The following is a 72,089-nucleotide window of genomic DNA, read 5'->3' as shown; positions in this document are numbered from 1 at the left end:
TCCACGATGAATTTGTTTGGTCTCACGAGGAAATGCCCAAATTTAATCCGTCATTTGTCACGCATGAGATCCAACTTTACGACGAAGCAAAACAAAATGGGTGGTCAATCCCTTCCCTATAATTAACATTGAACCCATGCCCAGCACTACGGCCAAAGAATAACACTTAATATACCTTAAATAGATGGATAAAACCTGTCGAGAGGCTGACTTGGCACTCAAGGCTCACAAGCGCCAGGTACAATCCCTATTTGCAAAAGAGCTTAAGTTTCCTCCTTACCAAGAGGGCGACCTTGTGTTGCTCTATCATTCAAAATATGACCTCTTGGAGGCATGCACACTTCAACCCAAAAGGCTAGGTCCTTATGTCGTAAAGAAATTCCTCCCCACGGGGGCATATGAATTGCAGGACCAAGAAGGAGTCTCGCTCAAGGAGCCCACATATGGGCTTTATCTGAAAAAGTATTATGCCTAGTATTGCACTGGGCATATGCTTTGTAATTTTATGTATTCATAAGTTTTGCTTCCCTTTTTGGTGTGATTGGATAGTTTTGTTATTTAGTGGAGTACTTGTCTCATGCATTCTTCTTGCAATGCAGATGTCGTTGTTACCTTTAGCATACGTATGATACATGGATGGTGCCAGTCATCACACACGGCACATTGCATCAACTGCTTGGGTCATTTACACACCCGAGTTGGAACTATTTTACTCCGAAGGGGTCTTTCTTGGTACCGCCACCAACAATATTGCCGAGTACATGTTCTTTGTTTCACTTCTCACGGAAGTGTCGTCAAGGGACATCTCCAATCTGGTGGTCAGGTTAGACTCCCAACTAGTCGTTATGTAATTAACTAACCGTTATCACATTCGTAATCCAACCTTGCTACGTCATTATCTAAGGGTGTGAATCCTGAAACATCGATTTCAAATAATCATATATGAACATGTTCGTCGAGAATTAAATAAAGTTGCCGATTCATTAGCTTACTATGTATTAGATTGGCATTTGTCTCATTCGTTATAGAAGCATGCATGAAAAGTAAAACATTTACTGAGTTAAAAATTTGTTACAAAAAACATTTAAAAAACACATTTACACCACCATAATACCAAAAATGTCTGTATATAAATATAGATCGTCATCCAGTCATTACATCAAAATATTCCAAAACTTGGATGTTTTAAGTACAAAATGGCTATAAAATCCCAGCTACAAATACTCATGTGGCTACCCCAAAACACTTGCTAAAAAGAGCCTATTGCTTCAGAAATGATAAAACCACTCTAGTTACCCTCCGAAGAGGAACCAGAAACTGCTCAGGTACACCAACTGTGTGCCACTGCATATGAGCGGGAATCTCCCTCATAGGAAGGGGGGGGGGGGACACCCATGGTCAAACCCTCCAGGTTCCTCAGAACCTCATGGAGACTACCGGCATCGCCCCCTTTAGCAAGTAGTTGGCCTCCTTGTCTCACATGGTGAGGTTCACCTGCAGGTCATAGTGGGATCACATCGATGTTGAGCATAAAATTTTCATGTCAGTACTTATCTCGCCTATAAAAACATTACATAAACATTCAAAAGCTAAAAAATACTTAGGGTACTGTCAAAATTATTCTCACCTTGACGACCCCAGTTGGTCGCCGGTGGTAGCATCAAGTCTGGGATGCTGGTGAAGTCCATGCCTTCATAAACATAGTCATCAATAAACACAATCTGGCTACAAAGCCACTGGAAGAAGTCTTCGTCGAAGAAATGCTGGATCGATCCTCCTCATGTGTGAGGATCGAGTGATGACCAATGACCCTGCCTTGGCTCCCTCGAATCAAGGGGACCTAAGCTCATCCGTGGGTGCATGAAAGGTACCCTCTCAAGGAAAAATGAGTCTATGATAGTGCCATACCCAAAACTTTATTGTGTATGGGTCTTGCATGGTATTAATTTTACCTTCTACTTGTGAAGCATTGCTTCACACCAATTGAACATCTGGGGCTAGACACAGTCAACTGCAAGCAACAGTTGGGCCTTTGTTGCAATGTGGGGACTCTTTGATCCCGCCAACTCCACAATCAACCATAAAACTACCCTCATAGTCCAGGATCTTATCCTTTCTATGGGAACTCTGTTGCTGACTAGTCCACTCTCAGGGATGCAGTAAGTTTGTACCAACTCTGAGGTAGATTGTGGATTTGGCTTGCCACCGGTGAGGTTCGCCTGTGCCCCATGGCACGACAAAGCAGTCAAAAAATATATGTCATCCTAGTCAATAGCCAACACCTAATCTCCAATCTTGAACCTTTTTTCGTGTTCATCCCAGCGCTGGATAATCCATCTCAGTAAATCCTCCTACCCTTTCATCAGCTCCAGCTTTGAATACTTAAGTAAACCATAGTGGTACAATGCAAGTATGCATGCTGGATCGTTTCGCATCATCAATTCCTCATTATCATGGGCCAATTCTCTCCACAGGTGAGTCATTTCGGCTTGAAACCTGCACAAAATAACCCTAAAACCAGTTAAAATGGGGCAAAATCACCTATGGAATCCATGCATGAGGATTTCAACTGTGCCCTTTAGCTCTAACGCTACCCCTAGTGCTACAAAGGGAGGATTAATGCCCTCCAGTGGCTCATACAGAGCATTTAACACTCCCTACTGGCCATCTGGAGGGCGTTAGTGTGCAAATAAGGCTTCAGGGCACCTCAGATCTACAAAATTCCACCCATAAAACTGTCAAGAAAGGTCAGGTAATGCATAAAGCAAGATTTTAGCTTTCACCTGGGACTGACAACATGTCGAATGGTCACTCGAATCTCCTGCGATGATCGGCAGAAAGTTTGCTCCTCTTTAGCTCTAGAATGCTCTCACAAAATTCAAAATAGTGAAAATGATGCATGTGAAAGCTCCAAGCATCTCCTTATATAATTTTGGAGATATGATTTTTTGAAAATAATTAAGGAGGAAGTAGTCCATTCTCCATGATTTTTTATCGTGCATGAACCCATATGACAGGAATTGCTGCTTTTTTATACTTTTTGCCGACTTTGATGAAAGTACTTTCAGGAATGAAAAGTAGTAAAAGTTGCATGCAATTCTCAATAGAGCACTTTTTGTGATATTTTATTGCTCTTTAAAAAATAGAAACATCTCCAAGTTTTCATCGTTTCACCCATTAAATCCATACAACGATGCTCTAAGTAACTCTTTTTTGATCTTTTTCTAGCTCATAAACTTAAAAAGACCAAAAGAGAATTCTTTTTAGGTGCTTTTTCTCGCTCTTTAAACTAAAAAAATCCTGAGCTTAGTCTTTATGCTCGTTAAACTTGATGAAGATGACCCGAGCATTCTTTTAGGTACTTTTCTCACTCGTTAAACTGAAAATCTCGAGTGTTTGTTACCAGGCTCGTTAAAAAATATACGACAGCAGCAAGAGCACTTTCTTTTTTGGGACCATTTCTCGCTCTTAAATTGAAAAATCCCCGAGTTTTTCACCTCCTTTGAGCTCGTAAAACTATGAAGAAGAGATGAGCCATTTTTCCCTCTTTTTCTTGCTCACTAAACTAAAAAAGATACCCTGAGTTTTCTTCATTTGACTCATTAAAAAATTTGATGAAGGTATTGAGTTTGTCGTCACGTGGCTCATTAAAAATTCATGACGAAAAACGAGTTTAGTCCGTCGCCTCATACTCATAACAAAATGAGGTTGACATCTATTGAAAATAGGTTTCTCTTTATCCGGGTTCAATAGATTAACCTAAGGAAAAGCAACTGATACGGGTATACTATTAACCTTTTGTCACACCCAGTTAACAACTATGACAAAGGCACCACCATGGAGTCTCTCTTTACGATCTTTTTAGACTCTCTAAATATGAAAAGACCACTAAGCTGTCTAGTTTGGACTCTTTAAATTACACAGATAAGATATAGAGTCATTCTTTTTGCGATACTTTTCAGACTCTTAAAACATGAAAAAATCAACAAGTTTTCCCGTCTGGACTCATTAAACTAATCAAATAGGGCAAAGAGTCATTCTTTTTGCGATCCTTTTTATACTCTTTAAACATGAAAAGATCGATGAGTTTACCCATCTAGACTCATTAAATTAATCAGATGGGGAAAGTGGACAATACAACTGTATGATGTATTCAAAAGTGTGGTTTGGCAGCAGTTGTTCCCTTGAACATGGAACTCCCTTAGATAAACCTTCCTTTTGATGGCCTCTCAATATGAACCCTACCATTTTATGAGTTTTAGCCAATATACCCTGATGTAATTGTGTCTCTGTATCCTAACACTCTATAGTGTTCACGAGTCTAGTGTTGTATGGTTAAAACCATTGTTGTGCCTTCTATTGTTTAAGGGTTACCCATTTGTTTCCTCCATCAACCGCTCAAACATATCCTTTCATCATGCCCTCCATTGTTTAGACCTAAATGCTCAAAAGATTCCTCAAAAAACAAAATAATTCTTGTCCCATTTCGTGTTGATTGATGTAGGACACATCATTGCCTACCTTTTGACAGGTTTCTTCCTATTGACTTCAACACTCTATCTAGGAAGATAACCCAAAAACACATTCAGTGCCTTGGTACTTGTAGTCATTAGTGGCAGGTTACCTTGCGTTTGATGAGGGGTTCTCATTATTGGCTCCTTGTTAAGCAATTCTACGGGTGTTCGACGACAAAGAAATCTTTCATACTCACTAGTTTGTATTATGCATCTTGGAGATCATCACCATTATTAGTGGCCTTCCTCGCATCTGTTAACGGTCTCCATTATTCACTGGTAATCAGATGATTTTGTGCATGTTCAACATCAACACATTTTTCACATGTATCGATATATTCTGTTCAGTGAAGCAGAAATCAAGACCTTGGATAGACGCTTGCATCATTCAGCCTTGTTTCCTCTCCCAAGCTGCAGATATTGTTTTTTGGAGACAGTTGTTTCAGGATGATTCTATTATGACACTAGATCTACATTGTTCTTATCGGAGGCCAGCCTCGTTATACCTCTTTGGAGAAAATTACTCTTACATAGCTACTGAGCGTGGGAATGCCTGACTCAGGACATGATTTTAGTAGTTTTAAATATATGTGTTGTATCATGTTTTCCTTGCCGCCTGAAGCTTCTCTCTCTCTACAAAATTTTGACAGGAAAAATTACAGTTTTAGTAAAGTATTTCGGCCATTGTCTCTGCGTCTGATCTCATACTTTAGGGGGAATCTGTTATACAACAAAATGACCTCCTCATCAACTCAGAGGTGAAAGACATGATGACTGAAGCAAAGACCATAATTGCAGGTCTTGATTCCACACTAACACTGGTTGCACACTGAAAACTTGCTTTATAAAGCTTGTTACCAAGCCTAAGGGAGCGTTAATGACCCCACTAACTCATGTTACTAATGAATGGACAACGTTAGTGAAACTAAGGTAAGTTCAATGGGTCAAGCCAACGAATTGACTCACAAATATCTAGATATTTATCCCTAAATTTGCTTAAGAAAACAAGGAAACATCCAAAATCAAGATATTTGGAGGATTTCTAATCTAAGAAGAGAAGGCAAATGGGAAAGAGCTGAAAAGTGAAACAAGTTCATTGATTTTTCCCTAGCGAACTCTAGGAGGAGCTTGGCAACCTTAACTCGATTTTTATATAAGAAAAGTGAGGGTTATTGTGAAAGGAGTCAGAGCATTTGAAAGGATAACCCACTAAGCTGTTGTGAATTGTCATACACTTGAAGAAGTGAGCTAAAAGAGAGAGAGGGAGAGAGAGAGAGAGAGAAGACGAAGGGGTAAGGGAAGAGTGATACAACGGATGGTTGTAATCACTCTTCCATTATAAACATAGAACTGTAGTTGTGTTCCCTACTCCATAGTGTCGGTAACATTGTTCATTGAGTTGTTCATTTCGATACTTTTTTAGATGAGTGGTTTAGTTGTATGCAAATAGATGTTCATTGTGCATTCTTATATTAGTTTTCAATATTGTATGTTGTGATTGTGTTTTCCTTTCCTTTGTGCAGGAATTGATTTGGAGCCAGCTTTGAGGGAGTTATTCTTGGCTGCATAGCGATCTCCAAACAAATCTAGAAGGAGACTTGAGGTAATCCTCTTTCCATACTTTGTTAACTTATATTTGATAGATGAACATGTGTATAACTTGGTAGCTTCTACAGATAATATTACAGTCTGTCGAAGGTCCCGGAAAGGCCTTTGAGGGTAGTTTTCATTCTCCAATACACCCTGCATTTTACCCCATAGCAACGGCCCTCCTTGAGAATGGACCTTGAGACTTGTGGGGACCAAACCACCACACGTAGCCATTGGACCATAGCTTATAGTTATAAATTAAGATCCTTTCTATCATATAAGATAAAATAATGATTTGGTAACCATATTTAAATTTAATTAATAAGCACATAAAAACTTAATACTTACAATATAATAATATTCTTAACCATGAATATTCACCCCCATTTTACCATGGATATTATTAACTTGTAAATATACTTTGTTACAATATCATAGGCCAATACCATGGCTTATCAATTTTACATACCCAAAAACCATAACTTATTTCAAAATCAAAATATTTTATAAATATTTTTATTTATTTTTTTGTAAGCTTGGCAGGACTACATCTTCATCATATCCAATATATCACCCCGATCGGGGCAGGGAATTGAACCGATGACTTCACATCAAGGAGTGCCTTAGTAGAGCACCCGATCAATGTCTATCCAAGACCATGTGGAATTTTTTTAATATTGGCAGGACTACATCTTCATCATGTCCAATATATCACCCCGATCGGGGTGGGGAATTGAACAGGTGACTTCACATCAAGGAGTGCCTTAACAAAGCACCCAATCACCATCTATCCAAGACCACATGGACATTTTATTTTAATTTTATTTTAAAACATTTTTTAAATTAAATCTAAAAGAAAAAAGATATGGGGGATATTTACATGTGGCCTCAACTAAAAAATAATAAAAGGTTAAAAGTAATTTTGTGGAGAGGCACTCTCCAGCTCAATGTGGTAGAGATGTTGTAATGTCCTGTAAACATTTTGACTTCGTCAAAATAATATAAAATTTAAATTAAATTAAAAAAGTAATAATAAAACATTTTGAATTGGTCAAACCACATTAAAAAAATAATTATTATAACTATTATTATAATTAATAATTGTAATGGTCCCTAGTTGATTTTCCATGTAAATAAAATAAGACAAAGGTGATGGGACATGTATTCCAAGTGGAATGGTGGGAAAAAATTATAGTGGGCATCACTTGTGGTTTATTAATGGCTATGGAAATTTTCAAAGGCATCGACAAAAGGAAAAGAGGCAACAATTGGCATTTAATTATGAAAATCAAGGAAAATAGGAGAAAATGAAGGTGAAGAGACACAAATTTTAATGCAAAGTAATTTAGAGGGAAAATAAAGGAAAATAAAGAAAAAGAGACATCAATGATAAAAAGGCATCATAGGAAAAATTTACAACTTTTGGTTTAGCTTTTTGACAGTTTGGAGTTGAGCTTTTGTTCATTCTCTCATACACTCTTGCACACTTAGAGCACTCTAGCATTCACTTAGATTTTGAGAAAGAAAATGAAGGTCAAGCAAGAAATTCATGGGCAACGGAAGAGAAGATTGGACCAATAGATATAGTATGGATACTTTTCAGGTAATAGGTTGCATGTGTCATCTCCTTCCTAGTTTTTGGATGCATGGTATATGCATGTGGTTCCTTGGTCACTTGTTTTCATTAATACAGATATTTTCCTAGAGTGACAATGGCTTCATCCTTGCCTTTCCATTTCCTGGAAATCCATAGTGTAGTGGGTTCCCCATTTGGTTTTCTAGTTGGTTCTCAGGTTTCCTATGGATGTGGGTTGGGATGAATTCTCTAGAGCCCTATAATATCTTAGGTTTCTTGGATTTTGTGGGTTGAGTTACTAGTTCCTAGAGCCCTAGACAACTTGAGAAGAGACCAATCTAGTTGATGTTAGTGATTTCTAAACCATATAGGTGAGATCATTATGGTTGAGGGTTGAGGTGGTTTAGCCTCTAGAAGCCCTGGTTGGTTCTCTTTTGGTTTAACCCTTATGATCTCACATTCATGCTTGGAATATGGTGCAAGGTTGATTGGATGAAAGAGAGATTTGGTTCAGGCCAACCTATGGTCAGGTGGTACATGGGATTCCCTAGATTGGTTGGAATTTTCATATGTTAATACGAGATATTTTCCTATTATGATCTATGAGAACTTGTACTAGTTATTATGGTGATATTATGGTTGATTTGTCATGGTTTCTATTCTGGTTATATGGTTTTTGTGTGCATGGTTCTATTATGTGCTCTAGTAATGGCTCTTGTTCATGATTTGATAAGTTATTGTATGGTTTATGAATGCATGGGCTAACAAGCATTGTTGCAGCTAGCTTGGGAAGGCATAAAGACTTCTTGGTGATTTTCAGATGAATTTTAGAATTTTATAATCAGATATGCATTCATGACTTTTAACTTCCATTTTTACTATATGCTTGATGAAATGTCTATCTTGCATTAGGCATGTATTGGTCAAGATCTTGCTCAATATTTGATTGTTTAGCATTTTTATCATCATTGTCATAATTATGGAAAGTTACAAGTAGTTTGGGGTAGTGGTTTGCAGGCCAGCCTTAAAAAGTGGAATAAATCTCATTATGGCATGCATCGAACTAGGAAATTTTGGTCATAACTGCATGTAGGCAAGCTTATGGGTCTAGTTGGAGCCTCATAACTACATGCATGAAGTGTTATGGGTGCGGTTAGAGAGTAAACCTAGTGAAAAATAGTTCTAACTGAAGGATTGATCACTTGGGGTGGTTTATAGGCTCCCGAGTGATCTGTAGTCTCTTAGGCATGTCAGTTTACTTTTGGTTTGTAGGCCCCACTTCCATAACTAGAACTTAGAGGTCGGGTCATATCACAACTGTCTCACTTTTATCCTAGAGAGCTTGTAAAAGTGGGTAAATGTGTCAAGAGGTGTTACAAGGTGATATCAGAGCTTACAGGTTCAAACACTTGGATTGGATGGGCTAAAGGCATATTGTTATGCATGCATGTTAAGTGTATATGTGTCACTTATGCATGAATTGTGATGGTTATGGTTATCATGCATGTGGTTATTATTGCAGTTTTGTGTTATCATGCATGTTGTGGATATATATATATATATATATATATATATATATATATATATATAGATATATATATATATATATATATATATATATATATATATATATATATATATATATATATATATATATATCATGTTAATCTAGATTTATTGTGCAGATGAGATAGCCTCCCCTTAAATACATTGAGGTATGATTTGATCATGTATCCATTTGGTTTATCCAACATGACATGTTTGCAAGAGAGAGAACATCGGAGATTAAGAGTATAATGGTGGAATACAATTCACATGACTCCCCTTGTAGGCCCGATGACAATTCAATGGAATGGGATAGGTCAGTTGGGCAACAAGGAGAAGAGTACTGTCCTGATTTAGCAGATACGTTAAGGAGTTGAGGGTAGACATTAGAAGTTGCAAGGAAGCCAATAATAGGTTGATTGAGGCACAATAAAGTCTTTCTAGAGCCCAAGAAAATAAATAAGAAGTTAATGTAGTCATCATTAAGAGTCTTTCATATTTACAGAGACAGGGATAGTTGTGTTACACATTATGTTGTCACAACTTCGACACTTCCCTGTGAAATACCCCGAAGTGCCTAAAACATGACCATCATGTAGTGTACTCATTCATATATGTAGATCAGATCCTCTCCAAGACATTGATTGGAAAATTCCTTGAGCCTCCCCTAAAGGAAACAGCTCTAAAACCCTAATTTGAGAATCATCGCTCTAGTGAGACTAAAAACCACAATGATCGCTTGTTGCACTATACTCGACTCATGATGGCATCACTCTATTTACTTGTATACCCATGATAATCCCAAAAAGGAAATTTTCCCAAAGAGGATGAGAAGCTTCGTGATATAAAAGCTTCCCGAGTGACGAGCTAGAGGTTGTTCAATGTAGATGAAGTCGAGTTCTCCCAACTTCTCCTTTTAGTCTTATCTCTATGAGATACCTCCTTGAGATGAGGGCCAACTCCTATCTTTGGAGAGATCCTAACTCCCTTTCCCTACATATATATTCATCCTCTCCCATTCCCAAATGGTTGGTCTATGAGTTTTTGCACCCTTATGCTAAGATTGTGCCTATATGCTACTCATTTGGCTTGGAGGAGTGCTAGGAGAGCCTAGCTTGGAATTGGATATTCATTCAAGGAGAGCCTATCATAATCAAGGTTTGGTTGTATGCTTCCCCTTATTTTATATTAATATACAACTACTAGTTCATTTTCCCTTAATGTGTGTTCTCATGTATCATTTAGCTTAACATTCCTTGATCAGTTAAGTAGGTTTCTTTTGAATATGCTATTTGTATTTGCATTCCTTGTTGTGTCTTGATCCATAGCGTAGGTGCATAAATGCTAAGAGTAGCAGGAATGAGCCCATGACCCAAGTGATTCAAGGTCTTCAACAAAGGAGATCGAAATAGAATCAAAACGAGGAAGGCCATCTTCTTCCTTTCTCTTTTCATTTGCAACTTAGGAAAGTGTCTAGTAGATTGTCACTTTGGTTGTTAGACGCACTCATTGGGCTAGAGGGATTATCTATATCTGCAGAGAGGATTAACATTGACAAAAAATGGTGACTCTGCTAGGAAGCCTATGATCCTTTCCATCCCATCCTTCACTTTGTTTTTGTGATGATTTTGACCAACCATCCAACCCCAAACTTGTTTGCTTGTCTGTAACTAGTTTCACTTTCTGGTAAATGCTTGAAGGTTTTTTATTTGTGTTGCTCTTGAATATTTTTTCTTTTTTCTTTATCTTTCTTGACCGTCACGATTTTGGCTCTCACATTCATGATGAAATCGAGGATATGTTGATTACAGTAGCGATGATCGCTGCTTTTCTTTTAACAAGTGCGATGATAACAGAGGTTAAAGAAAATTAGGGTGTGTCTTGTTTTTTTTCAATTTTTTGCCTTCTGTCAGTGGCTTACCTATGTGATTTTAGTCTCCTTGTCTTGCTTGACATGTTTGTCTTATTACAATTTCCTCTTTATTTGGTTTTAATTGTGTTTGGTGCTTGATCTACCTTATAGGGATTTAGGTCTTCTACGTCATCCTTCATTCACTAATTTTTCTTCTCTTCAGAGATCGATTACCTTTGTTAAAAGAGTCTTTTTATGTTTGGACCATCTTTTGCAAATCACTTTTGGTTCTTGGTTATTAAGTTGTTTTAATTAGTGTCAAATTGAGTAGATGCTTTGAAATTCACTTTAGTTCAATTTAGAAAGAAATAGATTACAAAATTGTTTCTTTCAATTGAACTGAAAGAATTATTTGCTTTGAATTTTTTGTTTCAAAAAGCGAAGATGGAAGTGTTTACCTTTTAAGTAGTTTTTAAAGCATTTGTTGCATTCAAAATCATTATTCTGAAAGAGATTTTCATTATTATTGAGTTTGTTTGCATTCTCTTTTAATTTTTTCACTAGATTAAATTGATTGCATTAAAGTGAAAAAGAAATCATCATTATATCTTAAGGTAGTTCGCTTTAAGGTTTTTTTTTTGGCATTGCATTTGCTTATGATATGAAATATTATATTTCATATTTTGCATTTAGCATTTGAAATTGTCATTTATGCATTGTTTCTTGTTTGATGCATGATTTGAGTGTTTCTCTTCCCTACATAGGTAACTTTTATCAAATGAAAGGATTTCAATTTCATCATTTAGCTGCATTTTAGGAATAGGTGACATTATTAAGGCCTTGAAATAAAAACACAATTTCAAGATCAAATTTAAAATCTATCAATTAATCTAAGGATCATTTGAAACATTAACATTCATACTTAGTGGTCTAGGCTAGAGACGTGTTCCTGTGTCTATAAAACTTAGAATTTGTCCTTCACTTTTGCATTAGACAACACTAGCACAGACTTGTGCTCCCCGTAACGTCGAGTATATAAAAGGAGACCCTCATAGGTTGTAAACCTTTATCCATAGGAAGTCGAATTTGTTGCCCTTTAAACATGATACACCGAAAACAACATTTTGGGATATTGCCTGCACGTACATCAAGTCCTTAGTAAATTTAGTTGCTAAGGTTTATATTGTAGTTCATGGTTACTTGGTAATCCCTTTGTCCTAGAGTATCCTGAGTAGTCATTTATATCTTTTCTGACTCCTTAAACATGAAAAGATCTTTGAGCACTTGTCCTTTCAAGATCACTAAACCAATGAAAGCGATTGAGTCACCTTTTAGTCCTTTTATCGACTCTTAAAACATGAAAAGGCAAATTTTTTGTTTCAAATTCTAAAATTAATTGACCACGAAACAACACCCTTCTTGTGGAAATAATCCTTAGTAGATCTTAGGTTGATACAAATGGAAACATTTCCTGAGTACCAGTTAAGGAAACCCCTCTTATGGGAATCCTAGTCCTTGTCCTTGTTTTGGAAATAGTGGTGCTTCTTATATGGTAGCGTTGTCCCTTCCTCAAATGACCATTGGTTTGCCAGTTTGGTTATTTTTTACCTCAGTGGTTCCGAGTGCCCAAACTTCTTTTCATCTGTTTTCTCCTCCACCTAAACAACATCAAACTCATGTTGATCCTAAAGTTGAACCCTTGCCTTCTTTGCCTATTTCTTCACCTAGTGAAAGTCTGGATTGTAGTAACCGGGAAGCTAAGAAGAAGAAGAAGAAGACGAAGAAGAAGAAGAAGTAAAATAAGCAAGGGGGAAACAAAGAAACCATTGCTACCGATGTAACTAATGAAGAAAAATCTTCCAACGAGCCCTGGAAAGTAAAATTCCCTTGCATGTTATGTAAGGGTGACCACCTTCTATGGAATTTTCCTAGTATTCCTAAGGTCTTACAAGTTTGGTCCATAGTTTCACATCAACTTTTTTCATCAACCTCTGGCGATTATGCTGGTGACAAACCCTCAAATTTCCCTATAAGTTATGTGAAGGTAATCATCTCGTTCACCTTTGTCCTTTTATGGATGAAGCTTCCAAAGAGTTAGAAAACCTTACATCTTCTCAACCACATCTTCTGACTAGGTAACAAAATATTTCCCCTGTTCCTTCACTAGTTGATCAAGTGATTGATCAAAATTCATCTTTGATCAACCCCGCTTTCTCTGAAAGTGAGTCTCGTGAGTCCGTTCTCAACCAACCATTGGTTCAGAAAATGATATACCTGACTCAACCTTCAGTTAACTGTACCTTTCTGGTTGAGAGTGAACCTCATACTACTTAGGTTCTTATGGTTTCTTCATTTTTGAATGAAATGGAGGGACATCCTCTCATTCCTGAGGTGCATAAGAGCAGTTCTCCTATTCCCGTCAAGTGAGAGGGAAACTCTCACATTTTTATGACACCCCCTCAAAGTAGTTTGGTCACTTATTTTGATTGGAGTCGACTAGCAGGATATGAACTTTCATCTTATGTTCCTTTCCATATTATTGTACAAGCTTACCATATGGTCGTACCTAACATAGTCATAGACAAGGGTGCATCTGTTAGCATTCTTTCCTCAACTACTTGGCAAGATTTAGGTTCTCCTTAGCTTGTCCCCGTCACCCAGAATTTGTTGGCTTTTAACAGAGGAACCAATCAACCTTTTAGGATCCTTCCTAAGTTACCTATTAGTTTGGGAGGAAAGACTGTATATATATACATAATGGTTGTCCAAGTCCCGTTGGATTTTAATCTACTCCTTGGTCATGATTATGTTTAAATCATGGGAGCTCTTGTTTCCTCCCTCTTTTGAGTGATGTGTTTCCCACATGAAGGAAACATTGTGATCATTGATCAACTTACATTCATTGGTCCTTGTTGGGATGGGGTCCCCTGGGTCAGTTTCAGGGTTAAAATAACCCAAGTTTTGATACATTTGTGTAATTAATGTAAAGTCTCTATGGTTTTTGGATGTGGAGCATGTAGATGATTAGGAGTCAAAGGGGTTTAGCCCCTTGTTTTATGTAAATTTTGAGTTAGTTGTGAGATTCACCCATGGTCCATGGACCATGGGGTTGTATGAAAAAGGCTATAAATAGGTGTGTCTTAGAAGAGTCTAAGGGAATTAAGAGTAGTATGATGAAGTGATAGTGAGAAGAAGTGGGTTAGATAGAAGAGAAAAGCCTATGCAGCTAAGTGCACATAGGCCTAGGTAGAGTCTGTAGCTAAGTGCGTGGACCCCTGCAGCTGTGTATGCAGGGTAGTTTTGAGTCTGTAATCCTAAGTTGAAGATCAATAAAGACAGTTTCTGAAGAATTATTACGTATCTTTGTTTACTTCTGTTAATGCTACATGTTGTCAATGAATGATGTGTTTTATGAAATATTGACTGAATTTTGCACAATTCTCTTTAATAAGTTTTAATGATGTGTGCAATGCATGTTTAAGTATTTTCATGAAGACTCTAATGCATTCTCTGATGTTTACTAATAACTTAAGTTAATATGCACAAACCCTAATTTAGGGATGCTCTCTAATGTGTGTAAGTAGATAGATTAACTGTTAAAGGTCCACAAAGACTGATCATAGACCTTCGCGAAGGTTTGAAGGCCATTTTGACAGAGTTGTAGCAGTGTGCCCTAAGAGTGTAGCGATCTACGTGAAGGAAAATCTGAGGCACTAGAAGACATCAAACTAGTCTATGGATGCAGAAACTTGGTTCTTGCATCCCCTCATACTGCTTTTAGTGAGATTGCAGCCTGTGCTACATGGATTGTTGCCAAAAGGGCCAATAGTGTAGGGCTTTTTTGGTTGGCACAACAAACTATAACCCTAGGTCAGGACCCCCTCAGCCAACAAATGGTTCTGTTGCCAAGACAAAGATCTACTTGAAAGAGATGTGTGATGTCGTATCATTGGAATTCAACCAATAAAGAAATTGAAAAGTGGTTGGATCGAAAGATTCACAAGTTCGCAGCATAAGAAAATAGGAATCCGCAGCTATTGAAGGAAGAGTGGTTGAACAAGGATTTGTATAGAGATATGCACGAGATCTTTTTCTACACTTTTCCTACTAAACTGTATGAGTGGTTAGCCAAATTAATAGAAAGTCACGGAAGGTGGAAACTCGATAGTCGTATGTGGACTCTAGAATTAGCGCAACAATTAGAAGCCTTTGAAAATAAGATTGCGCGGGTTGTTGATCATTGGCTCAATCAGATTCTAGGAGAATTTGTTATAGAATTTGCAGTGGAGACCTCGGTCATCTATAGTGAAGCAGAGCGGTGATTTTTAAAAGGATGATGAGGTAAGTATTTAAGATCAATGAATACTCGGATTAAAATATTGTTGTGTGAAAAATAGGGGATGTCATTGCCTTGATGTTCGGAGCTATGTGAAGTGGATGACTCTTTAGGGATCGAGAAAGATCAAGTCCAGAATATAGTCTGTTAATTGGACCTCCTTCAAGAAACAATGAAGGAGTGGTGCAGGCTTCACCGTGAAGTTTTGGCTAGCTAATAATGCAATTTTTTCCGTGAACACATTATCCATTCACTTTGACTCCACCCCCACCTCCACCGCATACACCTTCGCCCACACCTCCACCTCCGCCACCACCATCCAACATGGCAAACATGATGAAATTGTTGATTTTCAAGGGCATAGGGAGTGAAGATACAAAGTAGTTTTGGTTTGTTGTGAATGTTGTTTGGACAGTGCAATAGTTTACTGATGACAATATAAAGAAGGCACAATTGGTTACCACTTTACAGGATCGCAAGTTAACTAGGTACATTAAGTATCATTCTGATAATCCTCTCGCATCGCTAGCAAAGACTAAGGCTGCCTTTAAACAAAGGAGTTTAGTAAGATTAATTTTGACTCACATTCAGTCATTGGATTCAAAGAAATCAAGATGAGGGTCAATGGGATGCCTTGGTAATTACATCAAAGGTTGAAGTGTCAGATTCAAGAAGCTAACATGCATCTCACAGATAGTCACCACACGAATGGTTTATACCTTCACTTCTGCCCCACCTGAGAATTTCTCTATCGCAACAGAAGATAGGAACCTAGGCGAAAGCCTTGGAAATCACGATGTACTTGCATCACCTATTCAGGATGTGACCTTGGGGGTACAATAGATCCAATCTCAGTTACAGAGCCTACACTTAGAATTACATAGTTTGAAGAAAGACAAGGAGATTAAACCAGAAGTGTGTGCAGAAGTTTGGTGCTTGAAGTGCAAGAACCAGGGGCATGATAAAGACCAATTTCCCATGTACACGAATTATGTTATAGGGGGGGGGAGGGGGGGGGGGGGGGGGGGGGCGCAATTCCCCTGAAGCCAAAAGCCCCAACAGGGCTGAGAGTGGGGGGTGTGCTACAGTGCGCTATTTTTTCAGGTTGTTGGACAACATGCAACGATAATTGTCATTTACTTCAAAAGTTCGTCGAGATACTCCGGTAGTTGTTCTGCAACTTATGCAAATCGGTGGGCCACGATGAGCGTCATTGTTGAAGCTATGAGCTGATGATGGAGGGGACACCTACATACAAGATGTAAGCATAAACTTGGCCTCCAGAGTAAGGCGTTGGAGGAGCGCCTGGAGGTTATCAGGGATGAGGATGGGGCCGAGGAGGAGGAGGGCATGGTAGAGGTCATTGTCAGATCATTTGCTACAACTGCAAACAGCCAGGGAACTACACGTGAGAATGTCAAAATCGGACATGCCCTTCATGTCAATATTACAACCAGTTTTAACATACTATAGAAGAGTGCCCAGTGTTGATAGCTAAAATGCAACAGAAGGAAGTGTAGCCTCATCAACCTATGCAGAACTTACAGATGATGAGAGTTGAAGCCCGCGAGGAAGATCAAAGCGTGAATATAGTGTTGAGAAGTGGAATAATGACTGGCGATGATAAAGGTAAATAGCCTGAAGAGGACCAATGGGTCTGCAAGGCCCCAGAGAAGGAAGTTGGCTTTGATCTAAATCATCTAAGGAAATGTTTATAGAAGCTAGAAAAAGCTTCGTTGAGGCATCCACTTCGGGAAGCCATGAAAAGGTTCAAGAAACCAGTGCAGCTGCAGAGGTTGATCCCTCTGTACTTACCACATTTTTGGAGACCTCCATAAAACTATTGCGAGATAGAAAAGTTTTGGAAGGCCTACAAGAATTAATAAAAAAATGCACCAATAAAGAGAAGGTACTTGATGGACATCGGGTGGTCAGAAAAATTGGCAAACATAAGGAATGAAAAGGGCACGAGATGAGGCTTTCTACGCAGATAAGTGATTATGAGATGGACCAAGTCATCTTGGATCTGGGGTCTGATGCGAACGTTTTTCCAAAACAAACATGGGAAAGAATGGGGAGACTTGCATTGCAGTGGTCTCTGATTCAGCTCAGAATGGTGAACTAGTAGAAAATCATCCCCATGGGATGACTATATGGAGTAACCATTGATATAGAAGGTGCAAGCACGATGGCTGACTTGAGGTTATAGGAATCGTCGATGACAGTAATCCATACCTTGTGCTCCCGGGAATTGACTGGGCCATTGACGTGAATGGGGTCATCAATTTAAAGAAGAGGACAATGTCATTTGAAAGGAAATTGCTTCAAGTTGTAGTACTATTGGACCCTATAGAAGGGGGGCGCTATACTGAACCAATTTGCGATTATGAAGAAAGTGAGGATGAATTAGATCAAATCTACAAAATAACAGTGTGATATCATGATTGGATCAATCTAATGGTAGATGGACGGATTGCATGGGTCTGGGAGAGTTCCTGCACCTTTGATTCAGGTGAATAGTTAGAGCATTGGGAGAATCGCTTACATGAAGTATCTACACCATGATATAATATGATGATGAAGTCACTGTGATGTGTTTCGTCGGAGGTAAAGAAACTACCCTATTATGATGGTTTAGCTTATGTAGATACGTTTTTGGATGAATTGGGGCATGAAGTACCTGAGGATCATGCTTCCAAGCATTATATTTGGCACTACATGCTACGCCTACATGATGGTGGGGTACGCAAAAGGATAGTTTTGTTGGATGGCGATATTACATAAGAATGATGAGGTTACGGCTCGGGCATCCTAACACTAGATTGACTGAGAAATATAACGGAAGGGATGATCTGCACGATAACCTAGAAGAATGGACTAAGGCGTGGGGGACAAAACCACAACTAGAGTGGGTACACGTATTTTTCCATACTTTGGATACAATTCCCATGAACTGGTATCTAGAAACAAAGTTGTGTCATGGCACTGCAGAGTGGGATATATTGAGGGAAGGGTTCTTATTAACCTTTAACTTTGAGCATGGCTTCGCAAGCGTCGATGAAGCTCTACAAGAGATTAAGGCAATTATCTTCAGAATGCCGCAAGAACCTATGGAATGGATCCAACCAGAGAGGAGCACCTAGCTGCGTCATGCGTTGGAATACTATAATGTGACTGCTGAAGAGGAGGAGGAAGATCTAAGAAACATGAATATTCTAGAGGTATAAGGGCATCGTGAATTCGAAGACACACAAATAGAAAACCCAGACATCACCACGTCAATGAAGACCAAGCAAGTAAACATTGGTACTGACGCAGAGCCGAAGTTTGCAAAAATTGGAGATTATTGTGTTGGCATTATGATGCATATGTTGTACTTGATGGCAACACTCTCATAGAAGATTATCTCTCTTATATACATTCAGATGAATCTACAGAAGAGATATCAGATGTGACATATTACAGGATAGCTCAAAGGAATCAAATGACAAGCTCTTTGTAAGCAGAGGTTCAAATATTGTTGAAATTATGAAGGACGCAGGTACACCTTTCAGAAAGTGCGTCCCCGCAGGTATACCATGCAGAACCCGCGTCCAGAGACGCAGGCCAGCCGTTTAGGGGGTGCGTCCACCCAGTGCACACATATCAAGGCAGAGGAAAGCACGTGGGGGTTTCTTGTGTGGTATCTAGCCGACGGTTTTGCGTTTCTATGGTGTCGGCTCGTGGTATTGTTCCATGTTTTGGGGAGAAGCTTGCCTATATAAAGCAAAGGAGTTCATTTGGATTAAGTACCATCTTAGTTGAATATCTTTTGGTGAGATCTAGTCCAGATCTATGAAGGCGAATCTTCTAATGGACTATGATCGCTATGGCGCACGATCAGATCTGTAGATCTGACTGTTTGGGTTAGTCTTGAAGTCTTTATATCTTTCATATCTAAAGAGACGCAGGTGCAGTAAGGGTTCAGGTGCGTCCAGGACGCAGGAGCGAACCAGCTCAGGTGCGTCGGACGCAGGCGCAGAAGGGTTCAGGTGCGCCGAGACGCAGGCAGTTCAAAAGACTCAGAGCGAGGGACGCAGGCTAGCAGTTGAGCAGAGTGCGTCCGGGACGCGGGCTAGCAGTTGAACAGGGTGCGTCCAGGGACTCAGGCCAGCAGTTGAGCAGGGTGAGTCCGAGACTCAGGCTAGCAGTTGAGCAGGGTGAGTCCGGACTCAGGCTAGCAGTTGAGCAGGGTGCTTCCTTCTCTTAAAATCTTTGTTTATCATTGTTGCATCCTGGGTTTGGTCCTATTATTGTTGATCTAGTTACTACAGTTGATTGGGTGTTTCAGAAGGTTGTTTGAGCTTCAATGTTGTTGTTGGGTCCAGTATGAAAATTGGATGAAATGTGGCCTTTCAAGATTATGAGTTGTGCCTCAATGTATCCAGTATGAAAATTGATGAAACGTGGTACTTAGAGGGAGAAGATTGTAGGCCGGCGCCTACGTACTAGTATCTAAGCTAGTACAAGAGCTAAAAGAAATATTTGGAGCATTGTAGCAGGTAGTAGCCTGCGTACTAGTAAATGGATCGGCTAGTACAAGAGCAAAGGGGGTTGTAGCTCCCGTACTGGTATAAGGCTGCACCAGTACAAATATTGTAAAAGAATTTTCTTATTAAGAAGAAGATTGAGATGACTTGCAGCAGGTGGTTTTCTCCCGCATTGGGTTTCCACCTTATATCATTGTGTTCATATGTGTGCCTTATGTGTGATGATCTACTTTATGTTACTGCATCTGTTAACTGATAATATGGTTGATAATGTCCTAATGCACTCATTGAAGATCGATTAACTTAATCTTAAGAAGTTGTGGAAGTAGCATATATGAATCTGATTATGGAATTGAAAAAGTTTTATTAATGTGATAATACTGATTCACCCCCCCCTCTCAGTATTATTTCCAACAATTGGTATCAGAGCAGGTCCTTCAGAAAAGCTTGATCGCTTGAAGGAGATCCGTGGAACAATGGGAAAGAAGCTTAAGAAGAAAGCTCATAAGAAAAAGAAGTCATCTCAGAAGAACTATGATAGTGGAAGAATCGATTGGGGATTAGGCATAAGAAGCTCTTCAGATTCAGAATCAGATTCAGAATCAGTATCAGGTATGAATGTGTTATCCTCTGATGTTCCAGCTATATTTCCTTGTGAAAGAGATGAAAGTGATAGCGAAACTATTGAATTTGCTCTTATGGGTGAACAAGAAAGATATCAAATAGAGGCAGAATTTAAAAAGCTGACAGACAAAATTAGAGATCAACAAGATCTATTGAACAAAAGGGAATGTGATTTCAAAGAAGAAGCTACCAAACTAAGGGCCCAATTAGAAGAAGGAAACAAGGTAAGAAAGCTACTCAAGGACAAGGAAGACCAATGTCAAAAATTGCAGCATGAAGTGACATCATTAAGAAAAGAAGTCAACGAAAGAAGCACAACCATCAAGAAACTCAAAGATAGATCCAGCTACTATGAAAATCTTGAAGCTACAATCCTCTCACTAAAAGGAGATCTTGAAGAATCAAAGAAGCAGAATACAGATCTACTCCAAGCTATTGCAAAACAAGAAAACGAAGTCACCAGCTTAAAATCTCAACTAGAATGTGCTTTCCGAGTTCGTCAAATGCAGCAAGATCTGTATGAAGAACAAGAAAAAGAGATTCTCAAACTAAGGGAACAAATGAAAGCTGAAGAAGTTTTGAAAAAGAAATCTCTTGAAAAGGAAGAACAGCTTCAGGTTGAGGTAGATATCTTGAAAGGTAAACTAGAGGAAAAGGATAAGCTTTTACGATTTCAAGATAGCTCTAAAGTACTGGATGATATTCTTAGTAGTCAAAGGTCCCCTGCTATAAAGACTGGTCTTGGTTTCCATGAATCTGTTGAAGGTGAATCTAGTTCACAAGGTGAGGCAAGAAATTCTAAAGAGAAATCTAAAGTGATCAATGAAGGAATGAAAGATCAATCTCATCATCAACCAAGGAAAGAGATTCCTCAAAGAAAATTCTTTACCTCTTCTATGAATAATGTTGAATGTTATGTATGTCATAACCTTGGATATGTTGCAGCTAGATGTAGAAGAAGAAGGGCTCAAGATCATTATGCAGAAAGATCATCACATTCAAGGTATTTTTATGGATATTGCTTTGCTTGCAATACGTTTGGTCACAAAGCTGCTGATTGTTACAGGAGGAATATAAAACATGTGAGATGTTATGCATGTAACATGCCTGGACATATAGCTAAGGAATGTAGGAACAAAGTGTGGGCACAATATCAAAAGGAGAAAATGTCATCATCACGCTTGAAGATATGGAGGAAAAAGGAAGTACAGTCAGAAAAGGAGGGCACAGCACAAGTTACAGACATACCAGAATCAGAGGAAGCTGAAAGTACAGGACGCAGTGCAGTAACAGGAGACCTGCGTGCGGACGCAGGCCAGACCAAGTCCAGGTGCGTCCAGGACGCAGTTCAGTAACTGAAGATCTGCGTGGGGACGCAGAGCGACTGAGGATCAGGTGCGTCCCTGAAGCAAAAGGACGCGGCGCGATAGTGTTTTTAGGTGCGTCCCTGCAGCAACAGGACGCAGCGCAGCAGAAGATGAAGTGCGTACCTGTCTCAAAGCATTTATTGGCTGATTCTTCTTGATATGCATGATCAGATTTAACAGATGGCACTGGTTCAGGGGGAGCATATGTCCTAAATTCATTGTTGGCATTATGGTCCTTGATGACAATGCTTATAATTCATCTTGCTATTATGAGTTGGTCACATGATCAGATGTATGGTTGATTCTCTAATGATGCTTGCATGAAGTCTTTATTATCCTTGGCACATATATAGATGAGGTTGGCTGATTTCATGGATGATTATTCAAAGTCGCATTGTTGAAGACATGACGATGATGAGTCACTCATATGCAGCTGTTGACATGAGCATGATGCATGATTTCTTTCTTGACACAAATGGATGAGGATTGTTGGCTAGATACAGGGATGATTATTCATACATATGTTGATTGATGTTGATACTCTCATTTGATGACTCTTGATTCATGTAGATCTGGATGGTTGTGAGTTGATGTTGACAGATACTATGGAGCAGATTATACAGTGTTGTTGATGATGTTTGTCATTTGAAAGGTCATAGCAAAACTCATGTTGTAATGGTCTATTGTAGTCATCTCTTCAGGTCATGTAACGGCCTTTGCCCCCCCCACTATGCATGGGATGAAGATGTAATGTATTTGGTTTTCATATGTATTCCCACTTGGTTGGATGGATGATCCTTATTGTGATGGGTGATGGATGTATGTATTGAGTCTTTTGGTGATAGGAAGGTCATTTATGATATATAGAGTCATGTTCTTCTTGTAGAACATCTTTTTGCAGACCTTGCTTATAGTCAGGGGGAGTTTAAGCATGAACAAGCACTATACAGCAGAGCAGACATCTCAGCGTGTTCTCAGAAAGACCATTATCAGATTGGAGCACCATGACATATACAAAGGGGGAGCTCATTCAGAGACTTCAGCAGATCTGGCTCATAGTCAAAAGGAGCATGTTCTTAGGGGGAGCATACCCCTTTGCCCTTGATGTCAAAGGGGGAGAGTGATTCGGTGTTGTTGCCATCAAGTCCAAAGGGGGAGATTGTTGGCATTATGATGCATATGTTGTACTTGATGGCAACACTCTCATAGAAGATTATCTCTCTTATATACATTCAGATGAATCTACAGAAGAGATATCAGATGTGACATATTACAGGATAGCTCAAAGGAATCAAATGACAAGCTCTTTGTAAGCAGAGGTTCAAATATTGTTGAAATTATGAAGGACGCAGGTACACCTTTCAGAAAGTGCGTCCCCGCAGGTATACCATGCAGAACCCGCGTCCAGAGATGCAGGCCAGCCGTTTAGGGGGTGCGTCCACCCAGTGCACACATATCAAGGCAGAGGAAAGCACGTGGGGGTTTCTTGTGTGGTATCTAGCCGACGGTTTTGCGTTTCTATGGTGTCGGCTCGTGGTATTGTTCCATGTTTTGGGGAGAAGCTTGCCTATATAAAGCAAAGGAGTTCATTTGGATTAAGTACCATCTTAGTTGAATATCTTTTGGTGAGATCTAGTCCAGATCTATGAAGGCGAATCTTCTAATGGACTATGATCGCTATGGCGCACGATCAGATCTGTAGATCTGACTGTTTGGGTTAGTCTTGAAGTCTTTATATCTTTCATATCTAAAGAGACGCAGGTGCAGTAAGGGTTCAGGTGCGTCCGGGACGCAGGAGCGAACCGGCTCAGGTGCGTCGGACGCAGGCGCAGAAGGGTTCAGGTGCGCCGAGACGCAGGCAGTTCAAAAGACTCAGAGCGAGGGACGCAGGCTAGCAATTGAGCAGAGTGCGTCCGGGACGCGGGCTAGCAGTTGAACAGGGTGCGTCCAGGGACTCAGGCCAGCAGTTGAGCAGGGTGAGTCCGAGACTCAGGCTAGCAGTTGAGCAGGGTGAGTCCGGACTCAGGCTAGCAGTTGAGCAGGGTGCTTCCTTCTCTTAAAATCTTTGTTTATCATTGTTGCATCCTGGGTTTGGTCCTATTATTGTTGATCTAGTTACTACAGTTGATTGGGTGTTTCAGAAGGTTGTTTGAGCTTCAATGTTGTTGTTGGGTCCAGTATGAAAATTGGATGAAATGTGGCCTTTCAAGATTATGAGTTGTGCCTCAATGTATCCAGTATGAAAATTGATGAAACGTGGTACTTAGAGGGAGAAGATTGTAGGCCGGCGCCTACGTACTAGTATCTAAGCTAGTACAAGAGCTAAAAGAAATATTTGGAGCATTGTAGTAGGTAGTAGCCTGCGTACTAGTAAATGGATCGGCTAGTACAAGAGCAAAGGGGGTTGTAGCTCCCGTACTGGTATAAGGCTGCACCAGTACAAATATTGTAAAAGAATTTTCTGATTAAGAAGAAGATTGAGATGACTTGCAGCAGGTGGTTTTCTCCCGCATTGGGTTTCCACCTTATATCATTGTGTTCATATGTGTGCCTTATGTGTGATGATCTACTTTATGTTACTGCATCTGTTAACTGATAATATGGTTGATAATGTCCTAATGCACTCATTGAAGATCGATTAACTTAATCTTAAGAAGTTGTGGAAGTAGCATATATGAATCTGATTATGGAATTGAAAAAGTTTTATTAATGTGATAATACTGATTCACCCCCCCCCTCTCAGTATTATTTCCAACATATTGGGACGATGCTACTATGGATAAATTTGTTGAGTTACTTTGCGAATACCAGGATCTATTCCCTACAAATTTTTTGGATTTGAAGGGCATAATCGGCGATTTAGGCATTATGAAGATCACTCTAAAGCTAGACGTGGATCCTATTAAATAGAAGTCATATCACCTTAATCCTAAATACAAGGAAAAGGTTCACCTGGAGCTAGATAAGATGATGGAGGAAAGCATCATAGAACCGGTTGAAGAATCTGATTAGGTGATGCCAATGGTGGTTTAGGAGAAGAAACAAAAGGGTGAGATAATGATTTGTGTAGATCTGCAAAATATTAATGATGTGTGTGGCCGTGATCCATTCCCAACGTCATTTACAGATGAAGTATTAGATAATGTTGGAGGGAATGATGCCTATTCCTTTACTGATGAGCTTTCTGGGTATCATCAGATCAAGATCACGCCTATGGATAGGAGAAAAATTACCTTCGCGAAGGAGTGGGGTTGTTTTTAGTATAATGTGATGCTGTTTGGACTCAAGAATGCGCCTACAATATTTTCGCACGTAGTCATAACAGTGTTCAAGGAGTTCATTGATAAGTTCCTGGAAGTATACTTTGATGGTTGGATGGTGTTCAGATTAGTAAAGTTCCATGTAGCAAGTCTAGACTTGATGTTGGATACATGTCGCAGATACCAGATCGCACTGAATTCGAAGAAATGCATATTTTGTGCTCCTTTGGGATCTTGTTGGGTTATGTGGTGTGCAAGAAAGGATTGATGGTGGACCTTGCAAAGATTCTAGTAATAGTGAACTTGGAGGCCCCTAGGAACATCAAGAATTTGTGTGTGATGTTGGGACATACAAGATATTATACAAAATTTATCAAATCCTATGCTTAAATTACTGTGCCCATGGAGAAACTGTTGAAGAAGGACGAAACATTCTGTTGGGACGAAGAATGTGAGTGCAGCTTAGATGTATTGAAAGAAAATGTGGTCACTATGCCTATCCTATTATTCCCTGATTGGAAAAAGAAGTTTGACGTACATGTGGATGCCTCTTGCATTGCATTGGGTGCATTGTTAACGCAGGTCAGTGAAGGAGAGATGGACCATCCTATAGCTTTCACGAGTCGGACATTATCGAAGGCTGAGAAGAATTATTCAACGACTGAGTGCGAAGGATTGGCCATGGTGTACACATTACAAAAATTTAGGCATTATCTATTAGGAGGGAATTTCAAAATGTAGACAAATCATTATGCCTTGAAATACCTACTCAATAAGACTGTGTTGGGGGGAAGATCTGCCGATGGTTGATATTATTTCAGGAGTATGAATTTGAAGTCTTTGTGGAGCCAGGGAGGTTAAATCTAGGACCTAACCATCTATCGTAGATTGAAAAAGGTGCAGAGCCTCATAATCCATAGGGAGGGTTTCTAGTTGCGCAACTCTTTATGGTGCAAGTAGCAGATAATCATTTTGTAGTATTATTCACTTCCTGACTATGGGGATGGCACCAGAAGGATATACATGTCAGCAAAAGAAGGAATTAGTAGTGTGCGCAATAGATTTTTCAGTTATCACATGAAATTTGTATAAAATGGGTGCAGATAAAATATTGTGAAGATATGTGCTGGATTTAAGCAAGATAGCATTCTCGCTGAAACTCATGGGGGAGCTGCGGGAGGTCACTATGCAGGCAAGGCAACTGCGCGAAAGATTATGCATACAGGTCTATGGTGGCCAACGCTGCATAAAGATTCCAAGGCATATCGTAAGGCATGAAATGCATGTCAAAGAACTAGCAGACATTCGTCAAAGGATGAATTTCCATTACATCCTCAAGTATCTTTGCAGCCATTTGAGAAATGGGCAATTGATTTAGTTGGGCCAATTCATCCCCTGGGAAATAAAATAGGTGCGCCCTATATCATCACCACGATGAAATATTGAACTAGGTGGGCAAAGGCACATCCAGTTAAGGATTGTACAGGGGATACACTAGTAAAGTTTTTGTTTGAGTATGTCTTAACCAGGTTCGGCTGCCCGAAGGTGTTGATGAGTGACAGAGGTACACACTTTATGAACGAAATGATCAATGCACTAATTGAAGAATTCTAGGTATACCATCAGAAGAGTACACTGTATCACCCATAGGCTAATGGAACTATTGAAGCCTTCAATAAGATTTTGGAGACTGCATTGACGAAGATCCGCAATGTGCATCGAAATGATTGGGATGTACATGTACCTGTAGTACTATGGGCTTATAGGACTACTTGTAAGAAGATGACAGGGCAAACATCGTTCAGATTGGTATATGGGGTCAAAGTTGTAATGTCGATGGAGTATATTGTGCATAGTATGCACATAGTAGCTCTCATAGGTATGGAAAATCGTGAGGCATCGGAGGAATGACTTGCGTAGCTGATGGAGCTCGAAAAGAATTGATTTTTGGCAGGATTTCATCAACAAGTACAAAACGAAAGCAAAAAATCATCGCATGATCACCATCTCAAGCTTCGCACTTTCAAGGTAAACGATCTTGTCCTGTTATACGATAGTGAATTTACTAAATTTCTAGGTAAATTCCAGATGCATTGGCTAGGGCCATATATTATCAAAGAAATTACAGATGGAGGTGCAGTTCAGCTCGTGAAGCTAAATGGGGAACCTTTCCCAGGTAGAGTGAATGGGAGAAGATTGAATTTGTATACAGGGGATCCTGCACAATGACTATATGATAGCAGGATAGTATTCGTGCTCTAGTCAGTTGCAAGGGAGCGCGAGAATATAAACTAAACCGCCCAGTTTGGAGAATGATGCAACGAGTAGGCTGCACAAAGAATGACAAAGATACAACCCATAAAGATGCACCATGGAGGATGGTGCTACATAGCACATCTGGAAAGTGACCATTGAAGTTATTGTTCATGAGTTGACGGCTAGAGGATGCTTCAGTGGAGTGGGGTGGCGGCATTTAAGGAAAAAATATTTGAAGATATGCCGCAAAAATGGAATTTATTATCAGAAATTGGGGGAATGATCAGATTTGAATTCAAAACTCCCTACAAATTATGTGTGCCAATCCAATAGAGAACACTTTGCACTCTTAGAATTATTAGTGAATTTCATTTTTTTTCCCTATGAGCCGAGCATTTTGGGAGGATTTCATTGCGAGCCCCACATTTGCTGACTTGGATGTGATAAAACAAAAGTTTATTCTTGACAGAATTTCTACACCAAGTCCTACTGAAACTATGAGTACTAGCGACGGTGTCTCTGAAACAGCTGCCCTGAAATTTGTAAGTATAGAAGCTCCAGCTCTTGTGCCTATGGCGCCGAGGTCACCTAGGTCGAAGCCTACCCCTACTTGAGAAACCTTACCATCCAATTCAAAGAAGGACAAGCAGAAGAAGTCGGTGTCAATCTATGCTTCCCTTAGAAAGTATACTAAGAACCAGGCAAAACAGAAGAAAGATAAGTAGACAGAGAAAGTAGTGGACCTGGAGGTGGAAGAAGCCCAGGGAAGAGATGATATTGATGCTGAAGGAGAGGAACCTATAACAAGGCTCCCTAAGTATATCCCTCCATGGAAGGGGAAAGAGAAGGTCATGAATGACCCAGATTCTAAGAAGTCCACCATATCTAAGCCCCTGCTACCTAAGCATGTCCATTTTGAAGGTTTGTGGCTCACACGGATCCCACTGTTGAAAATCGTGGATTGGGACCTCGCAGATCGCACTAGGTTTCCATGCTCAGAAATAGACAAGTATATGTGGAGGTTTTATTATGAAAAATCAGGTGTTACAATGCTGGAAATGGAGGAATGGGTCTGCGGTGTCAAGCACTTAGGGTTACTCAATTTGTTGTGGGTGCCCCATTATCACCACACCCCCATTAACACAATCTGTGTGCACCAGCTTCTCACATTGGTACACGATGGTTGTTTATGCTAGGAGGGACTATCCCCATTACAAACATGCTCATTCATAGAATCACACACTTACCTTATAAAGGAGCGAACATGGCCAAGGAGTTTGGTGGAAAGACTGGAGAAAAATACCTCACAGAAAGGATGAAGAGGGATTACGCCTCCTTAAGAAGTCGTGAGGATATTCAATTCTGTCCATAACAGACCCAATAGTTCAATTGGTTGCCCAGATTTTAGCAGGGAAAGTGATGAGAAAATGTCGAGCGGATGAAGTTCTGGCGCCAGTTGTTTCCCTTGCAACACAGTGCATGAAAGGCGTACATTTTAATTAGGCATGATACCTCTGTTAGGAGTTCCTGGAAAACTATCGCGAGGCCAAGGATGAAGCCAAGTCGTTTCATTACACTTGGTTGTTACTGTCAATCATGCTAGTTGCATGGAAATTGCTGGAGGATAGCCAATTTTCTCTAGTTAAGGAAGGGTTACTGGAAGTAGTGCAGTTTTCTCCCTTATGGCCTATGAAGGATGCCACGCAAATCGCAGAAATGAAGATATTTTGGATTCTCATGGAGATGGATCTCTGCATGGCCATTAATCAGCATCTGAGGTTGTCCCCAACCTTGTTCACGTAGTTGTCAGCCTATACGACGTTCAAGGATGACTTCCATAGAGTATACATCCAAGCGCGGAAGGATCCATAGTAGAAATGGAATGACTTACCCTATTTGGTGAGAGAAATGGATGTGGAGGAGGTTGTAGCGAAATGGCCTGTAGAGTGGTGCACCCTGTCAGAATTAGCTGCTCGACCAAGCACGGGTATGGAGAATTCTGCCACATAGAAAAGAAATGAGGCAACTAAGCAGGCTGTGCATGACTTGGCAGCACAGAAAAAGAAGGAAGTTGTTGAAAATGCTCATGTGGAGCAAGAACACACTGCCAAGAAGCAGATGGAACAGGAATAACATGAGTTAAAAAAAGGTGACAAGTCACCTTTGCCAGAGACAGAGGAGGAATAAATTTCAGGGCAAGGTGGTGTAGGAGATGAGGGGAAGAGCAACCCATTTATTCTGAAGAAACATGGCAAGGAGCAACAGGAAGGTACAAGGAAGAAGCAGAAATTGAATAAGTCATAGGTTGATTCCATGGTGTTAACAGAAAGTGATCTTGATGAGATCGATGACAAAATTAGCGATACAACAACCGAAGTGTTGCAATAGTTTGAGCAACAATACATGCAGACGTTGGGGAGAATCCAAAAATATCTGCATGAGCTGCATATCCAAGCAAGAAGAATATAGATGGGCACTAGACAAGTGAGCATGGAAACCAGGATGAGCCAAGCAGCAGAGCTAGTAAGGACCCTAGACCTCAGAACTATACCATTACCAGATGGGTCCATTCGTGCAAAGTCTGCTAACAACCACATTATCCTGAGTACAATCAAGAACATTGTACTGAATATAGCAGCTCTCTCAAATGAGACCCCCCACGCACTGCATACAGGGGTGGCAGATGAATTGAGAACTAGGGAGAAGCATGCCTTCAACCTTATCAGTGAGTAGAGAGTGAACAATGAGAAAATGTTTGCTGAAAAGACATAGTCTTTGAAGGGAAAGGAGGCACTTCATATGTGTAGTTCAAGTCTAGAGTCAACAGTAGTAGAGGCATGCAAGATGGTGCCTGGGCTTCATATCCCAGAGGATGCACAACCAGAAGCCAAAATGAGAAAACTAGTCACTAGTGTGCGTGAAGCTAAAGCAGAGGTTGGTCCAAGTCATGTTTGATCTCAACATGAAGATTACAGAGCTACAGTTAAAGTTGCAACCCACAACTCCGCCAAAGGTCTAGGAGTAGCACGGAGCCGTGATAAAGGAAGGCATGGCTACCTTGGATGCCACAGTCACTGATTGTGTGACATTGTTTGAGAAGGCTATGGAACTAATAACCAATCTGTAGGAGGATCCGAACCTGCAGACACTGAACACAGAGGTAAGAGATTTGCAATGGAAATATGACGAATTCAGGGGGACTGTGTGGTCTTTAGCACCAGCACAATGCCTTGCTAAATTATAGTAAGGAAAGGAGCTACTAGAATAGGTGGAGGAAGCACAGAAGAAGGATGCCTTTCTAAAGGACAGGTTACAGCCTTGGTTAAAGGAGGCTTATCAAGTCACGACTATTATTGAGGAAAGGCTTAAAGGTTTTCAACAAAAACAACAAACAATGAGGTTGGTCATAGAAGGACCAGCCATGAAAAAATTGGTTGAGGAAGTCAAGCAGGAAGAAACACAAAGCGTTGTTGAAGTTGTAGTGATCCAGGTGGAGTTGAGGGATCTTCGCAATAAGATCGTCGCACCAATAGAGTGACTCGAGGGTGAGTCACGATCTTTGTGTTGGGGACCTATGCGGATGGGGTCCCTTGGGTCAGTTTTGGCATTAAAATAAACCAAATTTAGATACATTTGTGTAATTAATGTAAAGACTCCATGATTTGTGGATGTGAAGCGCGTAGATGATTAGGAATCAAAGGGGTTTTCCCCCTTTTTTTTATGTAAAGTTTGAGTCAGATTTGAGATTCACCCATGGTCTGCGAACCATGGAATTATATGAAAAATGCTATAAATAGGTGTGTCTTGGTAGAGTCTAAGGCAATTACGAGTATTATGATGAAGTGATAGGGAGAAGAAGTGGGTTATATAGAAGAGAAAAGACTCTGCAGCTAAGTGCGCAGAGGCCTAGGTAGAGTCCAAAGTTGAGTGCATAGAGGCCTAAGCAAAGTCCACAGCTGAGTGTGTGGACCCCTGCAGCTATGTGCGCAGGTAGTTTTGAGTCTATAATCCTAACTTTAAGATCAATAAAGACAGTTTTTGAAGAATTATTATGTATTTCTGTTTACTTCTATTAATGCTACATGTTGTCAATGAATGATGTGTTTTATGAAATATTGATTAAATTTTGTGTGATTCTCTTTAATAAGTGTTAATGATGTATGCAAGGCATGTTTAAGTATTTTCATGAAGACTCTGATGCATTCTCTCATGTTTACTAATAATTTAAGTAAATCTGCACGAACCCTAATTTAGGACTTCTCTCTAATGCGTGTAATTAGATAGATTAATTTTTAAAGTTACGCAAAGACCAATAGTAGACCTTCATGAAGGTTTGAAGGCAATTTTGACAGAGTTACAAAAATGTTCCCTAAGAGTGTATCGATCTATGTGAAGGAAGATCTGAGGTGCTGGAAAAAATCACACTAATATCTGGATGCAGAAACTTGGTTCTTACATCCCCACATACTGCTTCAAGTCAGACTATAGCCTGCGCTACATGGGTTATTTACAAAAGGGCCAGTAGTGTAAGGTTTTGTTGGTTAGCGCAACTAACTCTGAACTTGCGTCAGGACCCCCTAAGCCAACAGTCCTGAATCAACTCCCACTCAACCATCATCCCTAAATGGTTCTTATGTGCAAGCGGTATCACCCCCACCAAAGGTTAATTACGTGCCCACCTGTTCCATGCCTACATCTACTGATGATCTAGTAGGTGATGTAGTACACCATGTACTGGGGGCATTTGAGCCCGATTTTTCATTTCGATCCCTGGACATGTATCCCTTCCAGAGTGGTGTTCTCCCATCTTATGAGAACCTCTCGAAATCCATGGCCTCTTTTCGTCTGTGAAAAAGGGATGGAGCAGAGTTGCTTGTCTTATGTCATGCTCATTAAAAAATGAAACAAGGGATATGAGAATAGTTATTTTACTATGTCAACCTCGTTAAAAAATGAATTAGGTCTCCATGAGAAGAGTTCCTTTACTTGTGTCAAGCTCGATAACAAAATGAAACAAGGTATCATGAGCATGGTTCTTTTCCTGTGTCAAGATCGTTAAAAAATGAAAACAAATCCCCTTCCAATTTGAGTCTTTGAATAGATCTTGTAAAATCCCAGTCAAGTATTTCACTTGATCTCGTAAGTGAACCTTCATTCCATCCATTTATTAGTAACCAGTAGTCTACTTAGGTGAATGAAGTAAAGCATGGGGGGAATGTACCTCAAATTGAGTCATTATGTTGGGGGCATGCAAAATTATCTCAAGCATAGTTTGTTTTTGTTTCAAGCTTATGTAAAAATGAAACCAAACCCAAGCATAGTTTGTTTCTATCTCAAGCTTGTGTAAAAATGAAACCAAACCCAAGAATATTTTTCTTCCATTTCAAGCTTGTGAAAAAATGAAACCATATTCAAAGTATACTCAAGCATAGTTTCTCATGTTTCAAGCTTGTGTAAAAATGAAACCTTTCCCACTTTACATCTCATGATTGTCATTTTTATTAGCCTCTTTTGCAAGATGAGCCTTGGTTTTTTCATTCCATCATCATCATCTCTTTGGCCGATAGTATGATTTCACTTGGTTGTTTTACCCTTGCCTGAGGAACATTTGCAATGAGTGGTCTTATTAGCCAGTCTCTTGACCATTACATGTTTTGAGTAGTTCCCTCATTACTGGAACTAGTTGCTATCCTTTTATACCACTCGTTCCTCCAGGTGGAATCCTCTTTCAACTCATTTCAAACTCCAAAAATATGAAAAGATTGTAGTACTTGTCTTTTAGAACTCGTTAAATTAAATGAATTGATTTCATCTCAATATTAATTTACCCCTTTTTCGGGCTGAGATTTACTATTTACAAAAAAGGTACACCGTGGTCAACATGGTCAAGAAGTTCTCTCAAATATTGTTTTCTACCTTTTTAGATTTGAGGGACAAATTACAAAAGGGTCTCGATGGAGTTTTCTTTTTCATCTCTTTTTCAAACTCTCTAAATATGAAAAATACACTAATTTACTCTTCCATCGGACTCGTAAAAGTTAAACAACGAAAGACTTTTCACCATGACGAACCCAAGTTTCTCCTTCCTAGGACTCGTAAATCTTACTAGGATGGATTCATCCGAAGGGTGAACTTACATGACAATTATATGGTATCCTCTTCAAGATTGTGTAAAAATAAAGAGTTACTCACTAGAAATAGTGGGGAAAAAGTGAAAGTGAAACATCTCTTATATAGGTAGCATGTCGCACTTGAATATGAAACTCATTTGTTTTTCGTGTCGGGTTTGGGACATACTCACTTAGTCACTTGTCCTTCCAGATTTGGGTAATCCATTTTTCTTTTCATTTGATTATTCCACTTCATCATTATGACCCTTGGTCCTATGTTGAGTCAAATGCTACTACACTCCGGAGTCATGTCGCCGATATGCTCAAGAGAAATCCTATCTGTAGTTATTTACCTATACATTGTCTGAACCATTGTTACACTCTTGGATCTTATTAATTTAATTCCACTTTATTCATTGTTTCATGTCTATTATGTGGGATTCATCATTGCCCTCCTTTGACAGGCCGCTTCCTGTCGACTTCAGCTCATTATCCAGGAAGACAATTTAGAAACTCCCTATTATTACCTTAGAGTTTTAATGCCTCAATGGAAATTTCTTTGTAGCTGACAACACGTTTACATCATTGGCCTTCAATCGGGTGATTCCATGAGTGTTCGACTTCAACTTCATCATCATATTCATGGATTGTATTGTCGTACCTTGAGATCCATTATCGTTATTGGTGGTTTCTCTCGTGCCTATTAATGGTCCACATCCTTGGCCAGTAATCAAGTGATTTTCTAGCATTTTCGACTTCGACGCATTTATTCACATGTTAGAATTCATACTTTGATCAGGTTCAGATGGAGTGCAATACCCTCAATCTTTTCTTACATGACTCAGGCTACGTGGAGTTATGTGGAATTCATGATTGTACACATGTTTATGTTATATAGATGGTTGTGACTATACCATGGGACTTTACATTTATGATGATCCTTCTATATCGGATGGCTACATATGTACCTTAGATCCTAGATTTACAAGTAATCATTCTGATTTGGATGGTTGCGCCCATGCACAGGGGCTTCCCTTAGGGAGCAATACCATACTACGTGCATTCATATTGGGGAATTTATATTAGGAAAAAATGGCATAATATATTGGGGGATATATATGGGGTAATGGGTTTTTATATTGGCAGGTATAAAAAATGGAGCTTAATATTAATGATAAATTATAAAGGGGTATAAAAATTGTTAATGAAAAAATGGATACCTACACTATCTAATGGAAGTAGGGGTTTTTCAAATTGGAAAGGTATATTGGGTTTGTATTGGTAGGGGGTTAAATAATGTGATTTTTAAGGATGTTTTCCAATATGTAGTCAAATTAAGGGTATTGTTTAATATGCCACAAATGCATGTGATAGGTCAAAGGTTCATTGAGTAAATCCACTGTGCACCCATGCCATGGATCCTTTCATATAGTCCTGATTATCCGGATGGCTACGTCCATACCATAGATTCATGTTTGATATCAAATATGTATAAGTATATGCATCCTTGATTTACAGGTCTCCTAACAGTGTTTGTCATCTTCCTTGCAAAATATCCTAAAGAATCTCAGCCATCACTCCTCATTCTGCCTTCATGCTTTAGGGGGAATCTACTACACAGTATTTTGTCACACCTCCTACACTTACCTGTAACACTCCCAAAGTTCTCGAAACATGACCATAATGCAGTGTACTCATTCATATATACATCTCAAATCCTACCTAAGACATTGATTGGAAAATTCCTTGAGCTTCCTGTTATAGACATTTTTGTGCCTTACAGCATGAAGCATGAAATGTCCATAATCTAAGGGATCCAAAGTCCCTAAACATGTTGTTCCTACCCCTAGAGGAACAAGGTCAGTAAACCACAGCACTGAATAAAATTTCTCCACCTGAAAACACTCAAAAACAAGGCAATTCTGGATCATGTCAACTGCTCCACTGAGCATCTGCGCTGAATGTCAACTGCTCCACTGTCTACCTGCGTTGAATGTCAACTGCAAAGAAGGCTACCTACGCTGGGCGAGTTTGGACATGTGGCACAGTCATTCCTCAAGGTGTCAATGCCCAGGAAGCTTCCAAAATGACACTTGGATCAGGGAATTCGACTAGTGATGAGTAAGAGGTTCTAGATCTCCAAGTGGAAGCAAGAACCTCCAAGTGGACTCAAGAACTGAAGAATAACTAAAGTGGGAGAGGACACTAGTCAGCTTCATGCCAGCCTCAAGCTAACTCATCCTTTCTCCAAAACTCCTATATATAGATCTCTCTCATGAGGTCTAGGGAGGCTGGAATCTTGTGAATGTAAAGAATTATTGTTGGTTTGACGTTAGAACTATTGGGTGATTTGCTTTGAAGGAGGTGAAGAGGAGATTTCTTTCTGCTGGGAAGGTGATGCTGGATTGGGCCTCTTATGGTTGTATCACTTCCTGAACCTTACTTCTTCCATTAATAAAGCATTTGAGGTTCTTCTATATGCATGTGTCTCAATGGTGTATTGTTATACTCGTGTATTTGATTTATTCTAATCCTTGAATCAATTATGAATGTATGCTTCTTGTAGTTTCCCTCTCTTGCCATTTTGCAGGATCTTGATGTAGCTGGGCCAGTGAAAGAGCAAGGAGCTGGGAGCAAGCAGCAAGGAGAGAAGATTGGATCAATCATTAGCGGAAGACATCGGTTAGTGGATCTCTTTCTCCCCTCTTTTACATCTCATAAAGAAGTAATCTCAGATAGCTTTGCTTTGATTGTTGCTAAGGAAATATCACCCTTAGAGCGGGATAGGGTCATTCCGTATTGGATACTTTTCCCAACAACAAATTGGCGACTCCGCTGGGGACCATATCTTGTTGGTTGTTTGTGTTTTTGCTATTCATTTCCTAAACACAGGGAGTACCGAATCGAACTGCATTTGGATCTTTCAAATGCAAAGTAGAGGGCAGCTACTCTAGCTCAGTTTCTGGGCATGTTTATGATTTGAAGAGCTGATCCACAAGGACTCTGAACAGCTCTTAGTGATAGCTTTTCATCCCCCTTTTCATCCTTTAGTGTGTACTTGATTGGTAGCTTTGATTTGGCCAAAAACTGTTGATTTTTGAGCAATCTGTAACCCGGAAACCAAGAGAAACGAGAGTTTCTCTCTTCATTGCAGGCACTGTGAAGGCAGTCTGCATTTCATCGCAGGTCCCGAAGGGGCTACCTGCGCTGAATGTCAAACTGACAGTGTTCCACCTGCGCTGAACCAGTGTGGCCTTGTGCAACTGGGGTTCTCTGCTTTCTGTTGCCCTATTTTCATCCTTGTTTTGCAGCCTGTTATCAGTCAATGTACCTATCTGAAACCACCTTTCTTTGCCACTATTCCGCCTCGGTTGTATAAAGAAACTGTATTTGTTCTTTGTGTATTTCTTACATCATTTGCAGTTTCCCATAACGAAAGTGAACTAGTCTTGCTGTGGCCTCTTAGATCTAGACCTGTGATAAGTGTCGTTCTGATCATAAGAGTTAGTCTGTTTGTTGTTCATAGCTGATTGAGCTTTTGCTTTCGTCATATGGTTTGAATTTATGTATTTCTAGTGTCGAAACAAGTAAATATTAAGGTGTACTTTGATTTTGGACAAAAAGCTTGTTTTCTTTCACTTGAAATTGAATTCAAAGTTATACAACAGCTTTCTTTTTGTAGTACATCAACATTAAGAAAGAGAAAAGAAATACCTGCATTGTGCATGTGCATTTTGACAGTTTGCATGTTGATTTAGGAAAAAGTGCATTAGTGTGTGCTCTATGATCTGTGTGAAAAGATGATGTCTTTCTTTTCCCTTAGTAGTTAAGATTTTCATAAGCTGAAAAGATTGAAAAAGCTTGCTTCTCATCTTTAGACTGCATTTAGGAATTTGTGTCATACATCTCGTGGTGAACCTTGAAAGGCAAACTTTAAAAAGATCAACTTAAAATATATTGAATGAACCTAACAACGCTTTGCAACATAACGCTCATCGTAGAGGTCTAGGTAGAGACGTGTTCCGGCGTCGTTAAACATAGTGACTGTCGATCTCGAAGAAGGTGGGTGATTCCTCCTGAGAGTCGGTGGCACTAATACGGACTTGTGCTCCCACGTACCGTCGCGTATATATTGGGAGACCCCTATAGGAATAAAGCCTTTATCCATAGGAAGCCGTGTCGGCCGCCCTACTGATCGCAATGCAGTGAACACAGCATTCACGAAGATCGACCACCCGTACGGTAAAACGTATTCTGTGGTTTTACGAAAGGTTTGGCACACCCTCTGCCTAGATCTCCAGAGCAGTTTCTTTTGGCCTTTTTCAAACTCTATAACTGAAAAAGTCCATCCACGCATTTGTCACTTCGGGCTCGTTAAAACATCGAAGGAGACTAGAGTCATCTTTAGCTTTTTCTCGACTCTTTAAAACTGAAAAAGCAAGTTGTGTCTAAAAGCGTCTAATAAAATTCATTCAATTCGGAAACACAAATTTCCCCTTTTTAATATTTTGGTTGATCGAGTAATCCGCAATCGTGGAAGAAAGTCAATTGAAACCCCGTCGTTCACGGAGGCTTACGATTCAACCGTCTTTTTCTCCGGAATCGAAAACAGTACAGACAAAGCGAACTCGTTTAACCGGTTCAAAATCTCCTATAAAAGTTAGAACAAGTGTTCCAACTACATCTGAGGTTCCGGTTACTCCAAACATTTCTGGAAACCCTGCCTCTATAGAAGAAGTTCAACAGCCACAGAAGGACAGTAATACTGATCCTAGTCTGGGGGCAAATACTTGTATAACTGAACCAGTTCCATCTGTAACCGTTCCAGAGAGTTTTGTTCCTCAAACAACTGTCGCTGTCGAAACAACCACTTCTTCGGCACCAGAAATATTTTACGGACCTGACGGTCTTCCTCTTCCACCGGGTTTGATTGCGATAGAGGAAATTGCAGAGGATCCGCAAGCAAGTACTCCAACCCATTTTGGAGTCGAGGTCACTCTATTTCCTTCATCAGAAGTTAATCCACAACAAGTGGAGGTTCCTGTAGAATCGCTAGGCATTCTATTGGATAGACTTAAAATGTCTGAACAACCATCATCATCTAGGACTGTGTCAAATGACACAGCGACAGCAGAATCCCCTGCCGTCACTCCAACAATGTTTGTCGGCATACCATCTGTCCCAACTAGCTCACAACCGCTAGAAGGAGTCCACCAAGGGACTATTTCGACAGTATGGTCTGTTCCAATTTGTTCATCCGGGGTAATATCCGGCAACTCTTATGTTGAGACTCGCCAAATTGATCCATTTGGAGGTCAATTTGGGCAATCCAGTCCCCAAGGACAATCAATCCCCTTGAGTTCCAGATTTCTACCGTATGGGGGGCAGTATGCCCTTTCATTACCCCCTACGGGAGGGTACCCATACGGGAGTTCACAACAATATTCAGGTTATACTGTAATTGCATCAAGTAGTTGGGTACCTATTCTACCTCAACAACCAAGGGTTGTATATTCTATGCAACAGTGTGTACCTATGACGAACATCCCAACCACACCGGCTATTGTAACAGTGTCACAAGTTTAAGCGATGCCTGTTGCATGTCAACCTCAGGTTGTAATACAACAGCCCCTTGACCTTGGGTCACAACCACAATCGCCAACTGGTGGGGCGACACAGGTCCAAATGGGTACAATTACCCCACACCTCGGTCCGACGGTTAGCATAGCACAACAGAACATGGCTTCACAACCATGGCTAGTGCAATACAAACAACCACAATTCCAACAGGTGTACCAAGGTTCTGAGCAGCATATCTTTGCAAATAGTGGACAACCGTATATCCAAAACGGTCAAAACCAACCACTTTACAGTGGTCAAGTCCACCAACCGTATCAGTCATACCAACATCAATTACATTATGCTTGTATGCAAAGGCCCACTGCTCAAGCGATTCCATTGTACCCTGGTTATGCTTCGCCTAACCTGAATCAACAGTTACCATTCGTGGCAACTTTAGAGTTACCCGATTTACACCGGTTAACCAACGATCCGATTGCTTATGCCCCTTGGTGGCCAGCGATTCCTCATAAACTTCCATCTGACATTCCTAAATTCAATGGAAATCCAGGTGAAGACCCATCGAATCACGTGATGACTTTTCATCTGTGGTGTTCGTCGAACACCCTAAACGACGATTCGATAAGGCTTCACCTTTTTCAGAGGACATTGACAGGTCCAGCGGCTAAATGGTATATTGAATTACCTAGAGCCTCTTTCGACAATTTTAGTTCCCTAGCCACGACTTTCTTAACTCATTCTCAATTACCGATAAGGTATGAAACGGGAACAGAAATATTAACCAACTTCAAGCAGACAACTGCCACCCATATATCTGATCATATACATGAGTGGCGTCGTCGTCGTAGGATGGTGAAAACATACGTTCCCGATCAGCTGTTAGCTGAATGGTTTATAAAGTCGTTACTTCCTGCTATAACGAAAGATGTGGCAAAGAGGGGAGTCGTAACAGAGGAGCAAGTTATCGCTCGTGCACAGTATTTGGACTTAGTTTATACTCAGTCTGGCACGCTCTACGACAAAAAACCTGACGCTCCTAGACCGGAATTTTCAATTCCTCCTCCTCCTAAATCCAATAGTGACTCTCATGTCGGTGATGGCGTGATCAGCACGGCAAACGCGAAATCGATAAAGGCTTCGTCAAAGAAAGCCCGTAAGAATTCGGATCAAAATGCAAAAGAAGAAATTCTTGCTTCGGAAGTAAATGCCGTATCAGCAGATAAAGGCAAAGAAACCAATCAACCAGGAAGCAAGAAGAAGCAAAACAAAGGGAAGAAGAAAAAACAGGGTGAATCTTCTACTGGAAAAAATTCTTCGAACCCTCCTGGAAAAGGGAAACCAAAAAGTCCATGTATGATATGTGACAAAGAGGATCACTGGACAAGGGATTTTCCATACAAAGCTGAGCTTAGAAGGTTCTTTAAAAGTTCCCAAACTTCGGTTGTGTTGACTGATCCGTTTCCCAACCCAGGTCAAAATATGGTTGATAGTGGAAATGCTTCCCCGTCTCAAGTACTTATGTTGTCAGTTTCAAAACAACAGAATGATGCTTTGATTTCGACAAGGAACAAAGATTACGGGAATCTGCAACTGTCGAATGACAAAGGTAAAGATCAACCAAGTAGTTCGACAACAACTTCAACCGAAGTTGTCCCACCCATAATTCCTGAATTAACAATCAAACCGCCAAAGGGAGTAGTACACAAGTCGACGTTTAATCCTCACGCCAGAGCGGCGCAGCATTATAACATAGTAGAAGATTTGGCACAATCGCCATCCGCTATGTCGACTCTTGAGGTACTACAAAATTGTCCATCCCAAAGGCAGGCGTTGTTATCAGCAATTGGTGGGGTTGATCCTAAGGATTCCAATCTTGTATCCTTCGATCACAAAGGATACGATCCTCAGCTACCAGCTCAACTAGCTTTCCTTATTCAAGTGAAAGCCCTCAACAAAACTGTTCACAGAACAATTATTGATGAGGGAGCATCAACATGTATTATGTCGATGAGTTGCTGGAAAACTTTAGGATCTCCAACCTTGTCGCAATATTCGACGACATTAAAATCTTTCGACGGAAGGACTTATACCCCATACGGTATCCTTAATAACTTGAAGGTTGAACTGGGAGGAAAAACAGTAGAAATTGATGTGGAGGTCATCGATGGAAATCTTGACTACAACATCCTACTGGGTAGACCATGGATTTATGCCATGGCAGCTGTCGTGTCGACTTATTTTAGGAAGATCGCATTCCCGTTTGAAGGAGGGATTACGGTCATCAACCAACAAAACTTCCTCCCTAATGGTTCACAAGTTACAGGAAGCATTCCCATGATCCATGAGAGCAACCATTCGCTTCAAGATATCGGAGTAGGATTATTGAAAGACCCCACATTGATGGGAACTTTTGCGCTACCACCTCCTATTTACATAGGAAATATACCGTTTGTAGCAACCTGCAACATGATATCTTCCACGAAGGTCGCAAAAGACAATGTCAACATGGATCATGCAGTTGTTCTGCCCCCAAGCCCTTTAGAAATATTGTAGCAATCAATGTTTCAAGCATGGGAGGCGAACCCAAATCAACGCTCGTCAAGCGTTTGGGTAGATAGGTCTAGAGAATGTGGTACCTCATTAGATCCTTGTTCGAAAGTACATGGGACTGACGAAGGAATCTTACAATCAATGTTGATTGAGGGGGCACCATGGAATGATCACCACCATCGTTCCCTTCTTCCGGAATATGAAGAAGATACTCAAAGTGACCTTTATCACCCTTCAGTTTTTGAATTCCTAACAAATACTGTAAATACGGTGGATTCCGAACGAAACTTATCCAATATTCAAGAGAATATAGCCATAAATATCTCGACTAAAACAAATTTTGTAGAGAATATTTATGTCGGCAAAGGTTGTTCCCCTTCAGAACTGGAAATATATAACGCTCTTTTTCACGAATTTAGAGATGTCTTTGCTTGGTCATATGATGAAATGCCAGGCATTGACTCGAGTATCATTGAACATGAAATTAAAATGTATCCTGATGTCAAACCAGTAAGACAACGGCTTCGGCAGGTGCACCCCAAGAAAGCCGCTGCCATTAAGGCAGAAGTTGAAAAATTTCTCCATGCTGGATTCATATACCCGATTCCTCTAACTGATTGGGTATCGAATATTGTCCCTGTTATGAAAAAACAAGGGACGATTAGAGTGTGTGTCGATTATAGGGATGTAAACCAAGCTTGTCCGAAGGACAACTACCCTACACCCTTCATCGACCAGATAATTGATGAATGCACCAGATGTGAAATATTTTCATTTATGGATGGATTTTCCGGGTATAATCAAATAAATATCCGCCCACAGGACCAGTCAAAGACTGCATTTATTTGTCTGTGGGGCACATTCGCTTATCGAAAATTACCCTTTGGTTTAAAGAACGCAGGGGCAACGTTTCAGAGGGCAATGAATTATGCCTTCCATGACATCAAGAACATCGTTCAACCTTATCTCGACGACCTTCCGGCTCATTCGCGAAAGCGGACTGATCATCCGCAACATTTAAGAGCGATATTTCTACGTTGCCGACACTACAAGATAAGACTCAATCCACACAAATGTGTATTTTGCGTCGGTTCTGGTCGTTTACTTGGCTTTGTAGTCTCTAAGGATGGGATTCGTCTCGACCCCTGCAAGGTTCAGGCAATCATTAATTTGCCTCCACCTTCAAATTTGCTTCAGATTCAGAAACTCCAAGGGAAAGCAAACTTTCTGAGGAGGTTCATTCCAAATTACGCAGAACTTGCTAAAGGTTATACTCGTCTTTTGAAAAAGGATGTACCTTTCATCTGGGACCAGGTGGCGCAAGCTTCCTTTGATGCTCTGAAAGATTGTCTAGTAAAAGCATCATTAATGTACACCCCAGACTATCAAAGAGATTTTAACCTATATCTGGCTGCAGCGGATACGACCATTGCGATGGTTTTAGTTCAAGAAGTCGATGGAATTGAACATCCTATATATTATTTAAGTAAAAACTTAAATGATACAGAAAGTAAATATTCTTATGTTGAAAAACTAGCGCTTGCAGCTGTTCAAGCGATTCAAAGGTTTCGACATTATGTCCTCTTTCGGAAAACTACCATCTTGTCAGATTGCAACCCCATGACTTATATACTGTCGTGACAGTTGCTGGGGGGAAAATATTCAAAATGGATAGTGATCCTTCAAGAGTTTGATCTGGAATTTGTAAAATCCAAATCAAAGAAAGCTCTAGTTTTCGCAGAATTATTGTGCGATCTCCCATCGTCGTCCAACGATGAAACATCAGAAGAGTCAATCGTGGACGAAAGTTTGTTTCTGATATCTACAAGCGATGAGTGGTATGGAGATATCATATTTTATCTCCAAACCCAAAAGTTCAGGCCAAACACCTCTCACTCCGAACAAAAACGTATACGATACCAAGCAAAAGACTACATGATTGTCGGTGATACACTTTACCGTCGTGGTATCGATACAGTTCTGAGGAGGTGCCTTACCCATGAGGAGGCCGAAAAAGCCCTGAATGAGTGTCATTCAGGCGCATGTGGGGGGCATCAATCTGGATATGCAACAGCACAAAAAATCTTACGAGCAGGATACTTCTGGCCAAACATGTTCAAAGATTGCATAATCGCAGTCAGAAGTTGCCATGCTTGTCAAATTTTTGATAGCAAAACCAGAAGACCACCCGCACCTTTACAGCCGATAGTTGCTGTTGGGCCTTTCGCCAAATGGGGCATCGATTTCATGCAATGTAACCCCACCTCGACCGGGGGGCATGGGTATATTATAGTCGCTATTGACTATTTTACCAAATGGGTCGAGGCGATGCCTACATTGGATAACACTGGTGAAACAGCTGCCCTTTTCTTTTTCAATCATGTATTCGCCAGGTTCGGCGTACCACAAGCTATAGTGACAGATCATGGGTCGCATTTTCGCAATCACATGATGGTCGAATTAGCTGCCAAGCTAGGGCTATCTCACGACAGCTCTACCCCATATTATCCGCAAGCCAACGGACAAGTTGAAGCAATCAACAAGGTCCTGAAGCGTATGTTGCAAAGGATGATCGGGGTTCATAAAAGAAGGTGGCACCTAATCCTGTACTCAGCCTTTTGGGCTTATCAAACGTCGGTAAAGAACGCAACCGGGTTCACACCTTTTCAACTGGTGTATGGCCTGGAAGCAGTCTTGCCAATCCAGTGCGAAATTTCGTCGCTTAAACTCGCAATTGATCTCCTCCCCGGAACTTCAGAAGAAGAGACTCGTTTCTTGGAATTAATCCAATTGGATGAAACCCGTCGTGATGCCGCTTTGGCTAACGAAGCCCATAAGAAACGAGTCAAGGCTCAGTTCGACAAGTGTCAAACCCCGTATCTTCTCAGAAGGTGATTTGGTCTTGCTTTATGACCAAGAATCTGATAAATTGGGAGCAGGTAAATTCAAATCCTTATGGATGGGCCCCTATATTGTTAAAAGAGTGTTAGCAAAAGGAGCCTACGAGTTAATGGATTACGACGAAATTCCACTAGCGCAGCCCCGTAACGGGCTGTACCTCAAGCGTTACTATGCTTAAATAGTAACCTGCATGATTTTGTTGTATTTTGTTTTCACTAAAGTATTTGTTCTGGTCGAGTGATCCACCTTTTTCATTTGTTACAGATGTCGAACCTTCTAGAGACATGTGTTGGATATGCCGACGGAGTGAGTCGTAGTTCGCGGAACCTATCCTCCGCAGCCTGGGCCATTTTTGATCCAAGCGGCGAGTTAGTAAGTTTCAGAGGAGTGTGTATTGGGCAATCAACGAATAACATCGCTGAATACAGCGCGTTGACAGAACTACTCTCTGATGCCATCACACGTGGCATATGCCGACTAATTGTCAGGCTAGACTCACAGCTCGTAATACTACAACTCAATGGTATATATTCTGTTCGCAATCCAGCTATTTATCGCATGTTCCTAAGGGTTAAGATCTTGGAAAGACAATTTGATTCAATTCAATATCAACATATTTCCAGAAACTTAAACACATTAACTGACTCATTAGCAAACTATGTGTTAGATAGACATTTGCAACATTTATAAAAAGGACACATCATCAAAGATTGTACATATGGATCATATAACTCAACCAGAATAAAACTCGAAAATCAAAATATATATAAGCTGTTTATAGTTCATACATAATGCTCTGTAACCAAGACAAAAATTGGTCATATGACCTAAAACTCAAAAAGTGCTAGGGGGCACCCTAGCCTAGTGGTGCTCATGATAGCACGTCACGGCCTGTGCAATCATGCGCAAGAGACGAGTCCATCGTCTAGGCATGCCAGTAGTATGTCGCTGCAGCTGTAAAGGTAACTCATCGATCCGTACATCCGGAATACCGAGAGTAAGGCTCTCAAACGGCTCCTGCACAGCTGTAAGGGTCTCAGTATCGTCAAGGTCGCGAAGAATAACTCTCCTAGCAGGCTCCACTGCCGGGGCAGCAACTGGTGGTCTCGGACGAACTGCTGGACGGACAGGACCAACATCTGCATGCATCCAAGAGTATGATTAAAAGTCTTGATAGAATAAAGCACAGAAACATTATGAATAAAAACAGTAAACAATGATATGGTCAAAGAGTTTACCAATAGCGCCCAACTGTTCGCCATCCGGTAGCACCAAATCCGGATCACCTCGGAAATCCATACCCACATATGGATACTCGGAAAAGACCATCTCCTGGCACTCGAACCACCTAAAGAATGCATCAGTGAATGTGATCTGAGGTTGACCATCATGCCTAGACATGTGGTCGACCCACCTCTGCATACGTGGCTTGGTCGGAGAAGGCAGGTCAAGTATAATATACTGAGGCTGCATCAGTGGGATTTTCTCCAAGGCAAAGGCAGTCAGAATAGAACCAAATCCAAAGTTCTTCAGCTTCCCGTCCTTTACCTTGGTCAACTGACTTTTCATCTGAACAAGTACTGCATCACACCAGTTGAATACTTTCGGTTGGAGACACTCCAAGGCGTGCTGCATATAAGATCTGTTGGCAACATGTAGAGCTGCGCTACCGGCCATCCTACCAATGGTATACAGAATGGACCTGAGAGACCTGTCAGTGATCTCACGGATAACAACCTTGCCGTCTCTGCTAGGCTGGGAACCTTCCCTGCAATACTGGCGGACATAATCTCTCACGGAGTCGGTCCCCCGGGCCGAACCTGACAAAGAAATGGGGGCACCTCGCCTTGACAGTCCAGTCAAGAAGTAAATGTCCTCTATGGTCAAGGGGATGGACTTTCCCCTAATCTGGAATACTTGGTTAATGGGATCCCAAGCATCAAGCATATACTGCAGCAAAGTGATCTGTGCTCTCATGCTAGAAATACGGAAAAACTTCAGCAGGCCACAGTTCCACAGCGCGTTCACTGTGACAGGGTCATGGAGGGCAATCATGTCCTCCTCTTCATGTTCTCGTTCTCGCCATGTAAGGGACATTTTGTTCAAAGTTCCCTGCAAAACAAACAAGAGAAGGAGTAAGTTCCTGAGTTTGATGAGAAAATGGCGAAAATTCATCAAAAAATGAGTTGAAAACTCAGTTTTCTGAGCCCAACGCAGGCAGAGAGTGTCCCACCTGCGTTGAAGGTTAGGCTGCCTTAAGGCAGCTTGACATTCAACGCAGGTTTCAAATGGGGAACCTGCGCTGAAGTTAGGGCGCCCTTACAAAACCCCTGAGGCTCAGAAAAGCTGGGAAACAAGCACAAAACTGAAAAAGGAAACCATGAAAAGAAAGAGCTAGGGTTTAGCTCCTACCTGGTCCAGACGGCGCTGAAAATCGTCCACAGAATCTCCCGAAATCAGCTAGTGAAAATCAAGGGGGAAGAGGCACCTCCAGAGCTCCAACAAACCAAATGCAAATGAAATGGTAAAATGAGAGGTAAAAACACCTTTTAATGGCTTTTTACGTAGTTCAAAGCGAAATATTAGGGTTATAATCTCATTTTCATGCAAATATTATTCATTTCTAACAAAGTTTGTTGCAGCAATTGAGAATGCAGTACTAGCCTTGAAAAGAGAAAAGCTATTTACGGTAAAAATAAAAGTTTGACTATATAATCGAGCAGTTTTAGCATAAAGTTCATGCTCGTTAAAAAATAAACGCAAGATCCGAGCAGTTTTAACGCGGTCTTCATGCTCGTTAAAAAATAAATATAAGCAGTGAGCAATGTTTCCTCCTGAGTTTAAGCTCATTTTTAAATAAAAAATGAACCTATCCCAGTAAATAACCACTGTGATCGTAAATTTATCAGCCATAAAAAGCCTTGGTCGTGTTTTGCACCTGCCACCTCCACTTTCATTTGGCCGATCGTTCACTTCCATATGATTGTTTACCCATTTTGAGGAACAGCTGCGAAGAGTGATTTCACCTAGCCATCCTTGTGACACTGCCGTGATTGGAAAATTCCAACCTGTACCTGGAATCTGCTGCTATCCCTGTTTATCACTCGTTCCTCAAAAGACGAGTCTTCTTTAAGCTCTTTTCAACTGACTCGTAAAATATGAAAAGATTGCCGAGTTTTGGCCTTCCAGCTCATTAAAGGACAGGAAGAGCTATCCCTCCTCTAGATTTTAATCTTTTTGGACCTGAGGGATTATTGCACAAAAAGGTCGAGCGCTTGTTTTATTCGGCTCGTTAAAGTTATCGAAAACTCATCCCTTCTGTATCGTTTTATACTTTTTCGAACTTAAAGGATTAGATGACGAAAAAGGAATTTTGGAGTTAACTTTATGTATCTTTTCAGACTCTCTAAAAATGAAAAGGACCGAGTTGTCTTTGTCGCTAGACTCGTTAAAATGATTAAATAGCGACAAACTTGTCTTTAGACGAGAACGAGTTTCCCTATCGCTAAGCTCGTTAAAACATAGCGATGGGCTTGCCCGAAGGGCAGGTTATAGAACAAGCATATGTTATCCTCCTCAAGCTTGACAAAAATAAAGAGGTACTGGTCAGAAATGACTGGGGAAAAATTGGGAGAACCTCAAAGCTTTAATGGTGGCAAGTCGCTCTTGAACATGATACTTTTCCTCCGTACCACATCGGGTTGGGTTGTTTCATTTACCGGTCTCATCACCATGGTCTTGCCAAACCATCCACATTTTGGGTAATGCTACCGATCCATCGCATCAGTGTCGTTATATGTTCAAGAGATGTTGTTGAGAAAGAGTCAACCGTGTCCCATCCACTACCATACATCATCTTTCATCCTTTCATGACCGCCACCCTGAATCATATTTCACAGATTGTTTTCACCTCCATTAAAATCATTAGCTCCGTTCTGTGTCACTCATGTGGGATTCATTAAGGCCCTCCTTTGACGGATCGCTTCTTGTCGACTTCAGCTCATTATCCAAGAAGTTGATCTAGGAACAACCCCCTCAGTACTTTGAAGCTTGCATGCCTCAATGGCAAGTTTCTCACTTCCGGCGACAGGTATACATCAATGACCTTCGACCAGAAGATTTTGCGTGGTGTTCGACGCCAAGCCCTTTATTCACACCACGTGAATTGTACTGCAGTACCTTGAGGGTCATTATCATTATCGGTGATTCCTCTCGCGCTTGTTAACGGTTTACATCATTGACCGGTAATCAAGCGATGTCTTTCCATGTTCGACTTTAGCGCAATTCTCACATGGATCGACTTGTACTTAGAGTGAAGATCGAACGAGTTTGAAGACCCCGGATCTAGTTTCATCCATCCGGGCTGCGATATATATTCAGGATATATAAAGAAATTTGACATGTACATCATTACAGCAGATGATCATCCTACTCAAAGGATGATAATTTTCACCAAAATTATCAGTCTACCACCAGACGATCGTCTGTTCTATGTACCAAAATGAATTTATAAAGATGAGCATGGGAATGCCCACCTCAGCTAGATCATGAAAACAATATGAAAGATAATGTATTGTATTGTATTTTATTACAGGTCACCTCTCAGCGATTGACTGAACTTCGGATCCTCCTGATAAAGCATTTCACCCGATAAACGACCTCATGCTTTAGGGGGCAACTGTTATAGACATTTTTGTGCCTTACAGCATGAAGCATGAAATGTCCATAATCTAAGGGATCCAAAGTCCCTAAACATGTTGTTCCTACCCCTAGAGGAACAAGGTCAGCAAACCACAGCACTGAATAAAAGTTCTCCACCTGAAAACACTCAAAAACAAGGCAATTATGGATCATGTCAACTGCTCCACTGAGCATCTGCGCTGAATGTCAACTGATCCACTGTCTACCTGCGTTGAATGTCAACTGCAAAGAAGGCTACCTACGTTGGGCGAGTTTGGACATGTGGCACAGTCATTCCTCAAGGTGTCAATGCCCAGGAAGCTTCCAAAATGACACTTGGATCAGGGAATTCGACTGGTGATGAGTAAGAGGTTCTAGATCTCCAAGTGGAAGCAAGAACCTCCAAGTGGACTCAAGAACTGAAGAATAACTGAAGTGGGAGAGGACACTAGTCAGCTTCATGCCAGCCTCAAGCTAACTCATCCTTTCTCCAAAACTCTTATATATAGATCTCTCTCATGATGTCTAGGGAGGCTGGAATCTTGTGAATGTAAAGAATTGCTGTTGGTTTGAGTTTAGAACTATTGGGTGATTTGCTTTGAAGGAGGTGAAGAGGAGATTTCTTTCTGCTGGGAAGGTGATGCTGGATTGGGCCTCTTATGGTTGTATCACTTCCTGAACCTTACTTCTTCCATTAATAAAGCATTTGAGGTTCTTCTATATGCATGTGTCTCAATGGTGTATTGTTATACTTGTGTATTTGATTTATTCTAATCCTTGAATCAATTATGAATGTATGCTTCTTGTAGTTTCCCTCTCTTGCCATTTTGCAGGATCTTGGTGTAGCTGGGCCAGTGAAAGAGCAAGGAGCTGGGAGCAAGCAGCAAGGAGAGAAGATTGGATCAATCATTAGCGAAAGACATCGGTTAGTGGATCTCTTTCTCCCCTCTTTTACATCTCATAAAGAAGTAATCTCAGATAGCTTTGCTTTGATTGTTGCTAAGGAACTATCACCCTTAGAGCGGGATAGGGTCATTCCGTATTGGATACTTTTCCCAACAACACTTCCCCTGAAGGAAAGGTCTCTAAAACCCTAATTTTAGAATCATCACTCTTATGAGACTAAAAATTGTGATGATCGCCTGTTGCACTATACACGATCCATGGTGGCATCACTCTATTTACTTTTATACCCACGATGATCCCAAAAAGGAAATTTTCCCAAAGAGGATGAGAAGCTTCGTGATCTAGAAGCTTCCAGAGCGGCAAGTTGGAGCTTATTCGGTGTAGATGAGGTCAATTTTTCCCAACTTGTCCTCTTGGTCTTGTTCCTATGAGCTACCTCCTTGAGATGAGGGCCTACTCATATCTTTAGAGAGATATTAACTTCCTTTCCCTTCCTATATATTCATCCTCTCCCATTCCGAAATGGTTGGTCTATGCCTATTTTCACCCTTATGCTAAGATTGTGACTATATGCTACTCATTTGGCTTGGAGAAGGAGTGCTTGGAGAGCCTAGCTTGGAATTGGATATTCATTCAAGGAGAGCCTATCAACATCAAGGCTTGGTTGTATTTTTCCCCTTATTTTCTATTAATATGCAACTGCTGATTCGTTTTCCCTAAATGTGTATTCTCATGTATCATTTAGCTTAACATTCCTTGATCAGTTAAGTAGGTTTAATATGAATATGATATTTGTATTTGCATGCCTTGTTGTGTCTTGATCCCTCATGCAGGTGCATAAATGCTAAGAGTAGTAGGAACGAGCACGTGACACGAGTCATTCAAGGTCTTTAAAAAAGGAGATTGAAATATCATCAGAACGAGGTAGGCCATCTTCTTCGTTTTTCTTTCCATTTGAAACTTAGGAAAGTGTTTAGTAGATTGTCACTTCAGTTGCTAGACCCACTCATTGGGCTAGAGGGATCATATTTGTCTGTAATGAGGATTAACCTTGACAACAAGTTGGGTATCATTTATGGATAAGAGGAAAAGACTAATGGAAGATATGGTAGCAAGTGTCGATTAGGATACAGGTTGGGCATAGATAATACAGTTAGAGGTGGAAGGTATTTGGATACACCTAACAAGAATGATAGCGCTCATGGATTTTATTCTAATTTTGGTTCTAAGAGACATAATTTCCATCACCATCAGCATCCTTACAGGAGGAATGGGAGAGGATATTTTCCATAAGAGTTCAGGAAATCCAAACCTCCTACTTTTGATGGGGATGTGAAGAAGTCAGAAGATGCAGAATCATGGTTTCTTGGGATGAAGAAGTTCTTTGGATTTCGTGATTATTCAAAGAACATGATAGCTAATATAGTGATTTTTAGTCTCAAAGGGAAAGAAAACATATGGTGGGAATATTTTAAGTAGGTCAAAGGCATCAGAATAGAGGATATAAGTTGACATAAGTTTAATAGACCCTTTATAAAGAAGTACATGTCTGAGAGATATTATGATGGGAAAGCCAAGTATTTCTATGAGTTAAATATGGGTTCCATGGTAGATAAAGAGTACATGACCTAGTTTCTAGATCTATTGAGGTATGTTCCCTACCTTAAGGATGAAAATACAAAGGTCTAAAGGTTCATCAGTGGACTTCCATTGGCATTTAAAGATCATATTAAGTATGATGAACCTTGGTCATTGAAGGAAGTCATTGGGAAGTTTAAGCATTGTTATGAGCAGTCAAAGTGCAAGTCTAAGCTTAAGCGACATTGGAAGGTAATGAGAATAATAAAGGACAGTGGGTTAAGAAGTGAGGAACATGTTGGGTCGTTAATATACCATTATTATTTTCACTTTTGAATGCTTATTCCACCCATTTCTACCATTCTTCATCACGTCATTTATCATAATTTATCATATAATTCTATTTTACAATGATTTATGCTCTTATGCAAAAATATTATTTATTCTCCTTTATTTCTAATAAATTGATGATTATGCATGATTTTATCAAGGAAAGTTTAATAAATTGGTTATAACATTATTCACCATTTTTAGCCTCCAAGATAATTTCCAGATTGAAGATTTGATCATTAAAAGTGCCAACTCAGAAATGCGCTAGAATAAGAAGTGACAGTTTTGCGGTTGAGATTCTGAGCAAATGAAGATGAATCTAGAAAATATAGAACATGGGTTTTGTCCAGAACGGACCAAATCAACTGTAGCAAACAACAGTTTGCCCAAATTCAGCTTGTATTGAGAGAAACCTGGGGTTCTTTGAGAATGATTTTCTCAGATTCGTTGTGTGGCCGTTTTCCAAATCTCAGCTGCAAAGCCAAATTTTCCTTGCTCTTGTTGAAAGATGGATGGAAATATATCTTCTTGTTGATCAATTGGTTGGAAAAAATCTAATTTTGTAATAGAAATCATGTTGTAATTATCTCTGTTGTAACTGCTCTCTGATCTCTCTCTATTTAAATGAAAACAGAGATCAGAGAGGGGGATGGAAAAATGATGGAATTGAGGATTTAGAATTAGAGATTTAGAATTAAGAATTCATGATAAGATAGGAGGAAGAAAGGATTGTTTCAGGCTGTAAGTCTCAAAGTTGTTGTTGTTGTAATGATTTTACCATTTAATGATTAATACCTGATTTGGGAGTTGTTGTTCATTCTTTTCATCTGAAGTAGCCCAGCAGCATCCGCTGGCGGCTAATGGCCCAGCCTCTAGTCGAGTACACCGCTTCTGTATTATATATTTACGATTCATGTGTGGTTTGATTTCTTTCATTTAATGTGTTTAGTAATCTGACGCCGTTTACTGTTTTACATATTAGCGTTGTTATATATACTTGATTGGATACTATCGTTATCTGCACCGGGAATGCTATGTTATCATTTTAACTTTGTATCGCATTGTTGTTCCTTTTGATAGTTGATATAACATTGTTTTTCCTTACAGATTGTCATTCGATTACAGATTAACCGCGTTGTATGTTCCTACATCGGTACAATTGTATGATGTATTCTTAAATTGTGACTGTTGTTTATTCGGGATTGTTGTTCTGTTACAATTGTTGTTACTTTATAGCTGTGATTCATGCATATTGTATCAAAGCTCCGATTACTATTACTTTTAATGATAAGTGTGTTGTGTGCTTGATTTGGGTTGTTGTACATTCATATTTAATCTGTTATTCCATTTCCGTGTGCTTTCCGGTTTATTCTTAGAGTAAAGATTGCTATTAATTTGGCTTTGTTGTTATTCATTTCCATTAATTAGAGTTTGTTGTTAAGATTCCTTTAATTACATTTTGCTGCCCATTTACTTTGTTGTTCATTTCTGTTGATTAATTTCAATAGTTTGCTTTTAAATAGTTTTCCTAGTTTACTTTCAATGGCAGCTTTAGTTCAATTTCTATTTCCTTTTAAATGCTTTAAAGTAGGATTGTCAACTGTAGAGAACATTGGTTATTGCTTCCTCGTTCCCAGATTGGTTGTCTTGTTCTAGTTTGATTTCAATTGCATCAATCTCTAGAGGAATGAGTTATTGCTACTATATCCTCAATTGATGTTTGTTGAGTGAATAGTTGGATATCAGAGCATTTGAGTTTATGTTATTGTTAGATTTATTTTTCAAGCATTCATTTACTCTTGGATTTTAAGCACTATACTGCAAAACATTACTCTTGAGTAAATAGCCACCTCAGACTGAGTACACTCTTGAAATAAAAAGTCATCCCTAGGTTGATAATTAATGTGAAGGTAATTAGGAGTTAAAAAGACACCTTTTTATCGCTCCATAGAAGACTTCAAGATGCAGGTGGCAAGGAGAATGTAGTGCCTTATAATAAGTTTAATGTACTTGAGAAAGGACATGGATCTCATCCTAAGGATAAAAATAAGGACAATGATAGAAATCCTTTGAGGTGTCAAACTTGTGGTGGAGAGCATCACGGGAGTGAGTGCCCATCACACTAGGGTGGTAGGACTCATATTTACTTTGTTCAGGAGGGACATATAGTTGGAGATGTTGGCTAGAATATTCCTCGAATATATGTAGAGATGGATAGTAGGAAGGTTGATCATCAAGCACCCATTATTGAGATGGAAGGTAAGCTTCGTGATCAAGTTGTTTCTATTTTGATTGATCCTAGATCTAACTATAGTCATATCAGCCCTTACATTACAGATAAGCGTTTCTTGAAAAACAATTGCATGCAAAATCTTGCTTGGTGTATTTGGATACAAGGACCAAGAGAAGAGTTCATCATTGGGTGACATCTTTTGCATTTGAGTTGAATGGTATGCCTACATCAGCACATCTAAATGTACTTCCTTTGGGTCCATATAATATGTCTTTTGGCATGGATTGGTTGTTCATTCACATAAAGAAGGTATACTTCTATGATAAGGCTATTGAGTGCTTATATCATGATGGGGAAAGGAGAAATTTGCAAGGAAAGAATAATCTTACATCAATTAGTATGGCTATAGCTATGCAAGCTAAGCGTAGCTACAGGAAAGGATGCTAATTATTTTTAGTGCATATTTCTAGTGATAAAGGGAAGGATGTTCATAATGATGAAATCTTAAAGAGGTATCCTTATTTGAAGTAGTTTTAGGATGTGTTTCCTACAGAGATCAGATAGTTTCCTCCTCAAAGAGAGATGGATTTTTCTATTGATTTGATGTTGGAAGTAGCACCAACATCTAAGGCATCGTATAGGATGAACACTCTAGAGTTGGTGGAATTGAAGTTACAGTGTAAGGAAATTTTTGATAATGGATACATAAGGCCAAATGTGACCCCTTGGGGTGCACCAGTGTTGTTTATAAGGAAAAATGGTTGTACTCTCTGGTTGTGCATTGATTACAGGTAGTTGAACAAGGTGACGATCAAGAAAAGGTATCCATTGCCACAGATTGATGATTTTTTTGATGAGTTAAAGGGAGTAGAAGTGTTCTCAAAGTTTGATATGAGATCAGGATATTATTAGGTGTGCATCAAAGAATAATATATATAGAAGACTACATTTCGTAAAAGGTATGGACATTATGAGTTTGTGGTGGTTCCTTTTGGTTTTACCAATGCTCCATCCATCTTTATTTGTTTGATGAACATCATTTTTCATCCTTATCTAGATAAGTTTATGATAGTGTTTATTGATGATATATTCATATACTCCAAGAATGAGGAATAACATGCATAACACTTGGCAGCAGTGTTGAGATTTTGAGAGAGCATCAATTGTACGCCAAGCTTAGCAAGTGTATTTTATTTCAATGTCAAAGTCACTACTTCAAACATGTTGTTTCCAAGGAAGGGATAGCAGTGGATCTGGAAAATATTATATCTATCATAGAGTGGCCAACTCCTAGAAATGTGGATGAGGTTAGATCCTTCATGGGACTTGCAGGTTATTACAGACAGTTCATCGAGAAATTCTCATGGATTGACTATCCTATTACATCTTTGTAGAGGAAAGGAAAGAAGTTTGAATGGATTGAGGAGTGTACAACTAGTTTTGAGTAGTTGAAGCATTTTCTTACAAATTCTCTAGTCTTGAAGATTTCAGATATAGATAAGGAGTTTGTGGTATGTATAGATGCTTGCAAGGAAGGACTTGGTGGAGTCCTAATGTAGGAAGGGAAAGTAGTATGCTATGATTCAAGGAAGTTGAATCAGGAAAGTAGTGGGTTGAGGTACTTTTTTGACCAAATCAATCTTAATGTTAGGCAAGATAGATGGTAAGATATTCTCAGTGAGTTTGACTTGGAGAGAAGAAACATCAATGGAAAGGAGAACAAAGCTGCAGATGCTCTTAGTAGGAGAGTGTAGGTGAATCACATTTCAGCTGTGAGTTCATATGGGATAAATTTATAGGAGCAGACCTTGCATGTAGGGAAACATGATGAGAGGTACCAGCAGCTAAAGCACATGTTGCAGTAGCAAGGTGAGGGTGATATAAATGAGTATCACCTCATGGAAAATGGCTTGGTGATATTTGGGAATGAGATCTATGTGCCATATAGCAGTGAGTTGAAGAAGCTTATCTTGAGGGAGTTTCATGTCAAGCCATATTCAGGCCACCTAGGATGTCAAAAGACTTACACAATTATTGAAAAGTTCTACTATTTCTTGAATCTGAAGAAAGAGGTGGTTGGGTTCGTTACAAAGTGTTTGGATTATTAGTAGGTGAAGGTTGAATGCAAGCATCCAACTAGTTTATTGTAGCCGATTCTGATTCCAGAATGGAAATTGGAGGTCATTTCCATGGAATTCATTACAGGTTTTCCGAGGACATTGAGACAACATGATTCCATTATGGTTGTGGTTGATAGGCTGCGAAAGGTAGCTCACTTCATTGCAGTGAAGTCTACTAATTTAGCTAGTGATGTAGCTTGGATCTTCATCAAGGAGATGGTGAGATTGCATGGTGTTCCCAAGAAGATCATATTAGAGAGAGATTCCAAGTTCACTTCCAAGTTTTGGAAGGAGTTATTTGCAGGCTTGGGGAAAATGTTAAGTTGCAGTATAACCTATCATCTACAGGTAGATGGACAAGTAGAATGGTTATGTGGATTATCATATAGAATTCAAGGATTTTTAGGTTGGGTAGCATGTGTATTTTCACAACAAGCCCAAGATAAGCTCCTTGAGGATTGGATCATGTGTTAGGTTGACACCTTGATATTGTGGGCCTTTTGGGATCCTTGAGAGGATTATACCAGTGGCCTACAGACTTACACTACCACTAACATTAGAAAGCCATGATGTTTTCCATGTTTCATTGCTTTAAGAGATATGTGCAGGATGTCGATCATGTGATTGATTGGTCTGTATTGCAGCTAGAACCAAAGGGGGAGTTCCAGCCAAAACCATAGTGCATTTTGCAATGGAAATAGTTCATGCTCTAGAACTAAGCAATAGAGCAAGTTAAAGTGTAATGGAAGCACTTTGGACCTGATGAAGCTACATGGGAGATGGTTGATTAGATGTGGGCTTTGTATCCTTCCTTATTTGTTGTTTGAGAAAATGTTTTTGGTATATGTGTTTTGGTTTATATTTATATATGCATATGTGTATTGTAGATATTGAAATGAGTTGTGTTATAAAGCTCCAATAAGTAGTGTGTTGTAAATACTATATCGAGTTGAGTTATAAAGCTTCAATAAGCAATATGGTGTTCATGGTTACAACAGTTTGGTAAGTTGTAAATTCTACATCGATCTATGTTATAAAGATCCATGGGTAGCATGCTTTTTTTCGGTTATAAGTGTCATAGAACATCGAGGATGGTGTTCCCCCAAGGGGGAGGATCTGTAACAATCCTTAGTTTATTTTCCATGTAAATAAAATAGACCAAGGTAATGGGACATGTACTCCAAGTTGAATGGTGGGAAAACAATATAGTGGGCATCACTTGTGGTTTATTAATGTTATGAAAATTGGAAAAGGCATTGGTAAAAGGAAAAGAGGAAATAATTGCATTTAATTATGAAAATAAAGTAAAATAAGAGAAAAGGAAGGTGAAGAGACATAAATTTTCATGCAAGGGAAGTTAGAGGAAAATGAAGGAAAATGAAGGAAAGTGAAGAAAAAGAGACACCAATGACAAAAGGGCATCAAATAAATGGTTCACAGCTTTCAGTTCATCTTTTTGACAGTTTGGCGTCGAGCTCTTGTTCATTCTCTTATACATTCTTGAACACTTTGAGCATTCTTAGAGCACTCTAAAATTCACTTGGATTTGGAGAAGGACAAGCAAGGAATTGGTGGGAAATAGAAGAGAGTATTGGATCAACAACCATAGCAGCGATACTTTGTAGGTAACAGGTTGCATGTGTGATCTCCTTATTGGTTTTTGGATGCATGGTATATGCATGTGGTTCATTGGTCATTTATTTTCATTGGCATGGAGATTCACCTGGAGAGATAGCGGTTTCATGTTTTTCTTTCCATTTCCTGGATATCCATGGTTTAGTGGGTTCCCCATTTAGTTTTCTATTTGGATCTTAGGTTTCATATGCCTATAGGTTGGGACAAATTCCCTAGAGCCCTAGAACAAATTGGGTTCCTTTGAGGCTATGGGTTGAGATGGGAGATATATGGATCCTTATAACAACTTGGGTTCCCTAGAGGTTGTGGGTTGATTTACTAGTTCCAATAACCCTAGAAAGCTTGGGAAGAGACCAATATAGTTGATTTTAGTGATTCCTGGACCTTATGTAACAACCTTGGTTAAAAATTCATGTAAAAAAAATATAAGGCCACGTTTAATGGGACACATATTCCAAGATGAATGGTAGGAAAAACATCATAGTGGGTGTTCATTTTGGTTATTATGGCTAAGGAAATTGGCAAAGGCAATAGAAAAGGATTTGGAAAGGCATGAGGCATTAATTGGCATATTATTTATGAAAATAAAGGAAATTAGGAGAAAAGGAAGGTGAAAGGTCATAGGTTGTATGTGAGGAGGAAATCGAAGGAAAATATTGGAAAATGAAGAAAATAGAGGCCTCATTGATAAAAAAAAAGTTTATGGGGATTAGTGGGTAGGCTTCATCAGTGTAATCTTGTTTAGTTCATTTTTGGAGCTCTCTCTCTCATACTCTTGGATACTTAGAGTTTTATTGGAGAAATCTTGGAGAGTGTGGCATACTTGGAGTTTTGGAGTAATAAGGCAAAGGAAGAGAAGGAAAGTGCAAGAGGGCATTGGGATCAGCAGCTACAATGGGTTTTTCTTGAAAGTACTGAGTTGCATGTATGTTTTCCTCACTAGTTTTGGCATGCATGGCGCATGCATGTGGATTCTTGGTCATGATCTGACACTGGCATGGAGAATTTCCTAGATTGACAATGGATTTTCCTAGCCTTGCCATTTCCTGGATAGCCATGGTGTTGTGGGTTCATTTCTTTGTTTTTCTAGTTGGTTCTCATGTTTCCTTAGCTCTGGTTGAGTCACTAGTTCCTGGAAGCCCTGGTTGGACAAATGCTCTGGAAGCCTTGGTTGGACAAATGCTCTGGAAGACCTTGGTGGGTTGACTTACTAATCCTGGAAGCCCTGGTTGGACAAACACTCTTGAATCCCGGTGACAACTGTGGGTTGAGTTACTATTCCTAAAAGCCTTGGTTGGAACAAATGCTCTAGAGCCCTGGAAGGCTTGGGTAGAGACCAATTTGATGATGGTTTTGTGATGTCCAACCATGAGGTGGAATAATTGTTTGATGGGTTGAGGTGGTTAGCCTCTAAAAGCCCTGGATGGTTTTGGATTGATGTGTTCTATGAGATCCCGCATGTTGAAATATGGCAACAAGAATATTTCAATTTAACTTGTCCTTGAATTAAATTGTGAATTAAAATCGAATTTAGTCTTAACAACTACTTGGAAATAATTAATTTATTTATTTTAAATTAATTAGTTGGATAAATTCAAGTTAGAAGTATTTCTAACGTCATGCAAGAGTTATCCCTTAAATTAAGGAGATAATATTGAGTTATATTTGAGTTGTAATTAGTTAACTCAATTTATTGAGTTAAATCCAGTTTAAATAGTTCCAAACTATTTGAGGAGCTAATAGTGAGTTAACAGTCAGTTGATGCATTAATGCACTCAACTAGTGTTACTCCAGTTAAATAAAGATTCCCTCATCATAAACTCATGCATGTCTATTTTGAGAAAGATCCAGTTGAGATTAATGTTCAAGGACAGTGTACTATCAACTACATGTTTTTTCTCATGGAAAAATCTCATTCATGCAATCAAGGGTTCATCCTTGAGGATTGCATAGTTTTGAAGAATGGTTTTCCACTTGGTAATAGGAAAATCATCCACAAGGAACAACGCAAGAAAATAGGAGATTGGATGGCAGAGAGGAAGGCTGGAGAGAAGCCAAGATTGTCTGTGAGCATCTATGAGGATTGTACTAAGAGCTGGCTAGCTGTGAGAGCTAAGGCTTTGTATAATTCCTATGTATTTCCACCATGTATGATAATACAATAGTGTGGGGTTTTTAGCTGAGGCTTTCCCCAAAGTATTTTCATGTGTATTGTGAGATTGATTCTTCTTCTTTTGGTTATATTGTTCAGCTCGATCTTTAAGCTTACACAAATTTATAGTAGAAGTAGGTTATAGTATTCTGCTTTGATTTATATTGCATTATTGGGTTAACCTACCATCATATTTTTCTACATGGCATCGGAGCTGTGAACAGTATACTAAGAAGAGAATTCAAAAGTTGAAGTTCGAGGTTGCAGATGCAAATCAAATTCATATCACACTTCTATGTTGGCCAATGGCGTTCTATGGCTTGAGACTCTTCTATGCCTTGGAAGGTTGCTCGAATTAAATAGCATGGAAAGATAGAATGGAGGTTGTATTAGAAGACAATGGCTCGAAGGAATTCATTAATCAAGAAATCCCAAAGACAGCTTCAACTAATGCACAAGAGTTGACTGAGTGGAAGAAGTGTGTGGCGAAGGAAAGACGTATCATCCTTGACGGAGTTTGAGACCATATTGTCTCAAGTCTCCATGGGAAGGATACTCCTTTTTCAATGTGGAAGACCTTGAAGGAGATCTACCAAAACAGTAGCAACCAGAGGAAATTTGCTCTCAAGGATAAGCTTTGAAGAATCAAGATGGAGAAGGGAAATACTATTTCCACATATCAGAACAAGCTCACCACCTGCAGAGATGAGCTTGGCAATGAGGGAATAACTACTACCAATGATGATATGGCGATCCTCGCTCTCCTTTGCCTTTCAAAGAGTTGGAATAGCTACCAGGAATCTGTGAACTGAAGGGAGAAACTATCGGATTGGGAACGACTGCGGTCAGATCTTATGCAGGAGGAGATCAGGAGGAGCACACGAGATGGTTCTTCATCCAAGAATGATGATGAAGAAAATTTGGCCTTAGCAAGTAAGGCAAGGAAAGGGAAGGGGAAGGCTTCCCATTTCAAATCAAATTCTTCTCATGGAGGGAAGAAGAGTGACATGTCTAAAGTAAGATGCTCTAATGTTACAATATGGGACATTATGTGACTAATTTCCTATCGAAGAAGTCCAAGAAGGGATCCTCAAAAGGATCAGAAGGTGAGGCATTAGCCACTCAGTTCGAAATGGACTTTACCCTCATCGCATGCATGATGTCATCGATGATGGGTTGTGTTTGGTATCTTGACAGTGGAGCCTCATTCCACATGATGGGTGATAAAAATTTATTCAGTGCCTTGGAGGAGAAAGACCTCAAGATGTGCAAAGAGATGGGTGACGACAGAAGGTATAGTGTTTCAGGAGTGGGCACGGTTCCTTTTCAGAGGGAGCATGGAGCTCCTCTCACCTTGACAGATGTGATATATGTGCTTGGATTGAAGAATAACTTGGTATTGACTATGATGTTGGAGGATTAAGGCTATGATATTATCTTCAGTAAAGAAAAGGTGTTCCTAAGACACATAGCCACGGGTCAGAACAAGAGGATAGGGATTCGGGTGAGGAATCTCTATAAACTAGAGGTAGATTATTGTGCAACATTGAGTACGAAAGAAAAATTGGTGCAAAGCCAAGACATTGTCAAGTCGTGGCACAAGTGGTTGGGACATTTGCATCATGGGGCTTTGAAGATAATGTAGCAGATATCTATAGGACTTCCCAAAGTTAAACTTGAGCAAGTTGACACATGCAAAGGTTGTTCCTTGGGAAAGTACACCAAGTCTTCCTTTCATGATCAAGACAGTCAAGCAAAGGCTATCTTAGAGTGAGTTCATACTGATTTGTGTTGACAATTCTCGACACCATCCACACTGAAGCAAAGGTATTATGTGATTTTCATTGATGATTATTCTCGTAAATGCTAGATTTATTTCATGCAGAAGAAGGACCAAACTTTCACGAAGTTTTGTGAGCTCAAAGCTTTGGTCGAGAAAGAGTCAGGGAAGAATATCAAGGCCTTGAGAAGCAACAATAGTGGAGAATATGTCTATCAAGAGTTTAAGGACTTCTGTGTAGCGGAAGGAATTAAATGATAGTTTACGGCACCTCATAACCCACAACAGAATGGGGTTGCTAAGAGGAAGAACAGAACTATTGTAGGGGCAACACAGGAAATGTTGCATGACCAAGGCCTACCACTTCACTTGTGGGCTGAGGCATGCAACACAGTGGTCTATTTGCAAAATAGAAGCCTGCATCGCATACTTTGGATGAAGACACTAGACGAAGCTTTATCTGATAAGAGACTAGATGTGGGTCACTTTCGGATCTTTGGCTCATAGGCATATTTCCATGTGACAAAGGATGTATGAAAGAAGATTGAACCAACAGCAGAGTTGGGGATATTTGTGGGATACACTAATACACCTCACAACTATCAGGTATACTTGCCTACCAGTCGGAGGACAATAGTTCGCAGAGATCTCAAGTTTGATCAGCAGAAGGCCATGTAAGTTTCCCCTGAGAGGGAGCTCCAACTACAGACTGTGGAGGAACTATTGGTTCCCAATGAGGAGGAGCCTCAGACTAATGCAAAGTAGCCACATGCAGAGGTTCCAGGAGTGGAGACATCCACTCAAGAAGAGTCTTCCAGAGATGGACAGAAGCGCACAAGAGAAGCTAACAGATTGTTGGAGGATCTAAGAGAGAATGTGGGAGCACCATATTCTCAGCGTAGAAACAGGAGGTCACCTAAGAGGTACAGTGGATACATGGCCCTTGCTAGGGAATGTGTTGAGACCAAGCCATCTTCCTTTGAGGAAGCAGTGCAGCAGCCGATTTGGGTTGATGTTATGGTGGAGGAGTATGACTCCATAATTCGTAACAGTGTTTGGGACATGGTTCCAAGACCGGAGAACAAGTCAGTTGTGAGTTCCCGTTGGCTTTACAAGGTAAAGCAAGTTGTTGATGGTAGTGTGGAGAAGAATAAGACAAGATTTATTTCCAGTGGCTTTTCACAGGTCGAGAGGATCATGTTGTTGTAGTATATTTCGACAAAGGAGCAAGATGCTGACATTTTGACAAAGGCATTATCAAAGTGTAAATTCGAGTTCCATAGAGATAAGATCTGGGTGGCAGATAATCCCTTTCTTGTTGAGAGGGAGTGTTGAAATATGGGAACAAGAATATTCCAATTTAATTTGTCCTTGAATTAAATTGTGAATTAAAATTGAATTTAGTATTAACAAATACTTGGAAATAATTAATTAATTTATTTTAAATTAATTAGTTGGAGAAATTCAAGTTAGAAGTCTTTCTAAAGTCATGCAACAATTATCCCTTAAATTAAGGAGATAAGATTGAGTTATATTTTGGTTGTAATTAGTTAACTCAGTTTACTGAGTTAAGTCCAATTAAATTAGTTCCAAACTATTTGAGGAATTAATAGTGATTTAACAGTCAGTTGATGCATTAATGCACTCAACTAGTGCTGCTCCAGTTAACTGAAGATTCCCTCATCATAAACTCATGCATGTCTATTTTGAGAAAGACCCAGTTGTGATTAATGTTCAAGGACAATGTACTATCTATTGCATGTGTTTTCTCATGGGGAAAACTCATGCATGTAGTCAAGGATTCATCCTTGAGGATTGCGTAGTTTTGAAGAATAGTTTTCCACTTGGTAATATGAATGTCATCCACAAGGAACAACACAAGGAAATAGGAGCTTGGAGGGTAGAGAGGAAGGTTGGAGAGAAGCCAAGATTTCCTGTGAGCATCTATGAGGATTGTACTAAGAGATGGCTAGCTGTGAGAGCTAAGGCTTTGTATAATTCCTATGTATTTCCACCATGTATGGTAGTACAATATTGTGGGGTTTTTAGCTAAGGCTTTCCCCAAAGTATTTTCATGTGTATTGTGTCATTGATTCTTCTTCTTCTTATTATATTGTTCAGCTCGATCTTTAAGCTTCCGCAAATTGATAGTAGAAGTAGGTTATAATATTCTTCTTTGATTTATATTGCATTATCGGGTTAACCTACCATCAAATTTTCTACACCGCATTCATGCTTGGAATATGGCATGAGGGTGATTAGCTTAAGAGAGATTTGGCTCAGCCATGTCTACGGTCAGGTGGAATGTAGTATACTTAGGGGGGATAGTATGAGGTATAGAGGGAGGTACCCAAGGGAATAATGTAATAATGGGATGGGCCATAATTATAAGGTAAGCTCATGGTATTAGATATATGGTATTGAGATAACCATGGTAATGACCCATGGTATTGTATGTATGAATCATATGTAGAGGCTAGAGACTCCCCATTGAGAATGTGAAGGATTATTGTATTATCAATCATATGGATTGTGGAGTGTTCTCCTTCCTTAAGGAGTGATTGTATGGTGTTTCCTTACCTTAAGGGTTTTGATATTAATAAATATATGAATTTTATATATTTATCTCTTGCTATTTCTGGGTATATTTCTATTTTTATATATTTTCAAGTCAGATCTATTACAAGTGGTATTAGAGTACTTTCTTGGGCAAGCAGAGAGATAATTTTTTTTAATTTTTGCAAGAAATTTTTAGGGTGGCGAATTTGCAGATCATATCTGTAACTTCTGGTGGAAATTTTGAAAACAAAAATTGTAGATCTTGATTCTTTGCAAAAAATACCCAATTTCAAAAAAAAAATTGACCAAGTCGGAGTCCGGATGAGGGAGATATCGCTGATTTAAAAGTCAGCTATGTTGCAGAAATGTTTTGACTAAAATTCGTGGACAACGGATCTACAGTTAATTTTTGTCATTTTGTTGGGGAATTTTTAGAAACTATTTGCTGATTTGGGATCCTCTTGAAAAATTACCCAATTTCAAAAAATAATTCGGTCGAATCGGAGTTCGAATGAGAGAGATATCGCTGATTTAAAATCAGCATTTTGTTCAGAAAAATTTGTGACTACGAGACAGTCACAGCGCAAATCTGAAATTCTAGTGCCTAGATCGAGATTTCTATCATCTGAGAAGATGCAGAATGGATGTTCCATTTCAGAAAATAGGTCATAATAAGGATTCTGGGCAATATTGACTGAACTGTGTCCATTTTAAATTTTCACAAAGTAAGTGATTTTTTTTTCAAAACCCTCTTCATGGCTTCTAGCAAGAAATTTTTTACAATGAATGATAAGGGTCTTACTATTCAAGAATTTTTAAAAAGACAAAATTCATTATGTTCAAAAGGATGGAAAGGTTTTGTAGTGACTCATTTTAAAGATGAAGCAGCCACATCGTGGGAATCACTTAACAGAATGAAGTGTTTAAACCTACCCAATGAAGAATTTGAAAAATTATCGTTATACAAATGGTCTCATGATGGAAAACAAGATAATGAGAAACATATGGAGTTATTTTCTACTGGTATCTCCTTATTACAGGTCCATGGATGTACTCAGAAGGAGAAGATCATTGTGTCTATAAATCCTAGTTGCAAGAAAAAATTTATAAATGTTAATTTGTAAAATAGATTGCAAGTACCAGCCAAACAAATGGAGCACACACAGGTTGATAATGAGGATGTTCAAGTTTATAAAGATTTGAAGATTTATATGGACAAGTATGTATTGCATTCTGATTTTTATGCTTCAGATATGGCTAATGTGGATGTTGTTTTGGGATGCCCTTGGATGGAACTATTGGTACTATCAATATTAACGTGCAAAAGAAATTCCTAAAGCTCTATTATAAAAAGAAGAAAATTACATTACAGGATATTTCCATCAATAAACAGGTAGAGTCCAAGGATGTTGAAGTAGAAGATGTTCTAAGTACTAACACATTAGATGAGGAATCTATGGTTGAAGTAATATTGGAAGATAAGAAACAACCACGGGCACCACAACATGTACCAGATACTAATCAGGCTCCATTAAGTGATGAATTAAAGAAAGATACACCATTGGTTAAAACTTTAGCATATCACCACGCACATCACCCAACAAGATGGCAACAAATTAGCTACAAATACAAAAACCCCTGCACGACAGATCAAGCGATGCGAAGCTCCAACCACAGCACATCAACATGGAGCAACCACCAGGATCAACTCCCATCTCAAGCGAGCGAGGCACCGACTAGATCGAATAATCACCTGTCTCTAGGATGGCTAGATGCATGTGCATAGTACCAGTGGACTAATCTTTTAAGTAGATCTTATTATTTATGTTCTTCTTATGTTTCAAGGATGAAACATGCTTAAGGGGGGTGGAATGTAGTATACCTAGGGGGGATAGTATGGGGTACAGAGGGAGGTACCCAAGGGAATAATGTAATAATGGGATGGACCATAATTATAAGGTAAGCGCGTGGTATTGGATATATGGTATTGAGAGAACCATGGTATCGACCCATGGTATTGTATGTATGAATCGTGTATAGGGGCTAGAGACTCCCCATTGAGATTGTGAAGGATTATTGTATTGGGAAACATATGGCTTGTGGAGTGTTCTCCTTCCTTAAGGAGTGATTGTATGGTGTTGCCCTAACTTAAGGGTTTTGATATTAATAAAGATCTGAAGTTTATATATTTCTCTCTTGTTATTTCTGGGTATATTTCTATTTTTATATATTTGCAGGTCAGATCTATGACATGGAACATGGTGGTCCCATATCGGGTTGGAGTTTTCATAATTAATATGAGGTTATTTCTCCTTGTTATCTCATGAGTACTATACTTGTTTATATATGGATTATATGGCTGATGTTTCCTTGTTATTTATGCTGTTATTATGTTGGTTATGAACATTGTGTATTATGACAGTGATTGTGTATGGATCCCATCATGTTTTTACTTGTATACAAATGAAAAATGTATCTATGGCCTAATGGATGAGACTACAGCTAAATTGATAAGGAAACAATGCCTCATAGTGAATCTCAGATAAGTATAATACCCTTATGCTTAGATCTACCATTTACACCTATAGATTTGAATCATGCCAAGTGTTTGACCAAATGTTAGTCCTGGCTGGGGATGGTTAGGCCTATTCCTAGAGTTATTTTTTGGTTTATTATTCTTGTCATCATGTATTTAATGGATTCTGGAAGTTATGGCAAGTTTCGTGCAATGCCCGAAATTATTGGCTTGAAAAGCGCCTTAAATTCCCCGAACTCTAGCACAGGTTTGCTGGAAATAGTCCCTAGACACAGGTATCCAAGCTTGTGGGAGCATCCACGACTCTCTAGACAATGGAATTCCCATAGAATTAGAGTGTCCAGAGGCTTAATAGCTTAAAAACTCAGTGGGACTCAGGGTTTGGTTAGTAGAAAGGTTGGGATGGTTCCTTGGAGTCATACCGCTGATGTTGAAGGTCTGTATGGTGTGTTTTTGTTGGTTCCACTTCCTTAACATGACTTAAGAGGTCGAATCGTATCATAGTAACTTCTCATCACATGTTTACCATGGTTATCTAGTTACTTGGGTAGATGTGGGAGGAGGGCATTATAGAGTGGTATTAGAGCATGGTTTAGCCGTCGGACTGGATGGGCAATATGTTTTGTCATGCATTCATGTCGGTTGCATATGTGTTGCTTATGCTTGTATTCCATGTGCTTGTTGCATTTTCATGGTGTTGATCATGGTTGTAGTGATGTCGCCATGTGAAGGTTGATGGTGTTGTTGTGGTATGTGTTGTCATCAGTGTATGGATGTATATTCATTTTTATGCATGCCGGTGTATATATGCATGCATTGTCATGGTTATGGTTATGCATGTATGGTAGTTTATACATGCATTGTGAAGTCATTGTATGAAATTAGGTCATCATGATGATATTGGTGTGTTATGATGCTAATATGTTGGCTAAGTTAGAGCAGGAGATGCAGATCATTAAAGTGAAGTTGCAACAATGCACTTCGGGGTAAGAGCAGATCATCATATAGGTGTTGTATGTTTAGCATGCATGTATGCTAGTTAATGGATTGTTATATGCATTAGGGTTATATACATTAGGTTCATGTACATGTCTATTGATGGTATGGTTACCTGTATGATAAATTCTAGTTGATTAGTGTAATCATATGCACAAGTGTCGGATAGTCATGAATGATAGTAACATGTGGTTGTATGCATTTCTATTCTTGTTCTATGATAGTTAGCTTGATGATTAGGTTATATCTATTAATGAGTATGTTATAGGTTAAGCTGTTTTTGTTATACGATAGTTAGCTTGATGATTAGGTTATTGATGTGTATGTTATAGGTTAACTTCTTGTTGTTATATAATAGTTAGCTTCATGATTAGGTTATCTTTGTTGATGATTAGGGTTATTGCATTAAGATATTGATGCTATATGTATCATCTAATTTGGATTGGTCTATGAAAATGGTTAGGATTGTGACATTCAGGTATGAGTTAATATGTTGTGATATTATGTCACACTAATCTAGACTAACAGTGTAGATTTGATTATTATGTATGAATGATAAATTTTTAGGAGCTTATGATGTGGACATGTTAGCTAGTGACTATTATGGATATCATGACCTTATTTGTGGTTGAGTCGATATGTTGTGAAGTTATATCATGCTAATCTGGATTGATTGTGCAGATAAGATTATCTCCCCTGAAGATACATTAAGGTATGAGTTTGCTTATGTCAAATATTTGGTGCTTGACTGTTTGATTGTGTCGTCTAATTGATTACTTTAACATTGTATGTTTGCAAGTGGGTTGGATGTTTGATGAATTGAATAATATGAGTATGTTTTCAAATGATCTTGGTTTAATATGATTGTACTAACACATGTGTGTTGAGATAGTTGATATGTGCGTGAGTGTAATAGGTGACAGATTGTAGCATTATATCTAACTATGAGTTAACTACCGATTATGACATGATTGTTAGTCTTGTCAAAGGTTGATTTCAAATTGATAGATATGATTTTCTTTATATTTGGAACATGTGGTTGACATGTGTGAATAGTTGCAAGAGACATGCTCGATATTAGCGTGACAAGGAAACAATTGATATGTTTATATAACTAACAGTTGGGTGATGTGATAGTCCATAGTAAGCCTCGATTGAAATAATGTAAAAAGGTATAAAAAAGGGATTGGGCAAGAATCCCTTTAGCTATGTTTGGAAACCCTAAATCCAAATGAATGAGTGCTTTACATACATGAAGTCTTCTTAACCTTGATTTCGTATGACATTGTGTGGGTATGTGCTATATTCATGGGCATGTATTTGATAGGTATAACAAATGTTGTCTAGTTATAGCTAACTCTGTCAAGGGAATTTGGAGTCCCTTGAGAGATGGCACATATGTGTTTAGCTACAAGGAAATTTGTTTGGCACAACAAGTTAAGTTAACCAGTGTATTGCTATGATTATTTATGCACTGAGAGTTACGTGTTTATGGCACTATGATGTAGGGATTGCATGGCAAAAGAGACTGCCATGAAATCTTAACGAAGGCTCAACATGGGATTTCCCTTGGAGGCTTTGGGAACCATGGGGATTGAGTCATGGTGTTTGTTTCCAATCTTGTGCTTTTGGTCTTTAGTGAATTGTTGAGATTGATTTGTGATTTTGTTTATGTTTGGTGCAATACCTTTCCATTTTGTTGTGGTGTCGTGTTGTTATTGGTTTTCATGTTTTTCTCCTTATTTGCGTTTGTTCTTATCTTTTATGTTTTCAGTATTGGGAATTGGTTTGGGAAAGAGGAAAGTTAATGGAACTCAGGGAGAGTTGAATGAAACCTAGTAGATAAGGTAAGACCTGAATGAAGATTGGTGCATGAGTATAGGATTTTGAAGGTAAGAATATGATAATTGGTTGGATGGCTTTAATCCATTAGTGTAAATGGATGATGGCAAGAGATTCATGGGAAAGGTAATCAATAAAGGCAAGGTGAATGTATTGGAGGCATCAAATGCCTTAGCTATGTTGGGAATCATTGTTCTCAATGTTGTGCATGGTGTGCACAGATAAAGGGAGTTATTTTAACCTTGACTTTATGCTATCGAGTAATCATGTTATGATCATGGTTATGTTGATGTTTATATATGTATACATGTATGTATGTATGTATGTCATTGTCTAATAGGAACATGATTGTTTTATGCTAATTTTTATGTATATGTATTTATCCATGTATATATGTCATTGTTTGACAAGTTTTTTCGGGATCATTCTTGTGGAGGAATGATTTCTTATGCAAGTGAGTGGCATGATGAATTTCATGAAAAATATACAAGGTCAATATCATGTGGATATGAATTGATATCGTATTCTTGTATTATTCCTACGTTTATTTTATGACAGGTAACTCTGAGGGACACATCAGCTAAATGAAATCAACGAGATCCACAACATGCTAGGATAAGCATGGATTGCAAAGAGACACTAGAAGCAAGGTTTCTTGGTAGAGACAATGTGGTTTTGGATGTGTGGTACTACTATTGTGCATATGTTGTATATGTTATGCATGTTGCATCTGTGATTTTGTGCACATGCAGTGTTATGTATATATAGTGTGTGTACATGTTTTTTGTGCAATGTCATGTACAGGGTGGTACAAATAGTGTTGTGTGAATATTTCATATGTAGTGTTGGGTATGGATGGTACTATGTACATGTCGGATATGTGGTGCTATGTACATATTCTACTATGTTCATGATGGATATGTGGTTTTGTGTGCATATGGTGTTGTGCACATGTCAGATATCCAGTGTTGTGTACATATGGTGCTATGTACATATCGTGTTGCGTGCATGATTGTACAAGTGGTGTTGTGAGAAATTAGTGTCAAGTACATGTTGTACATATGGTGTTGCGTGCAGGTGGTGATGTGTACATGTCATGCATATGGTGTTGTGTACATATGGCATCGTGTACATGTCATGCATGTAGTGTTGTGTATGTCTGGCATTGTGTACACGTTGTACAGATGGTACGATGTACATGTGGCATAGTGTACACATTGTGTAGGTGGCATCATGCACATGTGATGTTGTCCACACGTTGTGCAGGTGGTGAAGTGTACAGGTGGTACTATGTACATGTTGTACATATGGTAATGGTGTACATGTAATATTGTCTGCATGTCATACATGTTGTGTTGTGGTCATGTGGTACTATGTATTTGCATTGTGTAGTTGTGTATCGTGACATATGTATTCATTGTTTTACTCTGTGATGGGCCTCCAAATTTAACACAAATTAAGGCCCATCTAACCTTTATTAGGCACATGAAGGCTATATTAAACCTCCCCTTCTACACTTTATAATGCTTTTTAGCTTTAATATGTTCATTAGAAAGGTTTATGGATAATTTCATATTTGTGCCTAATATTATTTATTTTTGTAGAATATTGTAAGAATATTGGGCTGATTATGAAGATTTGGAGGAGGAGATAATTTAGGTACTTGCTCCCTACTACAAGAGGATCAATATTGGATAATGAATCAACAAGATATTATTAATTTATTTCACAAATTAGGGAGCTCCAATGATTGAGAAAATCTAGGAATGTGTTCCCTATCATTTAATGCAGATTCCTAGCATTGGGAACCAGATCCACTATTTGAGGGATTTTGGAGTGGAAAGCTTTCTCCTTTCAAGGAGAATGTTTTGTCATCATTTTTTATAAGTACCAATTCAAATTTTCCTCTAGTGATTGGTTTTTCTTGGTCTTCTTGTGGAGAAAACTTGTATTTTTGCAACTCCTCTTTTATTTCTAGCAGGGATGTACTTATATTGATTCAAATAATGAAGATTGGTGCCATTTTTAGCTTATAAAGCTTGGTATGCTTCTTAGGAATCTGAGTATCCTTGGGCTTAGCCATCCAAATAACCTCATAGCCTTTTTGTATAATTGACTTTTCTTCTTTTCACTTCTTATTCACGTGCATCTC

Source organism: Pinus tabuliformis, chromosome 3_2 (genome assembly GCF_031772625.1).
Source record: "Pinus tabuliformis cultivar Carrire ecotype Pingquan chromosome 3_2, CPIR1, whole genome shotgun sequence".
NCBI classification, from domain to species: Eukaryota; Viridiplantae; Streptophyta; class Pinopsida; order Pinales; family Pinaceae; genus Pinus; species Pinus tabuliformis.
Note: the sequence above shows the minus strand (reverse complement) of the source record.